We start from the raw sequence: 72,089 nt of genomic DNA on the forward strand, positions 1-72,089 counted from the left end.
AGCTTGCTGAAAACGACGGCCCTCGAAAGTATGTCACTTTTGGTGATAACTCAAAGGGTAAGGTGGCCATCTCACATGATAGCTCCATACAAAATGTCATGCTCGTTGAATCTCTTGGGTACAATTTACTTTCAGTATCTAGACTTGCTGATTTCGGTTTCAATGTCCTATTTACTAAAGTAGATTACCAAGTGTTTCGAAGAGACAATCATAAAATGGTATTTACCGATATACGTAGAGGTGATCTTTACATTGTCGATTTCACTAAAAAGGCTCAACCTAGAACTTGCTTAATTGCTAAATCTTCTAAAGGCTGGTTGTGGCATAGAAGGTTAGGTCATGTGGGCATGCGAAATCTTGATAAGCTTATTAAAGGTGATCATATCCTTGGAGTAAAAGATGTTATATTTGACAAGGATAGACTTTGTAGTGCTTGTCAAGCAGGAAAACAAGTTGGAGGGAGTCACCCCGTGAAGAACATCATGACCACGAGAAGACCACTCGAGCTACTTCATATGGATCTCTTTGGTCCCAATGCCTACAAGAGTCTCGGTGGTAACTCATTTGGTCTAGTCATAGTCGATGATTTTTCAAGATTTACGTCGGTGTTCTTTCTTGATGACAAATCGCAGGTCCAACAGATCTTCAAACACTTCGCTAGGAAGGCCCAAAATCAATTTGAAGTGAAGATCAAGAAGGTTCGGAGCGACAATGGAACGGAGTTCAAGAACGCAAATGTGGATACCTTTCTTGACGAAGAGGGGATTTCACACGAGTTCTCGGCTACGTACACACCTCAACAAAATGGAGTTGTTGAGAGGAAGAACCGGACTCTTAATGAGATGGCAAGAACAATGCTTGATGAGTACAAGACTCCAAAACACTTTTGGGCGGAAGCGGTTGAGACAGCTTGTCATGCAACAAATCGCTTGTATCTTCACAAGCTACTCGGCAAGACGGCATACAAGCTCCTCACCGGTAACAAACCCCAAGTTGGATACTTTCGAGTATTCGGCTCAAAGTGTTACATTCTTGATAAGCATCGTCGTTCTAAATTTGCTCCTAAATCTCATGAAGGTTTCCTACTTGGTTATGGCTCAAACTCTCACACTTACCGTGTCTACAACAATTTCACCCGAAAGGTTGAAGAAATGGTAGATGTGAAGTTTGATGAATCTAACGGCTCGCAAGTAGAGCAATTGCCAATTGATGTAGGAGATAAAGATCCTTCGGAAGCAATCCAAGACTTGTCTATTAGCAAGATTCGTCCAACGGAGGTGAAGGAGAGTACCTCGTCCGTCCAAGTGGAAACTTCCACGTCACGACAAGGTGAACCAAGAGTTGATACGGAAGCATCCACAAGTGGGACACACCAAGACGAAGAAAACAAGGAAGTACACCAAGATGAACATCAACAACCTCCTTCTCCACCACGACAAGAGAATGACAACGTCAACAATGAAGAAGGCCAAGAAGAAGAACAAGATGAAGAAGATGTTCCACCCCGAGCCAAGCAAAAGCTCCCACGAGTTCGAGCAAGAGTCGCCAAAGACCATCCCGTCGAGCAAATCTACAATGATATCCAAACCGGGAGAATCACTCGCTCTAAAACTCGTTTGGCTAACTTTTGTGAACATTATTCATTCATCTCTAGCATTGAACCTATGAAGGTTAAAGAAGCATTGGAAGATCCGGATTGGATAAACGCTATGCATGAAGAGCTACACAACTTTGAGAAAAATCAAGTGTGGACATTGGTTGAGAAGCCCGACAACAACCACAACATCATCGGTACCAAATGGGTGTTTCGCAACAAGCAAGATGAAGATGGACAGGTAGTTCGCAACAAAGCACGTCTCGTCGCCCAAGGCTACACTCAAGTCGAAGGTATGGACTATGGTGAGACATATGCCCCCGTTGCTAGACTTGAGTCCATTCGCATCTTACTTGCTTATGCTAATCACCATGATATCACCTTGTACCAGATGGACATTAAAAGTGCTTTCCTAAATGGTGAAATTGAGGAGGAATTTTATGTTAAGCAACCTCACGGCTTTGTCAATCCTAAGAAACCTAATCATTTTTACAAACATCACAAAGCTCTTTATGGTCTTAAACAAGCTCCTAGAGCGTGGTATAAATGCTTGACCAAGTTCCTTATTGAAAAAGGCTTTGAAATTGGAAAAATAGATTCTACTCTTTTTACTAAAAGGGTTAATGGAGAACTATTTGTGTGCCAAATCTATGTTGATGATATTATATTTGGTTCAACTAACCCTCACTTTAGTGAGAAGTTTGGAAAGCTAATGTTAGAGAAGTTTGAGATGTCTATGATGAGTGAACTCAAATTCTTTCTCGGTTTGCAAATCAAGCAAACTAAGGAAGGTACCTTTGTCTCTCAAACAAAGTACACCAAGGACTTATTCAAGAAGTTCAATATGCAAGAATGCAAAGGTATGACTACACCCATGCCTACTAGTGGACATCTTGATTTGACCAAAGATGGTGAACCAGTCGATCAAAAGGTTTACCGCTCCATGATTGGTTCATTGTTATATCTATGTGACTCTCTTCCCGATATTATGCTAAGTGTGTGCATGTGTGCACGATATCAAGCGGCCCCTAAAGAATGTCATCTTAAGGCTGTGAAAAGGATAGTGAGATACTTAATACACACACCAAATTTTGGCATTTGGTATCCTAAGAGGTCTTCTTTCGATCTTGTTGGTTACTCCGATTCCGACTATGCCGGAGACAAGGTTGATAGAGAGTCCACTTCGGGTACTTGTCAATTTCTTGGTAGATCTCTTGTATCGTCCTCCAAGAAACAAAACTCGGTATCCTTATCCACCGCCGAAGCGGAATACATTGCCGCTGGTTCATGTTGTGCTCAATTACTTTGGATGACCCAAACTCTTAAAGATTATGGGATGTATGTGAAACATGTTCCATTGCTTTGTGACAATGAAAGTGCTATCAAGATTGCTCACAATCCCATGCAACATTCTCGAACTAAGCATATTGAAGTTCCTCATCATTTCATTCGAGATCACGTTGCCAAAGGGGACATTGATCTTAAGCATGTTCGCACCGATAAGCAATTGGCGGATATATTCACCAAACCGCTTGATGAGAAAGTCTTTTGCCGTTTGATAGGAGAATTGAACATCATTGATGCTTCAAACTTGGAGTAGGAACTCCATTTGGATACATGCAAGGCATGAGCCTTTGACTAATCCTTGATATTTCTTTCATGATGCTATTTATATGTCTTGGATATATTTGCACCCTTGCATGCTATCTAACCCTTGTAGGTACTTGGATGAATCTAAATCTATGAGATTGCAACTCACTCACATCTTGAGCAATTTCTACATCACCAAGTCTCTACACAATGGTGGTTGAAGACAAGGAAGCACGAAACCCTTCAAACATATCCTTTGACAAATTCTATATTAAATTTTATGATTGTCATTTTGGATACACAAGTGCTCTTCCTTGCAAGACTAACCCATGTAGGAAGATGAACTCAAATTCCAAGTGGTGCTCCCAATTCTTGATAAGCTACACCAACCTTGAGCAACCCACACAAGTTCAACTACATGATCAAGATTGTAGCGACCAGACCTCAAACAGTCTAGTCTCTGTGCATCAGTGTCATCCCTGGATCGGTAATGCTGACACGCACAGTACTTTGAAGGATTTATAACAGAGTAGCAATCACACACTTATTACATCGAATAGTTCAAGAGAACTCAATACAATAAATATGGCTTAAGGCCATCTAAAATACGATAACAGCGGAAGGCTTGGAAGATAAAGTGAGTCCATCAACTCCAACGGCATCACTGAGTATAAGACCACGACCTAAGGCTCCTTACTCGTCGTCTGAAAAGTCTGCAACATGATACGTTGCAACCCGAAAACGGGTCAGCACATGGAATATGCTGGCAAAGTAACACATAGAGAGTAATGAACAGAATAATGCTATCACTACATGCATATTTGGCTGGTGGAAAGCTCTATGGTTACAGTTTTGCGAAAAGCCAATTTTTCCCTACCACAAAGGAATAAATTTTATTTAACTATCATGGTGGTTGTTAAACATTGAGAAGGTACCTCCAACTCAATCCCAATTAAGAACGTGATTAACCCAATCAAATTAAATTAAGTAACATGATGATGAGATTCACATGATAATCCAAGAACTAGATACTCAAGATGTCCATAACCGGGGACACGGCTAATCATGATTAGTTTGTACACTCTGCAGAGGTTTGTGCACTTTTCCCCACAAGACTCGATCGCCTCCGCTTGATTTCTCGCACTACATGGTGTTTGAGAAACGGATGACCGAGACACAGTCTTTCAGAAACACTACTCTTTACTCCGGGTGGACAGTTACACCTACTTTCCCCTACATCTGCTAGCCCACCTCTTCAAGAGGTCATGTAACCTACTCAACTATGCTAGAGCCCATAATAGCTTGTGGCTGCACACGGAAGTTTCTAGCATGAATAATCTCATGATCCCTTTGAGTCTGGGTGGCGGTCCATAGGATGATCACACGGGTACTCCGGGATATCCAAAAATACAGGCAACACTGGTTTCTCCAGGTGCCTCAATCCACCCAGATGTAAATTAAAGTAGCCACCTTAAGTTGAACCATAAATTAATAATCTCACATCTGTCATGAAGAATTCACTCAAACCCAATCCACGTCTACGAGCATAGCATAGCAATATAAGCAAACGTAGAAGTAACTCCCAAAGGTTTGATAGTAAACAGGACAATAGGTACTACCTCATCTACTTCCCAAAACCCACATATTAATCAGATCCTAATCATGCAACTGTTTGAGGATTGATCTAATGCAATAAAACTGGGTGATGAAAAGTATGATCAAAGTGTTACTTGCCTTGCTGATGATCCGTGAAACCTAGAGACTCGTAGTAGCACGCTTCGCACTCCGGATACTCTATCACAAACAAACAATACATACATAATCAATCAAGCAAGGGTGCACAAAATAAAACTCAAAATAAGAGATCTAACCAGAAAGTTCAACTTAAGAACTCCGGTTTGCAAAAAGAATCAATTCAAACGAAGCAACGAAGGTCAAACGGCGAAAGAAACAAGCTTCGTTTACTAATCTGGATCTAAGTCAAATTTTACAGTAGCAAAAACTTGTTTGAGTTGGTTAAGCGGAAAGAGAATTTCGAGACGAAACTCTAGGCGCTTGAATCGCCTGATTCCGATAAACGAGCGAAAATTTATACTAAACGAAAAACAGATCGGAAATCGCGATCAAGAATAATCGCGGAAAATCTGAGAAAAAGAAAAACTGACGAACAGGCTAACGATCGAACGTTCGCTGTCTGTAAAAAAACGAAAACCATTCGTTAAAACGAACGAACGAACGGGCGTTCGCTATTTAACTAAACCGGAAAAAAATAAACCGATCTAATATATAAAAAACGCATCTCGGTTTCAAAATAAAATCGAACGGTTTTTTTGAGAAAAACCGGCGGCTACCTCGGTTCGCGTGACGGCGGCGGCGGCGAGCGGCTCCGGCGGGTGGCGGCGTCGGGCGAGAGGCGGCGGGGCTCCGGCGGGTGGCGGGTCGGGCGGCGGGGCGACGCGGGCGGCGGCGCGGGCGACGGGCGGCGCGGGCGGCGGCGGCTAGGGTTTTGGGCGGCGGCGACTTGGGCTGAGGCGGGGCTCGGGCCGTGGCTTTAAAGGCCGGCCGGGCTGAGGTGTCTGGGTCGGACACGGCCCGTAAGGCGGTTGACTTTTTTTAAAAAAAAATTCGGACACGCAGAAAAAGTAAGAAAAGAAATACTAAACGGACTCCAAAAATCCCGAAATAAATTTTCCCCGTCCTCTAAAAATAAGCCGGACAAGATGAACATTTATTTGGGCCTAAAATGCAATTTTGAAAAACGCATATTTTTTTCCTAATTCGAATAAAACCAAATAAAATCAAATATTTGTTTTTAATATTTTTCCTCCAATATTTCATTATTTGTGGAGAAGTCATTTTATCCCTCTCATATATTTTGATATGAAATATTTTCAGAGAGAAAGATAATTAAAACAAATGATCCTATTTTTAAAATTTGAGAAAACCCAAATATGAAAATAACGAAATCCCCAACTCTCTCCGTGGGTGCTTGAGTTGCGTGAAATTTATAGGATCGCAAATCAAAATGCAATAAAATATGATATGCATGATGATCTAATGTATAACATTCCAAATTGAAAATTTGGGATGTTACAAACCTACCCCCCTTAAGATGAGTCTCACCCTCGAGATTCGGGTTGGCTAGAAAATAGGTGAGAGTGGTCCTTCCGTAGATCTTCCTCTCGCTCCCAGGTGGCTTCATCCTCGGTATGGTGACTCCACTGAACTTTGCAAAACTTGATAACCTTGCTGCGGGTGACTCGGCTGGCATACTCAAGAATCTTAACTGGTTTCTCCTCATAGGTCAAGTCACTATCCAGCTGAATCGCTTCCAATGGCACTGTATCTCTCAGTGGTATCTCAGCCATCTCTGCGTGGCACTTCTTCAGCTGAGAAACATGGAACACATCGTGAACTCCCGACAATCCTTCGGGCAATTCCAACTTGTAAGCAACTTCCCCCATACGCTCCAAAACTTTGTATGGTCCTACAAAACGTGGCGCTAACTTTCCCTTAACTCCAAAGCGCTTTACTCCTCGAAGTGGTGATACTCGAAGATAAACTCTGTCTCCGACTTCGTAAACTGTCTCCTTGCGTTTAGAATCCGCATAACTCTTCTGCCTGGACTGGGCTACCTTGAGCCTATCGCGAATCAACTTCACTTTCTGTTCAGACTCTTTAATCAAATCTGGTCCAAACAACTGGCGGTCTCCAACTTCGTCCCACAACAACGGTGTCCTGCACCTCCTTCCGTACAGAGCTTCGAAAGGGGCCATCTTCAAACTGGATTGATAACTGTTGTTGTAAGAGAACTCTGCATATGGCAAATTGTCGTCCCAACTAGATCCATAATCTAGCGCACAAGCTCTCAGCATGTCCTCCAAAATCTGATTGACTCTCTCGGTCTGTCCGTCTGTCTGTGGATGAAAGGCTGTACTGAACTCTAGCCTGGTACCCAAAGTCTCGTGCAACTGATTCCAAAACTTTGAAGTAAACTGGGTTCCTCTATCTGATACAATGGTCCTCGGAACTCCATGCAGACATACGATCCTGGTCATGTATATCTTTGCCAACTTAGCACTTGTATAAGTGGTCTTTACTGGGATGAAATGAGCTACCTTCGTCAAACGATCGACTACAACCCATATCGAGTCATAGCCTGAACGAGTCCTGGGCAATCCTGTGATAAAATCCATGCCTAGCTTATCCCACTTCCATTCGGGTATCGGCAATGGTTGTAGCAATCCTGCTGGCTTCTGATGCTCTGCCTTTACTCTCTGACATACATCACAAACTGCTACATACTCCGCAATATCCTTCTTCATTCCGGTCCACCAGAAAGTATCCTTCAAATCCAAATACATCTTGGTATTTCCTGGGTGAATCGAATATGGTGAATCATGGGCCTCTTGCAGAATCAACTTCCTGATCTCCGGATCATTGGGCACATAAACGCGGTCCTCAAACCATAAGGTATCGTGTTCATCCTCACGAAATCCCTTGGCTTTTCCTTTACTCATCCTTTCCTTTATCTCAGCAATTTCCTTGTCTGTTTTCTGAGCTTCTCTGATCTTATCCATCAAAGTAGACTGAATCTCCAATGCTGCTACAAAACCTCTTGGAACTATTTCCAAACATAGTTCACGAAGATCCTCTGCTAACTTCTTGGGTAACTCTCCGGTCATGAGCGTGTTGACATGGCTCTTGCGGCTCAACGCATCGGCTACTACGTTAGCCTTCCCTGGGTGATAATGCAATCTCATATCATAATCCTTAATGAGCTCCAACCATCTCCTTTGCCTGAGATTCAACTCCTTCTGCGTGAAAATGTACTTCAAACTCTTGTGATCCGTGTACACCTCACAATGGTTTCCGATGAGAAAATGTCTCCATGTCTTCAACGCATGCACTACGGCTGCTAACTCCAAATCATGTGTAGCATAATTCAACTCATGGGGTTTAAGCTGTCGTGAGGCATATGAAACAACTCTTCCCTCCTGCATTAGCACTGCTCCAAGTCCTCGACGAGAAGCGTCGCAATATACTTCATAATCCTTGCGTTGATCTGGCAGAATCAACACTGGCGCTGTAACCAAACGTTTCTTCAATTCCTGGAAACTAGCCTCACATTCCTCAGTCCAAATGAATTTGGTGTCCTTCTTCAACAACTCCGTCATAGGCTTTGCAATCTTCGAGAAATTCTCGATGAATCTCCGGTAATATCCTGCGAGTCCAAGAAAACTCCGGATTTCTCCAACTGTCGTGGGTGCTTCCCAATTTGTCACAGTGTTAACCTTGGTGGGATCTACTGCTATTCCTTCTCCGGATATAACATGTCCAAGGAATCCAACTTCCTTTAACCAAAACTCGCACTTGCTGAACTTGGCATATAACTGATGTTCTCTGAGCTTTCCAAGTACCAAACGCAAATGCTCCTTATGCTCTTCTTCATTCTTCGAATAGACCAGAATATCATCAATGAACACTACGACGAACTTATCCAAAAACTCCATAAACACTTTGTTCATCATGTTCATGAAATAGGCAGGTGCGTTAGTCAGGCCAAATGACATAACGGTGTACTCATATAGCCCATACCTTGTGGTAAAAGCTGTCTTGGGTATATCCTGCTCTCGAATCTTCAACTGGTGGTATCCTGATCGCAAATCAATCTTGGAAAATACTTTAGCTCCTTGTAGTCGGTCAAACAGATCATTGATCATCGGCAGTGGGTACTTGTTCTTGATTGTTACTTCATTCAATCCACGATAATCAACAACCATCCTCAACGATCCATCTTTCTTCTCCACTAGAAGTACGGGTGATCCCCAAGGTGACGAACTTGGGCGAATATATCCTTTATCCAGTAACTCCTTAATCTGCTTCTTAATTTCTTCCAAATCCTTAGCGGGCATCCTGTACGGTCTCTTAGATATTGGCCCAGTGCCTGGCAAAAGCTCAATCAAAAACTCGATGTCTCTATCCGGTGGCATGCCTGGCAACTCCTCTGGAAATACGTCAGGGAATTCCTTCACCACTGGTACTTCCTCCTGTACAACTCCTGATAAGGAATTCACTTGAGTCCTCTTCGGCACATGTCGGGATACATACTTAATCCTTCTTCCTTCTGGGGTAGTAAGCAAAATCGTCTTACTGGCGCAATCGATGTTTCCTCCATACATCGATAGCCAATCCATTCCCAAAATCACATCCAAACCTTGTGACTCCAAAACTATTAGGTCTGAGGGGAAAACATGCCTACCTATGGCCAATGGCAACTGAAAACATCCTTGGCTTGCCATATACTCTGCTCCTGGCGAGGTTACTAACATAGGTGTTCTAAGAACTTTGGTGGGCAACTTAAACTTATCCACAAATCCCCTTGATATGTATGAATGTGATGCACCAGTATCAAAAAGAACGATTGCAGTAAATGACTTAACCAAGAACTTACCTATTACTGCATCAGGCTGTGCTTCAACCTCCTCCACATTAACGTGGTTCACCTGTCCCCTGTTGAAAGGGTTCGGCTTCTTCCCCGAGCTTCCATTGCCATTTCCATTCTTTGCTTCTGGACAATCAGTGGCATAATGTCCAGTCTTCTGGCACTTGAAACAGGTAACGTGGCTTAGATCCCTCTTGGCTGGGGTTGATGGGTTGGTACGGTTCTGTCCGTTGCTTCCTCCGTTCCCATTGCCATTCTTGGGGCCACTATGATTGTGCGAACTTCCTCCATTGTGATTGTGACCTCCATGGTTATGCTGAAGGTGTCCTCCCGAGTTCGGGGTAAAACGAGGCTTCTGGTGAGCTCCTGTACTGTACTTTCCTTGTCCATACTTCCTCTTACGACTCTCAATCTGCTGCTGCTTCCCTTCAATCATGAGAGCTCTATCTACCAACTCCTGGTAGTTGTTAAAAGTTGCCACCATCAACTGCATGCTCAGCTCATCATTCAGTCCTTCCAGAAACTTCTCCTGCTTAGCTGCATCCGTAGCAACGTCATCTGGGGCATAACGTGCTAACTTACTAAAATCCTCCACGTACTGGCCAACGGTACGTCCTCCTTGGCGTAAGTTGCGAAACTCACGCTTCTTCATGGCCATAGCTCCTGCTGAAACATGGGCAGTACGGAAAGCTTGCTGAAACTGGTCCCATGTGACAGTGTCAATGGGGTGAGTGGCTGTGTAATTCTCCCACCATGATGCTGCGGGTCCATCAAGCTGATGTGCGGCAAAACGCACTCTCTCCGCATCTGTGCATCCTGCAGTGGTCAGCTCCCTTCCAACCTTGCGGAGCCAATCATCTGCCACAATCGGCTCGGTGCTACTGGAAAACACCGGCGGATTCAGCCTAAGAAATCGGGCTAAGTGATCAACAGGTGGTGGTGGTGGTGGGTTGTTGTTGTTGTTGCCTTGGTTTTGAACTAGCACTTGCATCAGGGCATTCTGCTGCTGAATCAACTGAGTGATCTCCGGTGGGAAAACAAATCCGGTGTCGCGTCTCGGAGGCATCTGATGGTTTAGAAAAGATGAGAAAATAGAATAGAATGAGGTCTAGAGGGAAAACACTACCCATATGCACATGAGACAAACACAATCATATCACTCCAATCAATTCAAACAAGGCATACAATCGATCTAACTATCGTTACAAAGTGCTTGGACTATAATATATACATGGTGGAATACTACTACTAATTTGGTGGTCTACTAGAAAAATTGCTCAGTCGAAGACTCCATGATATCTGCTCCGGCTTCATCCTCCAAATCATCCTCACTGGGGTCCGAGTCGGTGTCGTCAATGATGATGTAATTCTCCGGGCAAGTAGAATCGTCATCATCTCCTCCTGGTGCTGGGTCTCCCATGAAAACTCCTAGCTTCTTTGTCAGGTCGTCATTCTTCTCCACTAGTGCGACGATTTCCTCCATATAATCCTCGCGTGTAGCCTTGAGTTCTTCCTCCAGTTCCATGATCCTAGTCTTTGCCTTCTTCAGTTCTATCATGTCTGCGCACATCTGGTTCTCCTGGCGACGAATGTGCTGGTTTAACTCCTGGATGAAAGCTGCAATAGATCTATCCTTCCTGGTACTGATCATCTCCCATTGCTCGTCTCGGCGCCCACAAATCTGATAGATAGTATCCTTGAGATCATTGTGGTACACTTCTCCAATGCGTCCCATGGTGATGTGGGCTGCCATGCTCTTTCCTAGACTCCAGGTTGGTGCATCAAAGGAAAACTCTATGGGCTCAGTGATTGGCGTGAACGTCCTTCCTGGAACTTGAACTTGAATCATCCAGCGCTCCTCTTCTGGTAGTGTGGCGTTGTAGGTTCCGGTGAAGCTTGGTATTCCGATGTTCAGGTACTTAGTAACTTCCTTCAAGTGTCGTCCAAAAGGTGTATCCTCATCTGGTTGCGCGAACTTGTTCCTTGCATCCGCCATCCTAAAAGAGTGGAAGAAAGGAGAGGAGTCAGAAATGAGAAGAGAGTAGTGATCTAGGGCTTTAGCTTAGTGGTCGTGTCCTACAGTCAGCGTGTGCTCTGATACCATCTCTGTAGCGACCAGACCTCAAACAGTCTAGTCTCTGTGCATCAGTGTCATCCCTGGATCGGTAATGCTGACACGCACAGTACTTTGAAGGATTTATAACAGAGTAGCAATCACACACTTATTACATCGAATAGTTCAAGAGAACTCAATACAATAAATATGGCTTAAGGCCATCTAAAATACGATAACAGCGGAAGGCTTGGAAGATAAAGTGAGTCCATCAACTCCAACGGCATCACTGAGTATAAGACCACGACCTAAGGCTCCTTACTCGTCGTCTGAAAAGTCTGCAACATGATACGTTGCAGCCCGAAAACGGGTCAGCACATGGAATATGCTGGCAAAGTAACACATAGAGAGTAATGAACAGAATAATGCTATCACTACATGCATATTTGGCTGGTGGAAAGCTCTATGGTTACAGTTTTGCGAAAAGCCAATTTTTCCCTACCACAAAGGAATAAATTTTATTTAACTATCATGGTGGTTGTTAAACATTGAGAAGGTACCTCCAACTCAATCCCAATTAAGAACGTGATTAACCCAATCAAATTAAATTAAGTAACATGATGATGAGATTCACATGATAATCCAAGAACTAGATACTCAAGATGTCCATAACCGGGGACACGGCTAATCATGATTAGTTTGTACACTCTGCAGAGGTTTGTGCACTTTTCCCCACAAGACTCGATCGCCTCCGCTTGATTTCTCGCACTACATGGTGTTTGAGAAACGGATGACCGAGACACAGTCTTTCAGAAACACTACTCTTTACTCCGGGTGGACAGTTACACCTACTTTCCCCTACATCTGCTAGCCCACCTCTTCAAGAGGTCATGTAACCTACTCAACTATGCTAGAGCCCATAATAGCTTGTGGCTGCACACGGAAGTTTCTAGCATGAATAATCTCATGATCCCTTTGAGTCTGGGTGGCGGTCCATAGGATGATCACACGGGTACTCCGGGATATCCAAAAATACAGGCAACACTGGTTTCTCCAGGTGCCTCAATCCACCCAGATGTAAATTAAAGTAGCCACCTTAAGTTGAACCATAAATTAATAATCTCACATCTGTCATGAAGAATTCACTCAAACCCAATCCACGTCTACGAGCATAGCATAGCAATATAAGCAAACGTAGAAGTAACTCCCAAAGGTTTGATAGTAAACAGGACAATAGGTACTACCTCATCTACTTCCCAAAACCCACATATTAATCAGATCCTAATCATGCAACTGTTTGAGGATTGATCTAATGCAATAAAACTGGGTGATGAAAAGTATGATCAAAGTGTTACTTGCCTTGCTGATGATCCGTGAAACCTAGAGACTCGTAGTAGCACGCTTCGCACTCCGGGTACTCTATCGCAAACAAACAATACATACATAAGCAATCAAGCAAGGGTGCACGAAATAAAACTCAAAATAAGAGATCTAACCAGAAAGTTCAACTTAAGAACTCCGGTTTGCAAAAAGAATCAATTCAAACGAAGCAACGAAGGTCAAACGGCGAAAGAAACAAGCTTCGTTTACTAATCTGGATCTAAGTCAAATTTTACAGTAGCAAAAACTTGTTTGAGTTGGTTAAACGGAAAGAGAATTTCGAGACGAAACTCTAGGCGCTTGAATCGCCTGATTCCGATAAACGAGCGAAAAGTTATACTAAAACGAAAAACAGATCGGAAATCGCGATCAGGAATAATCGCGGAAAATCCGAGAAAAAGAAAAACTGACGAACAGGCTAACGATCGAACGTTCGCTGTCTGTAAAAAAACGAAAACCGTTCGTTAAAACGAACGAACGAACGGGCGTTCGCTATTTAACTAAACCGGAAAAAAATAAATCGATCTAATATAAAAAAACGCATCTCAGTTTTGAAATAAAACCGAACGGTTTTTCGAGAAAAACCGGCGGCTACCTCGGTTCGCGTGACGGCGGCGGCGGCGAGCGGCTCCGGCGGGTGGCGGCGTCGGGCGAGAGGCGGCGGGGCTCCGGCGGGCGGCGGCGGGTGGCGGGTCGGGCGGCGGGGCGACGCGGGCGGCGGGCGGCGGCGGCTAGGGTTTCGGGGCGGCGGCGACTTGGGCTGAGGCGGGGCTCGGGCCGCGGCTTTAAAGGCCGACCGGGCTGAGGTGTCCGGGTCGGACATGGCCCGTAAGGCGGTTGACTTTTTTTTAAATAATTCGGACGTGCAGAAAAAGTACGAAAAGAAATACTAAACGGACTCTAAAAATCCCGAAATAAATTTTCCCCGTCCTCTAAAAATAAGCCGGACAAGATGAACATTTATTTGGGCCTAAAATGCAATTTTGAAAAACGCGTATTTTTCCTAATTCGAATAAAATCAAATAAAATCCAAATAAAATCAAATATTTGTTTTTAATATTTTTCCTCCAATATTTCATTATTTGTGGAGAAGTCATTTTATCCCCTCTCATATATTTTGATATGAAATATTTTGGGAGAGAAAAATAATTAAAACAAATGATCCTATTTTCAAAATTTGAGAAAACCCAAATATGAAAATAACGAAATCCCCAACTCTCTCCGTGGGTCCTTGAGTTGCGTGAAATTTCTAGGATCGCAAATCAAAATGCAATAAAATATGATATGCATGATGATCTAATGTATAACATTCCAAATTGAAAATTTGGGATGTTACAAAGATCAACACCACCACCCAAGGTATGTATCCATCTTAGATAAGCTTTACTCCAAGTCATGGGTCAAAGCAACTCAACAAGATGTGAATACATCAAGATGCTTAAATGAAAAATGGTAACCCCATTTTGAGCTTAAACGATGAGTATGACCTATGATCAAGTGACCTCACTTGACTCCTAAGTCAATATACTCTAAGATAGGTGACTTCGTCACTGACCAATTGTAGATGAAGTTCTCTTGTGTTTCTCCGTGCTCTTGCATTTGTCTCATGCATATTTGTTTCCCCTTTCAAAAAAAGCTTCATCTAGATCTTTTCATTTCTTTTCTTTTGTGTTCTGCATTCCCTGCATCCAATTCATTGCAAATCTTTTAGTTAATTCCTTGCAAATCCTTGTGAGATCTTAATTGCCTAGTGAGCTGAGGTGACAAGTGTTTTCACTGTGATGAACTCGGTCACACCGGTTTGTTTTCTTCGGTCCAACCGAATTCTTTCGGTGCCACCGAAGCACACAACTCGGTGCTACCGATTTCACTGCAGAAAAGACAGCTTGCCACTTGTTCCTGCATTCTTTTTACTCCAGCTTCACTCAATGATTCTTGTCCTCTACCAGCATCATATTCGACTTGCTGCTTTGCTTTGTGACTCAAGGGCCAAACCCATTTGAAACAAAAATCTAGAAGAACCCTTCTTGGAAATTGATGTCAAAGGGGGAGAGAGAGATCACATCAAAGCTCAATCATTTTTATAAAGGGAGAGAATGCTCAGGGGGAGAGTGCCCAGATGCTTGGTGTTCAAGAGGAGAGAAGTCACATGTCTTTAAGAGGGGAAATACATGTTCATATTTGATTGTTTGCATTAGCTCTGTTTCTTGTCTTTGCTCTGATTTTCTGTTCCCTATCGTCTCCCAGTATCCCATGCTAGATTCAGGGGGAGCAAGACATCTAAGGGAAGGAAATTCTTGAATTCATTGCCCATCTTTACCTTTGGGGACATGTCTATATCCAATAAGTACTCAGTACTCACTCTCTACATGTCATCCCTGTCTTGGTACTCTTGTGGTTTCTTTTGTTTGCTCTGGCTAGTAGGTGCATCTGTGTTATCTAACCTTGTTTACTCAGGTTCATTCCTTCCTAAGCCAACTCAAGGCCACGAGGTAAGTATATGCATCACAGTCATGTGTATGAGGAGTTCTTGTTGTTGTACATACTGTTTGCAAGAAGGACTCATGAGCATGAAGGTACATTTCCCATATTCACATCATTTGCTATGATGCATATAGCCAAGATACATGTAACACATTGCTTACTCTGTCATGCTTATGCATTCACATGCTCCTATATTCCATATTTACATGTTTGCATACATGTAGGGGGAGCATATGCATGTTACATGTCTTTCCAAAGCTTTACTTGTTATTCTCTATATCTTTATCTAAAGCTTTGATGTATGTTGTCGTCAATTACCAAAAAGGGGGAGATTGAAAGCACAAGTGCTCCCTGGGTGATTTTGGTAATTAATGTCAACATATCTCTTGTTGGACTAATGATTCTACCTAGTATGTTTCAGATAAGTTCAAAAATGGAGTGGCATGGACCAGAGGATGTGGAACCCCTTCAAGATGCTGAGGACAAAGGATTGGCTCAAGCTCAAAGCTCAGGACTCCACATTTTCTATTTTAGTGGTCCAAGATCACATTGAGTCCATAGGAAAGCCAATACTATTAAGAGGTGTTGCTTAATGGATTGCTTGCTCAAAGTGCTTAGTGATATGCTCCAAAGCCCTTCAACCAGTTTCTCACATCCACATATGTCCCAAACCAAAAGTCAAACTCGGCCCCACCGAAACTTTCTATCCGGCGCCACCGAGTTCAGTTGACATAGCCACTGCCAGAAACCCTAATCAGTTCGGTCTCACCGATGGGATCTCGGTCTCACCGAGATGGGCTTGCAAACTCTCTGTTGCCTATTGCAGTCATTTCGGTCCCACCGAGATATGCAATCGGTCCCGCCGAGTTTGCTTGGCCAACTCTCTGTTTCGCTTATTTCCCAAATCGGTCCCACCGAGTTTGTGTAATTGGTCAAACTGAGTTCAGGCTTTACCCTAACCCTAGCACATCGGTCCTACCGAGTTGATCATATCGGTCCCACCGAAATGCCTAACGGTCACATTATGAACTAAATCGGTCTGACCGAGTTTCATGATTCGGTCCCACCGAGTTTGGTAAATTGTGTGTAATGGTTAGATTTTGCATGGAGGCTATATACCTCCACCCACTCTTCATTCGTGGAGAGAGCCATCAGAACATGCCTACACTTCCAACATACATTTTCTGAGAGAGAACCACCTACACTTGTGTTGAGGTCAAGATATTCCATTCCAACCACATAAATCTTGATCTCTAGCCTTCCCCAAGTTGTTTTCCACTCAAATCATCTTTCCACCAAATCCAATCCTATGAGAGAGAGTTGAGTGTTGGGGAGACTATCATTTGAAGCACAAGAGCAAGGAGTTCATCATCAACACACCATTTGTTACCTCTTGGAGAGTGGTGTCTCCTAGATTGGCTAGGTGTCACTTGGGAGCCTCCGTCAAGATTGTGGAGTTGAACCAAGGAGTTTGTAAGGGCAAGGAGATCGCCTACTTTGTGAAGATCTACCCGAGTGAGGCAAGTCCTTCATGGGCGACGGCCATGGTGGGATAGACAACGTTGCTTCTTCGTGGACCCTTCGTGGGTGGAGCCCTCCGTGGACTCGCGCAACCGTTACCCTTCGTGGGTTGAAGTCTCCATCAACCTGGATGTACGATAGCACCACCTATCGGAACCACGGATAAAAAATCTCCGTGTCTCCAAATTGCGTTTGCACACTCCGATCCCATCCCTTTACATTCTTGCAACTTGCATGCTTTACTTTTCGCTGCTCATATACTCTTGTCATGCTTGCTTGATATGTATTGTGAATGGTTAAACTTGTGCCAAAACTCCACATCAACTTAAGGAAATTAAAAACTGTTACTTTTCGTCTTAGAGTCTATTCACCCCCCCCCCTCTAGACACCTCTTCTCGATCATTATGCTAAGCTAACGGATATGTATAAGTCATGAAGAAAGCAATAGCAATAAAACTTAACGATCATTATGCTAAGCTAACGGATGGGTCTTGTCCATCACATCATTCTCCTAATGATGTGATCTCGTTAATCAAATGACAACACATGTCCATGGTTAGGAAACTTAACCATCTTTGATTAGTCTAGTAGAGGCTTACTAGGGACACAGTGTTTTGTCTATATATCCACACATGTATCAAGTTTCCGGTTAATACAATTCTAGCATGAATAATAAACATTTATCATGATATAAGGAAATATGAAATAACAACTTTATTATTGCCTCTATGGCATATTTCCTTCACGTGAATGATATAGAATTTCTGGATAGCAAAAAAGGATACTTGAATAAGAATTTTTCAATGAAAGACCTCGGTGAAGCTTCTTATATATTGGGCATCGAGATCTATAGGGATAGCTCGAGACACTTAATAGGACTTTCACAAAGCACATATCTTGACAAAGTTTTGAAGAAGTTCAAGATGGATCAGTCAAAGAAAGGGTTCTTTCATGTGTAACAAGGTGTGAAGTTGAGTAAGACTCATAACCCGACCACGGCAGAAATTAGAGAGAGAATGAAAGTCATTCCCTATGCCTCAGTCATAGATTCTATAAAGTATGCCATGTTGTGTACCAGACCTATTGTGTGCCTTGCCATGGGTTTCGCAAGGAGGTACAAGAGTGATCCAGGAGTGAACCACTGGACAGCGATCAAAATTATCCTTAGAGGAATAAGGAAATGTTTCTCGGATATGGAGGTGATAAAGAGTTCATCGTAAAGGGTTACGTCGATGCAAGCTTTGACACTGATTCACATGACTCTGAGTCCCAATCTGGATACATATTGAAAGTGGGAGAAATTAGCTAGAGTAGCTTCATGCAGAGCATTGTAGACATAGAAATTTGCAAAATACATACGGATCTGAATGTGGCAGACCCGTTGACTAAACTTCTCTCACAAGCAAAACATGATCACACCTTAGTACGCTTTGGATTTATTCACATGGTGATGTGAACTAGATTATTGACTCTAGTAAACCCTTTGGGTGTCGGTCACATGACTATGCGAACTATGGGTGTTAATCACATGAGGATGTGAACTATTGGTGTTAATCACATGGCGACGTGAACTACATTATTGACTCTAGTGCAAGTGGGAGACTGAAGGAAATATGCCCTAGAGGCAATAATAAAGTTGTTATTTTATATTATATTTCCTTATTGAAGGAAATATGCCCTAGAGGCAATAATAAAGTTATTATTTATTTCCTTATATCATGATAAATGTTTATTATTCATGCTAGAATTGTATTAACCGGAAACATAATACTTGTGTGAATACATAGACAAACAGAGTGTCACTAGTATGCCTCTACTTGACTAGCTCATTGATCAAAGATGGGTTATGTTTCCTAGCCATAGACATGAGTTGTCATTTGATTAATGGGATCACATCATTAGGAGAATGATGTGATTGACTTGACCCATTCCATTAGCTTAGCACACGATCGTTTAGTATTCTGCTATTGCTTTCTTCATGACTTATACATGTTCCTATGACTATGAGATTATGCAACTCCCGTTTACCGGAGGGACACTTTGTGTGCTACCAAACGTCACAACGTAACTGGGTGATTATAAAGGTGCTCTATAGGTGTCTCCAAAGGTACTTGTTGGGTTGCCGTATTTCGAGATTAGGATTTGTCACTCCGATTGTCGGAGAGGTATCTCTGGGCCCACTCGGTAATGCACATCACTTAAGCCTTAAAATCATTGCAACTAATGAGTTAGTTGCGGGATGATGTATTACAGAACGAGTAAAGAGACTTGCCGGTAACGAGATTGAACTAGGTATTGAGATAGCGACGATCGAATCTCGGGCAAGTAACATACCGATGACAAAGGGAACAACGTATGTTGTTATGCGGTTTGACCGATAAAGATCTTCGTAGAGTATGTGGGAGCCAATATGAGCATCCAGGTTCCGCTATTTGTTATTGACCGGAGACATGTCTCGGTCATGTCTACATAGTTCTCGAACCCGTAGGGTCCGCACGCTTAAAGTTTCGATGACAGTTATATTATGAGTTTATAAGTTTTGATGTACCGAAGATTGTTCGGAATCCCGGATGTGATCACGGACATGACGAGGAGTCTCGAAATGGTCGAGACATGAAGATTGATATATTGGACGACTATATTCGGACACCAGAATGGTTCCGGGGGTTATCGGATATATACCGGAGTACCGGGAGGTTACCGGAACCCCCCGGGGGTTTAATGGGCCTACATGGGCCTTAGTGGAGAAGAGGAGAGGCGGCTAGGGCAGGCCGCGCGCCCCCTCCCCCTCTAGTCCGAATTGGACAAGGAGGGGGCGGCGCCCCCCCTTTCCTTCCTCTCTCTCTCCTCTTTCCCCCTTCTCCTAATCCAACAAGGGAGGGAGTCCTACTCCCGGTGGGAGTAGGACTCCTCCTGGCGCGCCCCTCCTGGCCGGCCACCTCCCCCCCTTGCTCCTTTATATACGGGGGCAGGGGGCACCCCATAGACACAACAATTGATCATTGATCTTTTAGCCGTCTGCGGTGCCCCCCTCCACCATAGTCCACCTCGATAATATCGTAGCGATGCTTAGGCGAAGCCCTGCGTCAGTAGAACATCATCATCGTCACCACGCCGTCGTGCTGACGAAACTCTCCCTCAACACTCGGCTGGATCGGAGTTCGAGGGACGTCGTCGAGCTGAACGTGTGCTGAACTCGGAGGTGCCGTGCGTAGGAATTTTTTTTGAAATTACTACGTTCCCCAACAGTGGCATCCGAGCCTGGTTTTATGCGTAGATGTTATATGCACGAGTAGAACACAACTGAGTTGTGGGCGATATAAGTCATACTGCTTACCAGCATGTCATACTTTGGTTCGGCGGTATTGTTGGATGAAGCGGCCCGAACCGACATTGCGCGTACGCTTACGCGAAACTGGTTCTACCGACGTGCTTTGCACACAGGTGGCTGGCGGGTGTCAGTTTCTCCAACTTTAGTTGAACCGAGTGTGGCTATGCCCGGTCCTTGCGAAGGTTAAAACAGCACCAACTTGACAAACTATCGTTGTGGTTTTGATGCGTAGGTAAGAACGGTTCTTGCTCAACCCGTAGCAGCCACGTAAAACTTGCAACAACAAAGTAGAGGACGTCTAACTTGTTTTTGTAGGGCATGTTGTGATGTGATATGGTCAAGACATGATGCTAAATTTTATTGTATGAGATGATCATGTTTTGTAACCGAGTTATCGGCAACTGGCAGGAGCCATATGGTTGTCGCTTTATTGTATGCAATGCAATCGCCCTGTAATGCTTTACTTTATCACTAAGCGGTAGCGATAGTCGTAGAAGCATAAGATTGGCGAGACGACAACGATGCTACGATGGAGATCAAGGTGTCGCGCCGGTGACGATGGTGATCATGACGGTGCTTCGGAGATGGAGATCACAAGCACAAGATGATGATGGCCATATCAAATCACTTATATTGATTGCATGTGATGTTTATCTTTTATGCATCTTATCTTGCTTTGATTGACGGTAGCATTATAAGATGATCTCTCACTAAATTATCAAGGTATAAGTGTTCTCCCTGAGTATGCACCGTTGCGAAAGTTCTTCATGCTGAGACACCACGTGATGATCGGGTGTGATAGGCTCTACGTTCAAATACAATGGGTGCAAAACAGTTGCACACGCGGAATACTCAGGTTAAACTTGACGAGCCTAGCATATAACAGATATGGCCTCGGAACATGGAGACCGAAAGGTCGAGCGTGAATCATATAGTAGATATGATCAACATAGTGATGTTCACCATTGAAACTACTCCATCTCACGTGATGATCGGACATGGTTTAGTTGATATGGATCACGTGATCACTTAGAGGATTAGAGGGATGTCTATCTAAGTGGGAGTTCTTAAGTAATATGATTAATTGAACTTAAATTTATCATGAACTTAGTACCTGATAGTATCTTGCTTGTCTATGTTGATTGTAGATAGATGGCCCGTGCTGTTGTTCCGTTGAATTTTAATGCGTTCCTTGAGAAAGCAAAGTTGAAAGATGATGGTAGCAATTACACGGACTGGGTCCGTAACTTGAGGATTATCCTCATTGCTACACAGAAGAATTACGTCCTGGAAGCACCGCTAGGTGCCAAACCTGCTGCAGGAGCAACACCAGATGTTATGAACGTCTGGCAGAGCAAAGCTGATGACTACTCGATAGTTCAGTGTGCCATGCTTTACGGCCTAGAACCGGGACTTCAACGACGTTTTGAACGTCATGGAGCATATGAGATGTTCCAAGAGTTGAAGTTAATATTTCAAGCAAATGCCCGGATTGAGAAATATGAAGTCTCCAATAAGTTCTACAGCTGTAAGATGGAGGACAATAGTTCTGTCAGTGAGCATATACTCATAATGTCTGGGTATAATAATCACTTGATTCAACTGGGAGTTAATCTTCCGGATGATAGCGTCATTGACAGAATTCTTCAATCACTGCCACCAAGCTACAAGAGCTTCGTGATGAACAATAACATGCAAGGGATGGATAAAACAATTCCCGAGCTCTTCGCAATGCTAAAGGCTGCGGAGGTAGAAATCAAGAAGGAGCATCAAGTGTTGATGGTCAACAAGACCACCAGTTTCAAGAAAAAGGGCAAAGGGAAGAAGAAGGGGAACTTCAAGAAGAACAGCAAACAAGTTGCTGCTCAAGAGAAGAAACCCAAGTCTGGACCTAAGCCTGAGACTGAGTGCTTCTACTGCAAACAGGCTGGTCACTGGAAGCCGAACTGCCCCAAGTATTTGGCGGATAAGAAGGATGGCAAGGTGAACAAAGGTATATGTGATATACATGTTATTGTTGTGTACCTTACTAATGCTCGCAGTAGCACCTGGGTATTTGATACTGGTTCTGTTGCTAATATTTGCAACTCGAAACAGGGATTAAGCCAAGATTGGCTAAGGACGAGGTGACGATGCGCGTGGGAAATGGTTCCAAAGTCGATGTGATCGCGGTCGGCACGCTACCTCTACATCTACCTTCGGGATTAGTTTTAGACCTAAATAATTGTTATTTGGTGCCAGCGTTGAGCATGAACATTATATCTGGATCTTGTTTGATGCGAGACGGTTATTCATTTAAATCAGAGAATAATGGTTGTTCTATTTATATGAGTAATATCTTTTATGGTCATGCACCCTTGAAGAGTGGTCTATTTTTGTTGAATCTCGATAGTAGTGATACACATATTCATAATATTGAAGCCAAAAGATGCAGAGTTGATAATGATAGTGCAACTTATTTGTGGCACTGCCGTTTAGGTCATATCGGTGTAAAGCGCATGAAGAAACTCCATACTGATAGACTTTTGGAACCACTTGATTATGAATCACTTGGTACTTGCGAACCGTGCCTCATGGGCAAGATGACTAAAACGCCGTTCTCCGGAACTATCGAGCGAGCAACAGATTTGTTGGAAATCATACATACAGATGTATGTGGTCCGATGAATGTTGAGGCTCGCGGCGGGTATCATTATTTTCTCACCTTCACAGATGATTTAAACAGATATGGGTATATCTACTTAATGAAACATAAGTCTGAAACATTTGAAAAGTTCAAAGAATTTCAGAGTGAAGTTGAAAATCATCGTAACAAGAAAATAAAGTTTCTACGATCTGATCGTGGAGGAGAATATTTGAGTTACGAGTTTGGTCTTCATTTGAAACAATGCGGAATAGTTTCGCAACTCACGCCACCCGGAACACCACAGCGAAATGGTGTGTCCGAACGTCGTAATCATACTTTACAAGATATGGTGCGATCTAGGATGTCTCTTACTGATTTACCGCTATCGTTTTGGGGTTATGCTTTAGGGACGGCTGCATTCACATTAAATAGGACACCATCGAAATCCGTTGAGACGACGCCTTATGAACTGTGGTTTGGCAAGAAACCAAAGTTGTCGTTTCTTAAAGTTTGGGGCTGCGATGCTTATGTGAAAAAGCTTCAACCTGATAAGCTCGAGCCCAAATCGGAAAAATGTGTCTTCATAGGATACCCAAAAGAGACTGTTGGGTACACCTTCTATCACAGATCCGAAGGCAAGACTTTTGTTGCTAAATTTGGAATCTTTCTAGAGAAGGAGTTTCTCTCGAAAGAAGTGAGTGGGAGGAAAGTAGAACTTGATGAGGTAACTGTACCTGCTCCCTTATTGGAAAGTAGTTCATCACAGAAACCGGTTTCTGTGACACCTACACCAATTAGTGAGGAAGTTAATGATGATGATCATGAAACTTCAGATCAAGTTGTTACTGAACCTTGTAGATCAACCAGAGTAAGATCCGCACCAGAGTGGTACGGTAATCCTGTTCTGGAAGTCATGTTACTAGACCATGATGAACCTACGAACTATGAAGAAGCGATGGTGAGCCCAGATTCCGCAAAATGGCTTCAGGCCATGAAATCTGAGATGGGATCCATGTATGAGAACAAAGTGTGGACTTTGGTTGACTTGCCCGATGATCGGCAAGCCATTCAGAATAAATGGATCTTCAAGAAGAAGACTGACGCTGACGATAATGTTACTGTCTATAAAGCTCGACTTGTTGCCAAAGGTTTTCGAAAAGTTCAAGGGATTGACTATGATGAGACTTTCTCACCCGTAGCGATGCTTAAGTCTGTCCGAATCATGTTAGCAATTGCCGCATTTTATGATTATGAAATTTGGCAAATGGATGTCAAAACTGCATTCCTGAATGGATTTCTGGAAGAAGAGTTGTATATGATGCAACCGGAAGGTTTTGTCGATCCAAAAGGAGCTAACAAAGTGTGCAAGCTCCAGCGATCCATTTATGGACTGGTGCAAGCCTCTCGGAGTTGGAATAAATGCTTTGATAGTGTGATCAAAGCATTTGGTTTTATACAAACTTTTGGAGAAGCCAGTATTTACAAGAAAGTGAGTGGGAGCTCTGTAGCATTTCTAATATTATATGTGGATGACATATTACTAATTGGAAATGATATAGAATTTCTGGATAGCATAAAGGGATACTTGAATAAGAGTTTTTCAATGAAGGACCTCGGTGAAGCTGCTTATATATTGGGCATCAAGATCTATAGAGATAGATCAAGACGCTTAATTGGACTTTCACAAAGCACATACCTTGACAAAGTTTTGAAGAAGTTCAAAATGGATCAAGCAAAGAAAAGGTTCTTGCCTGTGTTACAAGGTGTGAAGTTGAGTAAGACTCAATGTCCGACCACTGCAGAAGTTAGAGAGAAGATGAAAGATGTTCCCTATGCTTCAGCCATAGGCTCTATCATGTATGAAATGCTGTGTACCAGACTTGATGTGTGCCTTGCTATAAGTTTAGCAGGGAGGTACCAAAGTAATCCAGGAGTGGATCACTGGACAGTGGTCAAGAACATCCTGAAATACCTGAAAAGGACTAAGGATATGTTTCTCGTATATGGAGGTGACAAAGAGCTAGTCGTAAATGGTTACTTCGATGCAAGCTTTGACACTGATCCGGACGATTCTAAATCGTAAACCGGATACGTGTTTACATTGAACGGTGGAGCTATCAGTTGGTGCAGTTCTAAACAAAGTGTTGTGGCGGGATCTACGTGTAAAGCGGAGTACATAGCTGCTTCGGAAGCAGCAAATGAAGGAGTCTGGATGAAGGAGTTCATATCCGATCTAGGTGTCATACCTAGTGCATCGGGTCCAATGAAAATCTTTTGTGACAATACTGGTGCTATTGCCTTGGCGAAGGAATCCAGATTTCACAAGAGAACCAAGCACATCAAGAGACGCTTCAATTCCATCCGGGATCTAGTCCAGGTGGGAGACATAGAAATTTGCAAGATACATACGGATCTGAATGTTGCAGACCCGTTGACTAAGCCTCTTCCACGAGCAAAACATGATCAGCACCAAGGCTCCATGGGTGTTAGAATCATTACTATGTAATCTAGATTATTGACTCTAGTGCAAGTGGGAGACTAAAGGAAATATGCCCTAGAGGCAATAATAAAGTTATTATTTATTTCCTTATATCATGATAAATGTTTATTATTCATGCTAGAATTGTATTAACCGGAAACATAATACTTGTGTGAATACATAGACAAACAGAGTGTCACTAGTATGCCTCTACTTGACTAGCTCGTTGATCAAAGATGGTTATGTTTCCTAGCCATAGACATGAGTTGTCATTTGATTAATGGGATCACATCATTAGAAGAATGATGTGATTGACTTGACCCATTCCGTTAGTTTAGCACACGATCGTTTAGTATTCTGCTATTGCTTTCTTCATGACTTATACACGTTCCTATGACTATGAGATTATGCAACTCCCGTTTACCGGAGGAACACTTTGTGTGCTACCAAACGTCACAACGTAACTGGGTGATTATAAAGGTGCTCTACAGGTGTCTCCAAAGGTACTTGTTGGGTTGGCGTATTTCGAGATTAGGATTTGTCACTCCGATTGTCGGAGAGGTATCTCTGGGCCCACTCGGTAATGCACATCACTTAAGCCTTGCAAGCATTGCAACTAATGAGTTAGTTGCAGGATGATGTATTACAGAACGAGTAAAGAGACTTGCCGGTAACGAGATTGAACTAGGTATTGAGATACCGACGATTGAATCTCGGGCAAGTAACATACCGATGACAAAGGGAACAACGTATGTTGTTATGCGGTTTGACCGATAAAGATCTTCGTAGAATATGTGGGAGCCAATATGAGCATCCAGGTTCCGCTGTTGGTTATTGACCGAAGACATGTCTCGGTCATATCTACATAGTTCTCGAACCCGTAGGGTCCGCACGCTTAAAGTTTCGATGACGGTTATATTATGAGTTTATAAGTTTTGATGTACTGAAGATTGTTCAGAGTACCGGATGTGATCACGGACATGACGAGGAGTCTCGAAATGGTCGAGACATGAAGATTGATATATTGGATGACTATATTCGAACACCGGAATGGTTCCGGGGGTTATCGGATATATACCGGAGTACCGGGAGGTTACCGGAACCCCCCGGGGGTTTAATGGGCCATAGTGGGCCTTAGTGGAGAAGAGGAGAGGCGGCTAGGGCAGGCCGCGCGCCCCCTCCCCCTCTAGTCCGAATTGGACAAGGAGGGGGAGGCGGCGCCCCCCCCCCCCACCCTTTCCTTCCTCTCTCTCTCCTCTTTCCCCCTTCTCCTAATCCAACAAGGAAGGGAGGGAATCCTACTCCTGGTGGGAGTGGGACTCCTCCTGGCGCGCCCCCTCCTGGCTGGCCGCCTCTCCCCCCCTTGCTCCTTTATATACGGGGGCAGTGGCACCCCATAGACACAACAATTGATCATTGATCTTTTAGCCGTGTGCGGTGCCCCCCTCCACCATAGTCCACCTCGATAATATCGTAGCGGTGCTTAGGCGAAGCCCTGCATCGGTAGAACATCATCATCGTCACCACGCCGTCGTGCTGACGAAACTCTCCCTCAACACTCGGCTGGATCGGAGTTCGAGGGACGTCGTCGAGCTGAACGTGTGCTGAACTCGGAGGTGCCGTGCGTTCGATACTTGATCGCTCGGATCGTGAAGACGTACGACTACATCAACCGCGTTGTGCTAATGCTTCCGCTTTCGGTCTATGAGGGTATGTGGACAACACTCTCCCCTCTCGTTGCTATGCATCACCATGATCTTGCGTGTGCGTAGGAATATTTTTTTGAAATTACTACGTTCCCTAACACTTATTCATGATAAAGGTTTATTATTCATGCTAGAATTGTATCGATCGGAAACTTAAATACATGTGTGAATACATAAACAAATACCGTGTCCCTAGTAAGCCTCTACTAGACTAGCTCGTTGATCAAAGATGGTTAAGGTTTCCTAACCATAGACATGTGTTGTCATTTGATAACAGGATCACATCATTCGGAGAATGATGTGATGGGCAAGACCCATCCATTAGCTTAGCATAATGATCGTTCAGTTTTATTGCTATTGCTTTCTTCATGTCAAATACATATTCCTTCGACTATGAGATTATGCAACTCCGGGATACCGGAGGAATACCTTGTGTGCTATCAAACATCACAGCATAACTGGGTGATCGTAAAGATGCTCTACAGGTATCTCTGAAGGTGTTTGTTGAGTTGGCATAGATCGAGATTAGGATTTGTCACTCCGAGTATCAGAGAGGTATTTCTAGGCCCTCTCGGTAATACACATCATAAGCTTACAAGCAAACGACTAAGGAGTTAGTCACGAGGTGATGTATTACGGAATGAGTAAAGAGACTTGCCGGTAACGAGATTGAACTAGGTATGAAGATACCGATTATCGAATCTCGGGCAAGTAACATACCGATGGACAAAGGGAATTACGTATGCTGTCATAATGGTTCGACCGATAAAGATCTTCGTAGAATATGTAGGAGCCAATATGGGCATCCAGGTTCCGCTATCGGTTATTGACCGGAGAGGTGACTCGGTCATGTCTACATAGTTCTCGAACCCATAGGGTCTGCACGCTTAACGTTCGTTGACGATATAGTGTTATGTGAGTTATGTGATTTGGTGACTGAATGTTGTTCGGAGTCCCGGATGAGATCACGGACATGATGAGGAGTCTTGAAATGGTCGAGAGGTAAAGATTGATATATAGGACGATGGTATTTCAACATCGGAAGTGTTTCCGGACATACCGGAAAGGAATCGGGTAACCGGAAGGGGTTCCGGGCACCCCCAGGCAAGATATGGGCCTTATGGGCCAAAGGGGGGACAGACCAGCTCACAAGGGGGCTGGTGCGCCTCCTCCCTTGTTTGGCCAGCCCTAGGGAAGGAAAAAGGGGAGGGCTAGCCCCTCCTGCCTTTCCCTCTCATGGGAGAAAGGAAAGGGGGGGCACCCTCCCCTGCCTTTCACGCACTCCAAATAAGGAAAGGGGGTGCAGCTTGGGAGGGACCCCAAGTAGGATTCCTCCTACTTGGGCGCCTCCTTTGGCTCCTCCTCCCTCACTCCCATCTATATATATGTGGGAGGGGGGCTCCTAGCAAACAACAGACAATTGCCTAGCCGTGTGCGGCGCCCCCCTCCACCGTTTACACCCCCAGTCATATTTTCGTAGTGCTTAGACGAAGCCCTGCTGAGATAACTTCACCATCACCGTCACCACACCGTCGTGCTGACAGAACTCATCTACTACCTCGACGTCTTGTTGGATCAAGAAGGCGAGGGACGTCACCGAGCTGAACGTGTGCAGAATGCGGAGGTGCCGTGCGTTAGGTCCTTGATCGGTTGAAGCGCGAAGAAGTTCGACTACATCAATCGTTCCGCTTACAGTCTACGAGGGTACGTAGACACACTCTCCCCCTCGTTGCTATGCATCTCCATGGATAGATCATTGCGTGTGCGTAAAAAAAATTCCATGCAAAGTTTCCCAACAATTCTAAGCCACGAAATCTGGCATATCATGTTGCGAGATAGGGATTGCGAGTACTCGCTGAACATCAATAGGCCATAGGGTATGTCTGAGAAGATCGTCATCCCAAATATTAAGAACAGGATCAATCAAATCTGCTACCTTACATAGCAACTAACATCCCTTAGAGCATCTCCAACAGCGGCGCCAAAAGACGCGCGCGCGGGGTAAACTTTCACTTTAGCGCGCGCGGGATGTTTTGGCGCGCTCCAGCGGCGGCGGGGAACTAGCGCGCGCGGGAAACGATTGAGCGCGCACTGGAAAAGGCGGCATCTCGCGTGCTAGATTTGGCGCACCGCTTCGAGCGCGCCTATAAATTGCGGGGCTCGCCACGCGGCCTCCACACTGCCACGCGCACTCTCCCCGCTCACTCTGCCGCTTGCTCGCCGCTTCCTCGCCCCCGCCACCACTGCGCCGCCGTGGATCGTCTGGCTACCGCGGCATCCGCGAGCGCCCCGGCTGCACCTACTACGCCGAGATCCGGTCCGGCGACGTCCGGCTCGGCCTCGGCACGTTCGGGACCGTGCACGAGGCCGCCCGCGCGTACGACGTGGCGGCGTGGCGCCTAGAGAGGCCGGCGGCGCAAATGAACTTCTGCGACGTCTTCACGCGCGAGCAGGCGCAGTCCGTCGCCCCTCCGCCTCATCTTATCACAGACCAGGACCGTGCGGAGCACCGTCGGCGGCAGCGCCGCCTCCTTGTTGCCGAGGAGGACGAGCGAGCCATGGCGGAGTGGCACCGGCGCCACCCGAAGGACGTCTCAGCGGAGCATGCCTTCTGGCAGAAAGGATGGCAAAGCGCCGCGCAGAGCGGTTGGACAGGCGTCGGCGGAAGGCCCTGGCGATATCGCAGTGCGATATCGTTGAGGCAGGTGGGGTGTCGATCTTTGGGGATAATGATCCTCGTTGGGAGGACATGTGGATCGATACCTCGGACAACACCAGTCCGGATGAGGACAAGGTTGACTCGGAGTAGGGTGTAGTTGCACCTAGTTGCACTGTAGTTTTATCTATCTATGTATTGTTTATCGATCTATGCTATGAACTATGTAAAATATCTATGTATCGTTTTTATTATCTATGAAATATGTATCGTTTTTATTTTATCTATGAAATATGTATATGCAATGTTCGTGCGATAGCGCGCGCTGCATTTTAGCGCGGCTGCTGGAGCTACGCGCGCGCACTAAATTTTAGCACGGAGCCAGCGCTGCCCGCCGCGCTTTTTCAGGCGATGGGCGCGCTGCAAAGTACTCCCTCTGTAAATTAATATAAGAGTGTTTAGAACACTATTTTAGTGTTCTAAACGCTCTTATATTAGTTTATAGTGTTCTAAACGCTCTTATATTAGTTTACAGAGGGAGTACTTTTTAGCGCGCCGCGTGTTCGGCGGCTGTTGGAGATGCTCTTAAGAGTCAAATCTCTATCGGAACTTAAGAGCTAAGGACCCCTACACAAATGCTATATGTAACTTTTTTTTTATTCCTCAAGCGTATGAGAAGCGCTTCTAGATTGGATACGGCGCCGAGGGGAGTACAATCACTTCCCAACCTTGTTTGTTCTAGGGTTCCCAACCTTCTTTATTTGTATGTAGTGCTATTTTTCCCTTGGATTATTTTGTGTGCATTTAGTTGCACTATCGTTACGTAATCGTACACATGTGTGTTAACGGAATCTGACCTTAATAAAGATTTGGAGAAAGTCCTTTCAAATTGTCTATGTGTATAATACTCTTTTCATATGGTTCGTTTATGATCATCTTTTGCACAAAACGAAATTGTGGGGCATTTTTTCTTCTTGATAACCTGGTGTGCATCATAACCTGTTGCACTTTTTTTATGTGTGCGAGTTGCACCTTAAACTTTACCAACAAAAGACGGTGCAGCTTGAAATGATCCGCCCACAAAATGGCGGAAATTTCTCAATTTCATTACAAACTGCCCACAAATGCGCTCTCAATGTCTCTTTGTTTCAAAAAATAAATTTGAGTCTAGAGAGTGTATCCTTCATATGTTATTTTCATTTTTTTTTTTTTGGCCAGCCGGGCTGTGGGGGTAATATATTCTGGGTTGTTTAATTTTTTTAGTTGTTTTTAGAATTCATAACCGCATTTTGATCTTCACTGCGATTATTGTATTGTACTAACAACTTGCATACCTAGCTTCCTTTTTCTTATATAGCATTGAATTATTGCGGTCTTGTATTGCCTAGTGTTGACTTAATCAAATGGCACTATGACAGTGACCCAACATGACAATCATTCACATATCGGTTAAAGAAGGTTGGCACAAGAATTTCCATGGGAATTTTTTGTGTGTCTTACTTGAGATGACGGCTGGAGTTTGATTGATTCAACTGAATATGAGCTGGCGAAAGTAAAATACAGCTGAAGGAAAACTTATCCTGCTCACCAAGCTGCTCTTTAAAATGTGGTCTTTGGCAAAGTCTTCACTTCGTTTCTCTCTACATTTTCTTCTAAAAATCATTGATCATGCAATTATATAGTAGTTTTTTGTAGGTTTCTAGTGGTCCAGGTTTATGCTGAAAACTTTCTTTGTAAGGAAAATATCTATTCGGCGCGATTCCCGATGCTTCCAGTGCTTAATTGACCAGCTTAAAAAACAGAAGAAAAAAAGTGTGACCTTGAGTGAAAAGGACAGATGAATCAGCATCCTGGCCGTCGATCAAATGGACGGCTGTGATCATCACCATCCTAGTTGACTTTGCTAAATTTTATTCTGGTAGTGCTCCGCCTCTCACTCTCGGCCTGAATATTATACTCCCGCCAATTACTTCCTGCACAAGTGAAGGTCCCAACGAGAGAGACTAACAATGTCGCATATGCTCTGGCCCATCCCTGTATAAAGTCGCCGCGAGATCCAGCAGAAACCTTTTCCTGCTCCGGCCGCCATTGCCGCGACCTTGCTCACCCTGCGCAAGCTTCTGCATGTGCTTGCATGGTGAAACTCTTCTCCACCTTGTCCATCTCTTGATGTTCATCCCAATCTAGAGTTCTAGACTAGAGCTCCTTGATTCCATTGCACCACCAAGGTTCTTGGGTTCTTTGTTTGTCCATGGAGGGGGTGGAGGAGGCCAACCGGGCGGCCGTGGTGAGCTGCAAGAGGCTGGTCGCCCGCCTCTCGCTGTCCGCCGGCGACCCGTTCCGGCTCGCCGCCGTCGCGGCCGAGACCGAGGAGGCCGTGTCCCGGTTCAGCAAGGTGGTTAACATCCTCGGCAACAGGGTTGGCCATGCGAGGGCGAGGGTCGGCCGGAGGAGCTCGCCGGCGGGCGACCCGATTGCGAGGTGCCTCCTCGAGTACCACCCTCCCCCGCCGGTGCCGTATTGCCCACCTGCCAGTGCCCCCCAACTCCATGGGAGTAGCAGTAGCACTCCTGCGCCGCCGCCGACGCCGCTGAAGCAGATGCCGGTGCCGGTGGCGGCGGAGGCGGCTCCTTGTGCCGCCGGCAACGGCAAGGTCGTTGCACCGGCGGCCAAGGGTGCTGCGGACAGGGACATGTTCTTCCAGACGCCGCTCCTGGATTTGAGTGCGTGCAGCAGCGTTACTCCCGCCTCCATTGCCGCCGCGCAGATCAACGGCTCGAGAGTTTCCGCAGCTCCGGCGGCCAAGGGTGCAGACAGAGACATGTTCTTCCAGACGCCGCTCCTGGATTTGAGCGGGTGTAGCGTTACTCCCGCCTCCATTGCCGCCGTGCAGATCAACGGCTCGAGAGTTTCGGCAGCTCCGGCGGCCAATCCTCCTCCTCCCCCTCCCCCTCCCCCTCCTCCTCAAATCCAATTCCACCATCCGATTCAGCAGCAGCAGCAGCAGCAGCAGCAGAAGAGGATGCTCGAGCAGCAGCAGAAGCCGGCCAGCAGCGACAACAAGAGGTTCCACTTCGAGCCGAAGCCGGCGAGCGAGAAGCCGTTCCACATCGAGATCCCGGCGGCGAGGAGCGGCAAGGAGCCGGAGGTGATCACCTTCAGCTTCGACAACTCGGTGTGCACCTCGTCGGCGGCCACCTCCTTCTTCACCAACATGAGCAGCCAGCTGATCAGCATGTCGGAGACCTCCGCCTGCGCGCCGGCGTCCAGGAAGGCGGCGCACAAAGCCGACGACGACGGCAAATGCCACTGCCCCAAGAAAAAGTCGGTGCCGATTGCATTCGCCATTGATTTATTTAACTCGATCTGTCGATTGCGTGTGCCTTTACTTACAGTCGTGTGATGTGTTGGTTTGCAGGAAGCCGAGGGAGAAGAGGGTGGTGAGGATGCCGGCGGTGAGCGACAAGGTGGCCGATATACCTTCCGACAGCTACTCGTGGAGGAAGTACGGGCAGAAACCCATCAAAGGCTCTCCACACCCAAGGTATATTATGCTCCAATCTTGGTTAATTACTCTATCTCTCTCTCTCTCAAGTTCATTGTTATGTAATGTCACCAAAATATTATCCTTGAATGGAAGAAACTTGGAAATGTCAGTAAGAAGTTGTGGGCATGCATCGTAGCCGTGTCGATCTCAGCATTCATTGGGCGTGCAAGCATGCATTTGGTGCTGAGTGAGACATTACAATTGGATCATGTGGTAATTAATTCAGGCGGGTATGAAGTATGAACTTGTTGTTGATTAATTGCAGGGGATACTACCGGTGCAGCAGCATCAAGGACTGCCCGGCGAGGAAGCACGTGGAGCGGTGTCGCGGCGACGCCGGGATGCTCATCGTCACCTACGAGAACGACCACAACCACGCGCAGCCGCTCGACCTCGCCACGCTCACCGCCAACTCCGAAGCCTGCCGAGACCGCCGGTACCAGAAGAACTCTGAATTTTTATGCCATGGATGGAACATGCCATTCAGCCTGACCAAATCTGAATGCAAGTGAAAATTGTATGAGGAAGGCGAAGATTTCGCCTGCGTCTTTCGCAATGTATAGTGAGCACTTGATTGTCCTTTTGAATTGTATCCTATCGAAAAATCGCTCCGTGCAAATGCTTGTTAAATTTCCTTGTAGAACTAGTGCTAGCTTTGCTTGTTTTGTTTTCAGTGTAGCTTTGCTTGTTTAACCACGGTGCAGAAATCACAATTCATGGTATTGTCCAGCTTGTCACATACGTATGACCGTGCCTAATGTTCTAGTAGACGTGCTGCTGTATGAGCAACTCTATCAATCAAGACACCAAAGCTTGCATTACAATTACAGAAAGCCGGAAGCTAAAAACCTCATCTGAGAAGTACTCCCTCTAGTGATCTAAACGCTCTTATATTTCATTACGGAGAGAGTACCTAACTATGGTCGCAAATCACATGCTCAAAGCTTTTTTGAGCTTGACACATGACATGTCATCTTTCCTAATGTCAGAAACTAAAGGTTGCACATATTATCATCGCAGAAACTAAAAGCTCATCTGAAGAGCTATTCAGAATTTCAGATGCAGCTATTCGACGAACTAACGTGATGTTAAGCGTATCTTATGGACTTTAATTGTGCGCATCAACGACAACGCACGCACGCACGCTCGAGAGATCAAGCCAATATATGGGATGATTGCTTCAGATATATTCCAAAAACTGTCATGAACCAACCAGCTAGATAGATCATCATGATTTATATAGATGTCCAGAGGGCTCATCCCAAATCCAGTCCAGTGGGATGGCGATCTACCTGTTAAGCTGCTGCTTAAGCTAAGCCTAAGCCTAAGCCAACTGTAAACCACCCCAACAAGTAGCTGCAAAACATTGACCAAGATCTAGTTTAATCCACGCCTGGTGTCTCTCGCCCTCTGCAGCTGAAGCATGCGGGTGCTAATCTAATCTGGAACCACATGAGGCGGAATCAAGAGAATCATGGTGGCATTAATTGCGAGCCACCCCCACGATTAGCGGCGCCAAGCATGTGCCGCAACTGTCTGTCTGTCAGGGGAGGAGCTGGCCAACGGTTATGTCCACCTGGCTTGGCCTATTATTATTATTACAAGAGTTATTACTACTAATTGAGGCACTGGATTATTTGGGGAGTGGCATGCGTGCTCATCAGATATCTTGAACTTAGTCTCCTAGCTAGGATGAGGAAAAATGAATGTGGCTGATATCTCTATCCGGAATTGAGATCATATCTGAAACTCCTCCAGGTAGGACGTTCAGACTGGAGCGGAACTCGTGGAAGACAATCGTAGGCAGGCCCTTGGTGAAGATGTCGGCATACTGTGAACCCAATGGCACATGGAGCACACGCGCCTCACCCAAAGCAACTCGGTCGCGTACAAAGTGGATATCAATCTCGACATGTTTAGTCCGTTGATGCTGAACCGGGTTGGAGGAGAGGTAGGTAGCGCTGATATTGTCACAGTAGACGATGGTGGCGCGAGTGGGAGGGCAGTGGAGCTCCATGAGAAGCTAGCGGAGCCAGGTGGACTCGGCGACACAGTTGGCGACAGCTCTGTACTCGGCCTCGGCGCTAGATCGAGAGACAGTTGGTTGGCGTTTGGATGACCAGGAGATAAGATTGTTCCTGAGAAAGACGCAGAATCCGGATGTGGACTTCCGCGTGCCAGAGCACCCGGTCCAATCGGCGTTAGAGTATGCTACAAGGTCATGAGCCGTGGACTTGTACCGTTGGAGCCCATAGTGAGAAGTGCCCTGAAGATACTGGAGTATGCGTTTGACAAGTTGGAGATGGGCTGTGCACGGGTCATGCATGAAGAGACACGCCTGTTGGATGGCGTATGAAATATCCGGCCGAGTGATGGTAAGATATTGGAGTGCACCAGCAAGACTCCTGTACAGGGTCGGATCAGGAACAGGATCACCGTGATGAGAGGAGATTTTGGACTTGGTGTCGACAGGTGTGGGAATGGGGTTGCAGTTTAACATGTGTGCGCGCTCGAGAATCTCCGAGATGTATTGCTGTTGAGAAAGGAACAAGCCCGAAGGGGAGCGGGTGACATTGACGCCAAGAAAGTGGTGAATATCACCGAGATCGGTCATGGCAAACTCGTCTTTGAGAGAAGAGATGATGGTGTGGAGGGTGGTGGTGGAGTTGGTGGTGAGAATGATATCGTCGACATAAACTAAGAGGTATGCGAGGGAGGAGCCATGCCGAAAAATGAATAAGGAAGTGTCACAACGCGCGGACACAAACCCAAGTGAGAGGAGAAATGACTTGAATCGTAAGAACCAAGTGCGAGGGGCTTGTTTTAGGCGGTAGAGGGATTTCTTGAGGAGACACACATGAGACAGGTTAGAGGAATCGATGAAACCCGCCGGTTGAGTGCAATAGACAGTCTCACCAATATCACCATGAAGGAAGGCGTTTTTTACATCAAGTTGATGAATGGTCCAAGAGCGAGAAGTGGCGAGGCTGAGCACCACACGAACAGTCGCCGGTTTGACAACGGGACTGAAAGTCTCCGTGTAGTCCACACCTTCCTGTTGAGTAAAGCCCGAAGGACCCAACGTGCCTTGTACCGAGCGAGAGAGCCGTCGGTATTGAGTTTGTGACGAAAGATCCACTTGCCGGTCACCACATTAACACATGCAGGTCTAGGAACCAAACACCAAGTTTCATTCTTTAACAAAGCATTAAATTCATCAAGCATTGCCGCCTGCCAATGGGGATCCTTAAGAGCGGATTTATAAGAGGAGGGCAGAGGGGAAATAGGAGTGGATGTCGTGACAGTGAACAAACGACGTGGTTGAGCGACGCCGGATTTAGCACGCGTTCGCATTTTGTGAGAATTAACCGGGGGTGCAACCGGAATGACGGGCCGACGTGGCGGAGAGGGAGTGGCAGGTGCGGAATGCGAGGAGGATTCGGTGGGGACCGATTCAGAGGCGGCAGGCGATCCAGAGGCAAGATCTGTGCCCGATCCGAGGCGTGCAGGGGAGTCGAGGGAGATACGCGGGGCCCCAGCGGGGGAGGCCGACGCGGGCGGCTGGTTGGGTGACGCGTGGGAGGCGGCAGGGGATGGGTCCACGTTGGTCGGGGAAGTGGTGGGCCGCGGTGGGACGTGGGGGGCTGGTTGGGGGCGAGTCATACGAGGTAGGTGCGCCTGGGGAGGGGGGGTTCCGAGGTAGGTGGGACGGCGATCCCGAGGGGGGTCGTGGGCAGGGGAGGCGCAGAGGACGGATCGGGTGTGGCGGGCGGATCTGTGGGCGTGGGTGTGTATGGTGTATACAGAAAAATATTTTCATCAAAAATTACATGACGGGACACGATGACACGCCGCGTTTGAAGGTCAAAGCACCTATAACCTTTGTGTTCCAAAGGATATCCAAGGAAGACACACCGGGTGGATCGAGGGGCGAGTTTGTGCGGGCTAGTGGCATATAGATTAGGAAAACATAAGCATCCGAAAACGCGTAGATGATCATAGCGTGGGAGGACACCGGTGAGGAGAAAGTAGGGGGTGTGAGGTGTGGTTTTGGTAGACGGGCGCCGGTTGATGAGGTGAGTGGCGGTGTGGAGAGCTTCAACCCAAAACGGGGAGGGGTAGATTGGCTTGGAAGAGTAGGGTGCGGAGCACGTCATTGGTGGTACGGATCATGTGTTCAGCCTTGCCGTTTTGAGGGGAGGTGTGAGGGCAAGAGAGGCGAAAAGTGACACCATGGTTTGAAAAGAAGGTACGGAGAGAGAGGTTGATGAATTCACCGCCATTATCGCTTTGCATGCACTTGATGATCGTGTTAAACTGCGTGAGAATATAAAGAAAGAAACGCTGGAGGGTGGGAGAGGTGTTCGATTTCTCACGTAATGGAAAAGACCATGAGTAGTGGGAATAATCATCAAGTACAATGAGATAATATTTGTAGCCCGAAAAGCTTACAACTGGAGAGGTCCAGAGATCACAATGTATAAGTTGGAAAGGTGTTGTAGTAAAATTATTCGAAGAGAGAAAAGCTAAGCAAGGTTGACGACCGAGCTGGCATGCAGTACATGTAGAGCTAGGTGGTTTATTACAATCGGGAAGAAATGTCTCGGAGATAGCATCTAGGGAGGCCTTGCCCGGATGGCCGAGGCGGTGGTGATGGAGAAGGCAGAGCCGCCGGGTCGGGTCTTACCGTAGAAGGGATACATGGGGCCGGGGCTACTGGACGTCATGATGAGTCGCCGGTTGATACGTCTCCAACGTATCTATAATTTTTTATTGTTCCATACTATATTATATTCTGTTTTGGACATTATCGGGCTTTATTATACACTTTTATATTATTTTTGGGACTAACCTATTAACCGGAGGCCCAGCCCAGAATTGCTGTTTTTTGCCTATTTCAGAGTTTCGCAGAAAAAGAATATCAAACGGAGTCCAAACGGAATGAAACCTTCGGGAACGTGATTTTCGGAACGAACGTGATCCAGAGGACTTGGACCCTACGTCAAGACATCAACCAGGAAGGAACGAGGTAGGGGGGCGCGCCTACCCCCCTGGGCGTGCCCTCCACCCTCGTGGGCCCCACGTTGCTCCACCGACGTACTTCTTCCTCCTATATATACCTACGTACCCCCAAACTACCAGATACGGAGCCAAAAACCTAATTCCACCGCCGCAACCTTCTGTACCCGTGAGATCCCATCTTGGGGCCATTTCTGGAGCTCCGTCGGAGGGGGCATCGATCACGGAGGGCTTCTACATCAACATCATAGCCTCTCCGATGATGTGTGAGTAGTTTACCTCAGACCTTCGGGTCCATAGTTATTAGCTAGATGGCTTCTTCTCTCTTTTTGGATCTCAATACAATGTTCTCCCCCTCTCTCGTGGAGATCTATTCGATGTAATCTTCTTTTGCGGTGTGTTTGTTGAGACCGATGAATTGTGGGTTTATGATCAAGTTTATCTATGAACAATATTTGAATCTTCTCTGAATTCTTTTATGTATGATTGGTTATCTTTGCAAGTCTCTTCGAATTATCAGTTTGGTTTGGCCTACTAGATTGATCTTTCTTGCAATAGGAGAAGTGCTTAGCTTTGGGTTTAATCTTGCGGTGTCCTTTCCCAGTGACAGTAGGGGCAGCAAGGCACGTATTGTATTGTTTCCATCAAGGATAACAAGATGGGGTTTATATCATATTGCATGAGTTTATCCCTCTACATCATGTCATCTTACTTAAAGCGTTACTCTGTTCTTATGAACTTAATACTCTAGATGCATGCTGGATAGCGGTCGATGTGTGGAGTAATAGTAGTAGATGCAGGCAGGAGTCGGTCTACTTGTCTCGGACGTGATGCCTATATACATGATCATACCTAGATATTCTCATAACTATGCTCAATTCTGTCAATTGCTCAACAGTAATTTGTTCACCCACCGTAATACTTATGCTCTCTAGAGAAGCCACTAGTGAAACCTATGGCCCCCGGGTCTATCTTCCATCATATTAATCTTCCAACACTTAGTTATTTTTATTGCCTTTTATTTTACTTTGCATCTTTATCATAAAAATACCAAAAATATTATCTTATCATATCTATCAGATCTCACTCTCGTACGTGACTGTGAAGGGATTTACAACCCCTTTATTGCGTTGGTTGCAAGGATTTATTTGTTTGTGTAGGTGCGAGGGACTCGTGCGTGGCCTCCTACTGGATTGATACCTTGGTTCTCAAAAACTGAGGGAAATACTTACGCTGCTTTACTGCATCACCCTTTCCTCTTCAAGGGAAAACCAACACAGTGCTCAAGAGGTAGCAAGAAGGATTTCTGACACCGTTGCCGGGGAGGCTTATGCAAAGTCAAGTCAAGATTTGCTCTCCTGACAACGAGCCATTTCTGGCGCCATTGCCGGGGAGTCTACGCAAAAGTCAACATACCAAGTACCCATCACAAACCCGTATCTCCCGCATTACATTATTTGTCATTTGCCTCTCGTTTTCCTCTCCCCCACTTCACCCTTGCCGTTTTATTCGCCCTCTCTTTTTCGTTCGCCTCTTTTTCGCTCGCTTCTTGTTTGCTCGTGTGTTGGATTGCTTGCTTGTCACCATGGCTCAAGATAATACTAAATTGTGTGACTTCACCAATACCAACAACAATGATTTCCTTAGCACTCCGATTGCTCCTCTTACCGATACTAAGTCTTGTGAAATTAATGTTGCTTTGTTGAATCTTGTTATGAAAGATCAATTCGCCGGCCTTCCTAGTGAAGATGCCGCTACCCATCTAAATAGCTTCATTGATTTGTGTGATATGCAAAAGAAGAAAGATGTGGACAATGATATTGTTAAATTGAAACTATTTCCTTTTTCACTTAGAGATCGTGCTAAAGCTTGTTTTCGTCTTTGCCTAAAAATAGTATTGATTCATGGAACAAGTGCAAAGATGCTTTTATCTCTAAGTATTTTCGTCCCGCTAAAATCATCTCTCTTAGAAACGACATCATGAATTTTAAGCAACTTGATCATGAACATGTTGCACAATCTTGGGAGAGGATGAAATTAATGATACGTAATTGCCCTACACATGGTTTGAATTTGTGGATGATTATACAAAATTTATGCCCGATTGAATTTTGCTTCTAGAAATCTTTTAGATTCGGCCGCGGGAGGCACTTTTATGGAAATCACTTTAGGAGAAGCTACTAAACTCCTAGATAATATTATGGTTAATTATTCTCAATGGCACACTGAAAGATCTACTAATAAAAAAGTGCATGCGATAGAAGAAAATTAATGTTTGAAGTGGAAAGATGGATGAACTTATGAAATTATTTGCTACTAAAAGTGTTTCTTCTGATCCTAATGATATGCCTTTGTCTACTTTGATTGAGAATAATAATGAATCTATGGATGTGAATTTTGTTGGTAGGAATAATTTTGGTAACAACGCGTATAGAGGAAACTTTAATCCTAGGCTGTACCCTAGTAATTCCTCTAATAATTATGGTAATTCCTACAACAATTCTTATGGAAATTTTAATAAGATGCCTCTGAATTTGAGACTAGTGTAAAGAATTTATGAATTCGCAAAAGAATTTCAATGCTTTGCTTGAAGAAAATTGCTTAAAGTTGATGAATTGGCTAGGAACGTTGATAGAATTTCTCTTGATGTTGATTCCTTGAAACTTAGATCTATTCCACCTAAGCATGATATCAATGAGTCTCTCAAAGCCATGAGAATTTCCATTGATGAGTGCAAAGAAAGAACCGCTAGGATGCGTGCTAAGAAAGATTGCTTTGTGAAAGCGTGTTCTTCTAGTTTCTATGAAAATAAAGATGAAGATCTAAAAGTTATTGATGTGTCCCCTATTAAATCTTTGTTTTGCAATATGAATCTTGATAATGATGGGACTGAATATGATCCACCTTGACCTAGAAGGCGTTCCAAAAATTCGGAGTTTTTAGATCTTGATGCTAAAATTGGTAAAAGTGGGATTGAAGAGTTAAAACTTCTAGATATTAATGAACCCACTATTTTGGATTTCAAGGAATTTAATTATGATAATTGCTCTTTGATAGATTGTATTTCCTTGTTGCAATCCGTGCTAAATTCTCCACATGCTTATAGTCAACATAAAGCTTTTACTAAACATATCGTTGATGCTTTGATGCAATCTTATGAAGAAAAACTTGAGTTGGAAGTTTCTATCCCTAGAAAACTTTATGATGAGTGGGAACCTACTATTAAAATTAAATTAAAGATCATGAATGCTATGCTTTGTGTGATTTGGGTGCTAGTGTTTCCACGATCCCAAAAACTTTGTGCGATTTGCTAGGTTTCCGTGATTTTGATGATTGCTCTCTAAACTTACACCTTGCGGATTCCACCATTAAGAAACCTATGGGAAGAATTAATGATGTTCTTATTGTTGCAAATAGGAATTATGTGCCCGTAGATTTTATTGTTCTTGATATAGATTGCAATCCTTCATGTCCTATTATTCTTGGTAGACCTTTCCCTAGAACGATTGGTGCAATTATTGATATGAAGGAAGGAAATATTAGATTCCAATTTCCGTTAAGGAAAGGCATGGAACACTTCCCTAGGAAGAAAATAAAATTACCTTATGAATCTATTATGAGAGCCACTTATGGATTGCCTACCAAAGATGGCAATACCTAGATCTATCCTTGCTATTATGCCTAGCTAGGGGCGTTAAACGATAGCGCTTGTTGGGAGGCAACCCAATTTTATTTTTAGTTTTTTTTTTGCTTTTTGCTTCTGTTTAGGAATAAATATTTGATCTAGCCTCTGGTTAGATGTGTTTTTATGTTTTAATTAGTGTTTGTGCCAAGTTAAACCTATAGGATCTTCTTGGATGATAGTTATTTGATCTTGCTGAAAATTCCAGAAACTTTCTGTTCACGAAAATAATTGTTAAAAATCACCAGAACGTGATAAAATATTGATTCCAATTGCTTCTGATCAATAAACAAATTTTATAGGTCTTCCTATTTTCGCTGAACTTTTGGAGTTCCAGAAGTTTGCCTTAGTTACATATTACTACAGACTGTTCTGTTTTTGACAGATTCTGTTTTTCGTGTGTTGTTTGCTTATTTTGATGAATCTATGGCTAGTAAAATAGTTTATAAACCATAGAGAAGTTGTAATACAGTAGGTTTAACACCAATATAAATAAATAATGAGTTCATTACAGTACCTTGAAGTGGTGTTTTGTTTTCTTTCGCTAACGGAGCTCACGAGATTTTCTGCTGAGTTTTGTGTTGTGAAGTTTTCAAGTTTTGGGTAAAAGATTTGATGGATTATGGAATAAGGAGTGGCAAGAGCCTAAGCTTGGGGATGCCCAAGGCACCACAATATAATCTAAGGACACCTAAAAGCCAAAGCTTGGGGATGCCCCGGAAGGCATCCCCTCTTTCGTCTACTTCCATCAGTAACTTTATTTGGAGCTATATTTTTATTCATCACATGATATGTGTTTTGCTTGGAGCGTCTTGTATTATTTGAGTCTTTGCTTTTTAGTTTACCACAATCATCCTTGCTGAACACACCTTTTGAGAGAGTCACACTTGATTCAGAAATTTTTAGAATACTCTATGTGCTTCACTTATATCTTTTGAGCTATATAGTTTTGCTCTAGTGCTTCACTTATATCTTTTAGAGCACGGTGGTGGATTTGTTTTATAGAAACTATTGATCTCCCATGCTTGACTTATATTATTTTGAGAGTCTTAAAATAGCATGGCAATTTGCTTTAATTATAATATCATGAGAAATTTGATGCTCGATAATTGTTTTGAGATATAAAGGTGGTAATATCATAGTTGTGCTAGTTGAGTAATTGTGGAATTGAAAAATACTTGTGTTGGAGTTTGTGATTCCCGTAGCATGCACGTATGGTGTACCGTTATGTAACGAAGTCGGAGCATGAGGTGTTTATTGATTGTCATCCTTTGTGTGGCGGTCGGGATCGCGCGATGGTTAACTCCTACCAACCCTTCCCCTAGGAGCATGCGTAGTAGTACTTTGTTTCGAGGGCTAATAAATTTTTGCAATAAGTATATGAGTTCTATATGACTAATGCGAGTCCATAGATTATACGCACACTTACCTTTCCACAATTTTCTAGCCTCTTCGGTACTGTGCATTGCCCTTTCTCACCTTGAGAATTGGTGCAAACTTCGCCGGTGCGTCCAAACCCCGTGATATGATACGCTCTATCACACATAAACCTCCTTATATCTTCCTCAAAACAGCCACCATACCTACCTATTATGGCATTTCCATAGCCATTCCGAGATATATTGCCATGCAACTTTCCACCGTTACCATTTATCATGACACGCTCCATCATTGTCATATTGCTTTGCATGATCATGTAGTTGACATTGTATTCGTGGCAAAGCCACCATTCATAATTCTTTCGTACATGTCGCTCTTGATTCATCGCATATCCCGGTACACCGTCGGAGGCATTCCCATAGAGTCATATTTTGTTCTAAGTATTGAGTTGTAATTCATGAGTTGTAAGTAAATAAAAGTGTGATGATCATCATTATTAGAGCATTGTCCCAAGTGAGGAAAGGATGATGGAGACTATGATTCCCCCACAAGTCGGGATGAGACTCCGGACTAAATAAAAAAAGAGGCCATAAAAAAAGAGAAAAGGCCAAAAAAATGAGAGAAAAAGAGAGAAGGGACAATGTTACTATCCTTTTACCACACTTGTGCTTCAAAGTAGCACCTTGATCTTCATGATAGAGAGTCTCTCATTTTGTCACTTTCATATACTAGTGGAAAATTTCATTATAGAACTTGGCTTGTATATTCCAATGATGGGCTTCCTCAAATGCCCGAGGTCTCCGTGAGCAAGCAAGTTGGATGCACGCCCACTTAGTTTCTTTTGTTTGAGCTTTCATACACTTATAGCTCTAGTGCATCCGTTGCATGGCAATCCCTACTCCTTGCATTAACATCAATTGATGGGCATCTCCATAGCCCGTTGATTAGCCCCGTTGATGTGAGACTTTCTCCTTTTTTGTCTTCCCACATAACCCCTACCATTACACCTTATTCCACCATAGTGCTATATCCATGGCTTGCGCTCATGTATTGCGTAAGAGTTGAAAAGGCTGAAGCGCGTTAAAAAGTATGAACCAATTGCTTGGCTAAAACCGGGGTTGTACATGATATGAATATTTTGTGTGGGGAAGATGGAGCATAGCCAGACTATATGATTTTGTAGGGATAACTTGCTTTGGCTATGTTATTTGATAAGACATAATTGCTTGGTTAGCATGCTTGAAGTATTATTGTTTTTATGTCAACATTAAACTTTTATCTTGAATCATATTAAATCTGAACATTCGTGCCACAATAAGAAGAATTACATTGAAATTATGCTAAGTAGCATTCCACATCAAAAATTCTGTTTTTATCATTTACCTACTCGAAGACGAGCAGGAATTAAGCTTGGGGATGCTTGATACGTCTCCAACGTATCTATAATTTTTTATTGTTCCATGCTATATTATATTCTGTTTTGGACATTATCGGGCTTTATTATACACTTTTATATTATTTTTGGGACTAACCTATTAACCGGAGGCCCAGCCCAGAATTTTTGTTTTTTGCCTATTTCACAGTTTCGCAGAAAAAGAATATCAAACGGAGTCCAAACGGAATGAAACCTTCGAGAACGTGATTTTCGGAACGAACGTGATCCAGAGGACTTGGACCCTACGTCAAGACATCAACCAGGAAGGCACGAGGTAGGGGGCGCGCCTACCCCCCTGGGCGCGCCCTCCACCCTCGTGGGCCCCACGTTGCTCCACCGACGTACTTCTTCCTCCTATATATACCTACGTACCCCCAAACTACCAGATACGGAGCCAAAAACCTAATTCCATCGCCGCAACCTTCTGTACCCGTGAGATCCCATCTTGGGGCCATTTTCGGAGCTCCGCTGGAGGGGGCATCGATCACGGAGGGCTTCTACATCAACACCATAGCCTCTCCGATGATGTGTGAGTAGTTTACCTCAAACCTTCGGGTCCATAGTTATTAGATAGATGGCTTCTTCTCTCTTTTTGGATCTCAATACAATGTTCTCCCCCTCTCTCGTGGAGATCTATTCGATGTAATCTTCTTTTGCGGTGTGTTTGTTGAGACCGATGAATTGTGGGTTTATGATCAAGTTTATCTATGAACAATATTTGAATCTTCTCTGGATTCTTTTATGTATGATTGGTTATCTTTGCAAGTCTCTTCGAATTATCGGTTTGGTTTGGCCTACTAGATTGATCTTTCTTGCAATAGGAGAAGTGCTTAGCTTTGGGTTTAATCTTGCGGTGTCCTTTCCCAGTGACAGTAGGGGCAGCAAGGCACGTATTGTATTGTTGCCATCGAGGATAACAAGATAGGGTTTATATCATATTGCATGAGTTTATCCCTCTACATCATGTCATCTTACTTAAAGCGTTACTCTGTTCTTATGAACTTAATACTCTAGATGCATGTTGGATAGCGGTCAATGTGTGGAGTAATAGTAGTAGATGCAGGCAGGAGTCGGTCTACTTGTCTCGGACGTGATGCCTATATACATGATCATACCTAGATATTCTCATAACTATGCTAAATTCTGTCAATTGCTCAACAGTAATTTGTTCACCCACCGTAATACTTATGCTCTCTAGAGAAGCCACTAGTGAAACCTATGGCCCCCGGGTCTATCTTCCATCATATTAATCTTCCAACACTTGGTTATTTTTATTGCCTTTTATTTTACTTTGCATCTTTATCATAAAAATACCAAGAATATTATCTTATCATATCTATCAGATCTCACTCTCATAAGTGACCGTGAAGGGATTGACAACCCTTTTATTGCGTTGGTTGTGAGGATTTATTTGTTTATGTAGGTGCGAGGGACTCGTGCGTGGCCTCCTACTGGATTGATACCTTGGTTCTCAAAAACTGAGGGAAATACTTACGCTGCTTTACTGCATCACCCTTTCCTCTTCAAGGGAAAACCAACGCAGTGCTCAAGAGGTAGCACTGGTGGGGAAGATCCTTCACGCAGAAACCAGAAGGAGTGAGTTCAACAGTAACATTATTATCAGTGGAAAGCTTGCGAACCGAGATGAGATCAGAGACTATGTTAGGGCAAACGGCGACATCATGTAAGGCAAGATTTGTGGGGGGAGGGTTGTGGATCCAGTGCCGATAATAGGTAAGCGAGCCCCATTGCCAACAGTCACGCTAGATGAAAAATGCTCGGGAAAAGGACGAAACGAGGTGAGATTACCAAAGTTGCCGGTGATTTGAGTGGAGGCACCGGGGTCGAGGATCCAGTCAGCTCCCGGGGCGGTGAGGCCGTGCTGGCTGTAGGCGTTGGAGAAGAGGGCGGCCTGATCCCAAGCAGGAGCACCGAGCGGGTAGGGCTGAGGCAGTGGCGGCGGCTGGTGCTAGGAAGACACGCCTGTGTGCATCACTGGGTAGGCCTGGTTGTGGACGCCGGGGCGAGGGCCGAGCACGCCAGCCGCATTGGGGGGAACCCAGCCAGCGCGGGGAGCGGGCAGGGCCATCCCGTACGGGGCGAAGTACCCCGTCCATGCCGCGGGCTATTGCTGCTGAAGATGCCCGCGACCACCGTTGTCGGGGCGGCCACGCCCTCGACCGCCAGAGCGGCCGCGACCCCGGCCGCGGTCAGAACCGCCAGTGGCAGGGCCTCGAGCCCCGCCGGTGCCGCCGGATCCGCCGGAGCCGCCATGCCCCGAGGGAGGCGCCCGATCGCCGCGGTCACCGCGGTCGTTGGAGGAGCCAAAGCCTGTGGTGATGGTGAGGGCCGCCGAGCCTGCCTCAGCCGCACGCAGATTGATGTTGTACTCCGCGAGATCGACCCGAGAGCGAGCGATGTCAAACAGGGGAAGGGGAACCGTTTCGCCCAAGATAGTGCGGATGGTGTCGAAGCGGCTGTCGAGGCCATGAAGGAACTGCATGGTGAGATCTGGCCCATAGACCGGGTTGTCGGTGTCGGCGAGGCCATCGGCAAGGCTCTTGAGACGACGGGCGTAATCAGAGACGGTGAGATCCCCTTGTTTAAGGTTGCGGTACTGGCGGGTGAGGTGGAGGCAGAGGGCGCCTTGGTTCGCGAGGAAATAGTCGCGGATGCGCTTCCACGCCATGTAGGCGTTGGTGGCGCCGCCCATGATGAGCTCGAGAAGGGAGTCGGCCAGAGTGAAATAGATCCAGAGAATGAGGCGGTTATCGACGGCGAGCCATGATGCGTCAGGATTGGGATGTGGTGGCTGGAGGACATGGTCCTGGACGCGGTACTGCATCAGAACACAGGAGAAGAAGGTACGCCACTTGACGTAGTTGTGCTCGGCAGGATCGAGTTTGAAACGGATGTGGTTGGAGATGTGATCGTTGTGGAATTGATGAAGGAGAGGATCCGCCGGTGTGGTAGCCGCGAGAGGGACGACGGGCATGGGAGCGGAAGGGGCGGCAGTGGTGGAAGGGAGGAGAGGAGGAGAGGTCCCGGGAGTCGAGGACGGAGGAGGGGACGAGCCGGCGGCGACGTCAGCGGAGGGGAGGTCGCCGAAGATGTCCTCGAAGCCCATGGCGATTGATGCCAAGCTAGAGGGAGAGGGGGTCGCAGTGTACTGTTGTATTGAGTGAGTTACGGAGGAGGTACACATATAGGGCGATCCCCAACTGCTCCCGTCAGAATAGGCACGCAGGCCATGACTGGGTGCGATCGCATAAGATCCTACAATCTAGAGTTACAATACAACAGAAGTACATACAATATGAATACATGTACAGCTCGTTAACAGAGACAGGGAGATCCCCTTTCACCTTTCCTTTTTAACATAACTGCCAACTGCTTGCAGCAAATGATTCAGTTAGCCCAGACAAGTGGTCAGATTGTGGGCCTGATACTCCACCTGATTGATAAGGGAGTTGTCATTTTGCAATATGTTGATGATACTATCTTGTTCATATAGGGTGATCTGGACAGTGCTAGGAACCTCAAATTGTTGTTGTGTTTCATTGAACGGATGTCGGGTTTGAAAATCAGTTTTCAAAAAAGTGGGGTCCTGATGGTGCTACAGGATGATGATAAAAGGCGAGTTATGATGCCCAATTTCAGTTCAAATTAGGTGCCTGGCCTATCAAATATTTACATGTTGTTGGCTGGATTCATGCTGAAAAGAATATTGTGGAGAGCTGGAAACCTGTCCCTTGGTGGCAAGGTGACTAAAATCAAAGCTTGTTTAACCAGTATTCCAATTTACCATTTCTTCATGTAAAGGCATGTTATTTGTCCACCCTTTCTAATAGAAGGGTTTTTTGGCAAGAGAAAAGCAATAAGAGCAAATGTCACTGGGTGAGAAGGCATGTTATTTGTAGGCAAAAGAAGAAAGGAGGGCTGGGTATCCACAATTTAGAGAAATTCAATGTCAGTCTCATGTGTAAATGGTGGTGGAATCTGGAGAATAAAGAAGTTATGTGGCAGAATGTAGTTAAAAAGAAATATGAGTTACAATTGCTAATGATTCTCCATGCTGGGTTGATTTGATGAAACTAAAACACATCTATATAAAAGGTAGAATTATGACACCACTTCATCCATCCGGCTTTGATTCGATGGTTCACATCTTCATCAATACCCCCATCCTCCTGCAGCATTGACCCCAAATACCGAAAGGTGTCCTTCTAAGGTACCACCTGGCCATCAAGGCTAACCTCCTCCTCCTCACACCTAGTAGTACTGAAACCGCACATCATGTACTCGGTTTTAGTCCTACTAAGCCTAAACCCTTTCGATTCCAAGGTTTGTCTCCATAACTATGGAGATATTCAAAGAATTACAACTTGAGGTATGGGATCTGACAGAGTTAGCCGATGGTCACCATTCTATCATCCCAAGCACCGTTCACAGCGATAAAACAATACTCCACTTAGACGTAAAGCAATCTGATCAAAATTTAGAAGAGCACACAAATCAGAACATTTGACAACTGCCAAAGGAGATAAACATGTTCGACCTTCCTTACGATAACTTCAAAATCTGGAACAAAATCTGGAACAGGATTAGTTCAGGGTTCAAAGGGTGCTGCTCCACCACTAGACTGACAGTCGGTATATCAGGCGCTACATTTGACAACGATAAGAACACTGGATTCCAGACACCAAAGACAATTTTCCTGACCATATGCTCACTTGAGAGGAATGAACCTCGACGAGTGGGTGGCACCGATACCGGGCCTCCCGTGCTTCACCGGCTTGTACGACAGGGAGAACTCTGCCAGGTAGTGCCCAATCATCTCCGGCTTGATCTCCACCTGGTTGAAGCACTTGCCATTGTAGATGCCCACAACGCTTCCGATCATCTCAGGCATGATGATCATGTTGCGGAGGTGGGTCCTCACTTGCTCAGGCTTCTCACCAGCAGGGGCTTCGCTTTTCTGTTTACAGGACAGACAATGAGTGAGTTACTGAGTTATACATAGAGAATGTATGTGCAAAGTAAATAGAAGGAAAAGCTGTAGCAAGAGACTTATAGATGAGGTTCATAACAGAAAGTAACTAACAAAAAAATCTCAAGTGATTCCCCAGTAGTACACAATCACGCAAATGGATAGTCAGTAAGTAGAGAGATGATCAGATAGAGCTAAATACAGAATTTAGGCCATCATGCCAGCCAATCATCCCAATAGGGATGTAATGTTATCTTCATTTCAAACTCACACAAAGCAGAACAAAAGCTGACTTCGGTAAACACAAAAAAAAATGAAAATCAGAGAAATAACGCTTATAGAAAACAACATAGACGCTGTTCCAAAAGCTGGAGTACTCAATCAGTCGTGATGATCAGATAGAGCTAAATACAGGTTTTGCCATCATGCTGGCAATCATCCCAATAGGGATATAATCTCATCTTCATCTCAATCTCTACAGATATGATTAAATGGGAGATGACATGAATAGATACATGAAACTTAGAGCACAGATCTAAGTGCACAAGAAACAAACAAGTCATATCATACACATCAATGAGCAACTCCAAACAGAGTAACAAAATACAATGAAATGGGTAAGAGAAAATAGACTACAGATGAAAATATTATACTACCAAAATGTGTGCCTGCATACAAGTTATGAAACAAAATTTCATTGCTACATAATGAATCATGTCAAGGCAACATTATCTGCTACAAATAATGTCTACATAATATCACCCAATCAAATAATTGACACTTGAATGAGCAAAGAACAGGTGATAAGCATATTACAGACACACAGAAACACACATCAGAACAGCTACACTGGATTAAAATAGTAGCAGCATAGCATCATGACTGAACTTTCTCCTTAAGCATTAAGAAATGTTACTTCTAAATTAGTAGGAAGAAGTTGCATATCCTATAGTACAAAATTAGCAGGCCACAATGGATCATATTCTGCAGAGCAATATTATTGACAGATTAAGTATTGCGACACAATCATAAAGAATAGAAACAGAATAGTAGCAGCATACCATGAAGATTAAAATAGAATAATACATTTCCAGTGGAAAATCACAGAAACAACTGATGAAAATCTGCATCCAAAGTTCTAACAATGCCATGTCTACAACAAAACAAGACTAGGACAATGGATGTAATTCTAATGCAGCAATAAAACAAACTGAATTACATCATTCAGACGCTTTGGATTAAAAGAATCTACCATTTATGATTAATTCAACAAACAAAACTAAATAGTATAGGCCACTTGGGATAAATTATGGTTGCACGTCGCCAGCCACTGTGAACTAACGAGGAACTGATATCACGTGAGGTAGAGAACCAATTTCCAGAAGGAACTAAATAGCTCAACTCAAGCACAATCCCGAAACTACAGTGATGTCAAAAATTAAGAGCAGAGCAGGTAAAATCAGATCTATACAAAGATAAGCAAGCAGTTCACTGTTCGGCATTCAACTACAAACAAGTGTATTAAGCGAACCATCACTCACCGCCTTGCGCAGCTTCTTGACGAGCGCCATCGGCTTCCTCTTCAGACCCCTCGAGAACCTAACAAATCCCAACACAAATCGAATCAACAAGCCGGATCAGACCAAGGACGACCGCAGCCAGCCACAGATACAGATTCGCAGCGCAGAGGAGACACTGCGCGTTACCTTCTGCGGGCGCGCGCGGGGAAGAGGCCGACGAGGTCCTCGCTGGACATGTCGAGGAGAGCGTCGAGGTCCACGCCGCGGTAGCTGAACTTGCGGAACGTCCTCTTCTTGGGACCGGCGGCCGCCACCTCGGGATCGACATCAACGTCCGCCTGCGACGAGAAAACAGCGCGCGCGTCAGAGGGGAAGGGGCGGGGTATGGCACCTAGGGGCTAGGGTTTCGGACAGGCGCTCACCATGGTTGAAGGGAAGGCTGAAGCTCGGGCCGGTGGAAGGCGGCGGCGCTGCTTGCAGGACGAAGAGGCGGAGGAGGCGGCGGCGGCTAGGGTTTGGATGTGGGCGCTCCCGGGAGAGAATATATAGTGGTGGCCGTGTATCACGCGGATGGGTTTTCGGCGGGAGGCCCGGCCCGTGTGAAGCGGCTCGCAGTGGGCTTGGAGACCACTTTTAGCCCGTTTTGTATTGCAAATGGGTTAATTTCATGGACGGCTCCCTATATATATAGAATGGCCATGGCACAGCCCATTAACTCGTTTCATTTTATTTTATTTTAAATAGAGAAAATTTTGCTTGTTTAACATGTTTCAAAAAATTATTGTAAACATTTAGTTTAAAAATGGAAAAATATTTAAAAACTAAAAATGTTCCTTTACATCAACATAATCGTTTGTATGCATGAAATAAAATGGTCATCTTGCATTCAAACAAAATTCTTGTGTAAAAATATTATATTCATGTACTTAAAAAATGTAAACATATATTTTTAGAAACATATTAAAAATTGTACATGGACATCTTGATATATGTTCATATTTTCTTTAAAAAAACACAAGGCCAGAAGAAGTAAAACATAAACATAAATTAAAAAATGTAGCAAAGTAGAACAAATAAGAACGTTATTAAAAATTAGAGAAAATGCGGGAGAAAATGGAAGGAATTGGGAAAAAGGAATAAGAAAAAATAAATAAAGAGGAACAAAGAAAGAAGGGTAGAAGGAAATGGGCCAAGCCCGTGACGGCGAGGGTGTACCTGTTCCGTGATTGTATATTTAACTACTTACTAGCTTAATGCATTAATGCATGCATGTGGGTTGCCACGATGGAAAGTAAATCATAGCGATTTAATCCTAGATCGAGAAATTCTCTCATCTTTCTAAGCACACATTCTCTATGTTGGAAACAAAATTATCTCGAGTTGTCTTGGAAGCAAACTCGTTGGCAAAGCAAAGCAAACTATTGTAGGTAGGATGCAAGATGAACTAGAAAAAAAGTTCACCACAGTTGGAAACAAATCATGTTCATACGAAAGCAAATTGCATGCCAATTAATGGAAGAAATTACCATGGCTTGTTTATAGAAAAACATGCTTCCAACAAAACCAATGCTTCTGTCCAATGGGAGCATGAATATTTTTCTTTCCAATGGAGCAGCATCATGGTACTTTGAAACAACATGGTATCATAAGACACAAAGATCCTATACCATCGAAACAAACATCAATAATCATGTAAGCTAATTCTCCAATAGATGGAAACTTACTTTATCACGCCAGACAAAAGATCTGTATTAAAGCAATTTTCAGTTTCGTTGAACAAACTCGAATAACTTTTGAAGGATATTTTGCTTCTTAAGGCGACAAACTATATGTCGTGGAATGCAAATTTTCTAGAGTTAGTAGTTTCTTACCATCTGAAATTAGTGTGCTAAATATCTAGAAAAGATGAATTAGTTTCATAAATATTTGGTGTGTTTATTAGCAAATCCCGCGTAATCAGATTATCTAGTTTCAACCCGTGTAATCAGATTATCTACTTCCAATCTCGAAAACTGCCTGCCAAAGGTGCTCATCCAGCGACACCATGCGGGGGCTTCCATCCAACGAACCACCCATCTAGCCTTTGCTTCCAACGGTCTGTGACTTACCTGATGCCTAGTGGCGCCCGAAAGAAAAGGAGGTTGGAGAGAATACGAATACCAGATGACGTGCCAACCTATGATCACCACCACAACCTATCCTTTTAATAGTAAAGAAGAGAGGTGCTCATCCAGCGACACCATCCAGGGCTTTCATCCAACGAACCACCCATCTAGGCTTTGCATCCAACAGTGTACGACTGGTCTGATGCCAGTGGTGCCCGGAAGAAAATGGAGGTTGGAGGGAATACGAATACCATACGACGTGCCAACCTACGATCACCACCGCAGACTCCACTTTAATAGTAAGGAAGATTATCTTGACCTTGTTGTTTGAACTCCAATCGAGAGGTGTGCTTAGTGGCAAGTTTTCGCTTGAAAAGGTAACCGAGGGAGTTAATGGTAATGAATCTTCTCCCTCAAGTAGCATTGTAACATATAAATAGTTTACATGTGTCCGAGACAACTCTAGTGCAGATGTCAACCACGATAGTCTTACTAGTTCTTCTCTACTTCTCTATTTATTACTTTAAAAGAACCTCACGTTCCATATTTCACTTTTTCTCCGCACCACTCCTTCATCCAACCTCTACTTACATTACCTTCACCTTCCACCGGTTTTTTATCCCTACTAATATTCTTTAATAACATTTCTTAATCTAATCGGTCTAATCAGATTAATATCTAGACCAATAAATCCATGGGAAGGAATTAATCGTGATCGGTAATTATTTGGTAACAAAATAAATTCAAATTCATTAGAAGGAATCAATCATGATGATTAGTTATTTGATACCACAATAAATTCACCAAAAAATCAATCACAATCGGTCATCATTTCTTTCCCCCACTGCAACGCATGGGCAATTGCCTAGTAGAAAGTATGAGTAGATGATGATAGATAAAATGTATTTATATTTTAAAATAATTAATAACTGGAATAAATTAACAAGTAAATGATGTTTTGAAGGTCTTCTTACAGAGTATTCGGACTGGGTTTTGTAGGTTTCGAAGTTGAGAATCCCGCGGACATCACCTTTGCTCCTTCTTCTCTTCTGCAAGTAGATCCCTGCCAACTTCGATCTCATCATGGCCTTCCCGGTGTTCTTGGTTATATATGCTTGAGTTTGTAGGATACACCTTTGCTCCTTTGCAAGCATAAACCTCTCCATCTTGAGCTCCATATCTAGCTCTTCCTTCGTCTTCTCAATTTTTTCAGCATCCATTGCTTTCTGGTAGTCCACCTTGCCAACCCCGTCATGTCAATCAAAAAGCTCGGTAAGATCAACCACCATTTTAAGATAGGACTTGCAGAGATGCTCATTCTCCTTCAAATTAGCTAGTTCTGTGTCATAGGCCTGCTTGGCTATCACCCTGCCAGAGTTTTGCTCATGAAACATGTCCCATGGCTTGGTCAAGCAGTTATGTAGTATGACAAGCTAAGGCCCATCAACCCACTGGACTACTCCATAGTTTATGCCTCCCTGTTAAAGTAAACTAAATGTAAGAATTCTTGACATTCATAACTAATTCAACAATTGCAAAACTAGCAGACAAGCAAAACTTAATTCAAAATACAGAGCCTATGGCCATTTCATGTGCTAGCCTTTGCAAAACTAACATCAAATATTTACATTGCAATTTCCATATCTAAGCACACAACAACTCATCTACTAGGCATTGTACTGGTGTTGGCTACATAAGTTAGAGTGTCAATTATCAAGTTAATGATCAGTTAGAGTATCAATTAGCTACATAAATTAGAGTGTCAATTAACAAGTTAATGGTCAGTGACCAACTCAGCACCAACATAAAAGATTCTCAATTGTGCAGTGAATCTACAACTATCACCACCTCATCTGCTCCACTATACTCTAAAATTTCAGATATACGTGCTACCTAGGTACGGTGAAATATTATAATTCACCTGCTGGTTACTCACCCGCACAAAAGTACCCAAAGAATCTCCTTCCAGTATCAATTCCTTCAAAAGCAACACATTTCTTCGGCCTAAGCTTGTGCATCATGCACTTGGGCACATCATCCACCACAACATCGCAGTAAAGTGGCTCTGGAATGACGCGAGGGGTGCCCTAAATCCATTAGAAGTTAGATAAACGAAAGATTCCTTCCAATCGGCGCAACAAAGCTCAAAACAGAAAAATCCCCAAATCCAAGAACCCTAATCCTAACTAATCGAGGAGGAGAAATCTTACAAAGTATTGCATGTCCATGAAGTCGTCACCCATGCTGATGTCCTCATCAGTGTTCTCATCCCCATCCTTCCACGACGACATGGTCACCGCTGATGAGATTTGCGGTCGTCGAGCAAGCTTGGGAGAGAGAGAGAGCGAGGGAGAGAGACTTAGCTGGCTCGGGTCCTATCGACCCGGTCGAACGGCCTGCCCTAATGATTTAACAACTAGGCCCTAATGATTTAACAACTAGGTTTGTCATAAACCCCATTAAAACAACTAGTCCTGCACGGTTTGTCCATGGCTGACGTGGCCATGACGGGTGGGGCAGGCTTGTCATAAACCCCATTAAAACTTAATGATTTAACAACTAGGGTTTTTTTAAACAGCAAACCAAGAAAACGGTAGCTTTTAAAAAAACTGATAGTTTTTTAAACCCTGGCCCAAATTATGTTAATTTTATGCTATTCACTATTATTGCACGTGTGTGTGGTGCGTGCATGTGCGCGGATGTGCATGAATGTTCATGTGCGTGCGTCAGATTGATCGAGCATGTATGCGCGTGTGTACGTGAAGCGCGTGGATCACATGAATGCAGGGAGAAGTGTTGCACATCGACTTGGTGATACTAGTTAATAAAAGTTGACTTACACAAAGAAAATGAGACGACTTATAAATAGAGGGTCCTAAGAAGGAAGAGAATACACCGATGTCTTTGACGCGACCATAACATCGTCAAAGATGGCGTGACCCAAAACAATATGACCTATACGACGCCAAAGATGATGCCACCCAAATAAACACCATGACCCGAGAAACTGTAGCCTAGAGCAAAAATATAACACAAGGCATGATAATCAAGAAACATCCACTACGAGAGCGTGAACAACATACAGCGTGGGTTGGGTTTTCTTGTATCGTGTGGCTGGGTTTTCTTGTATCGTGTGACGCTACCATGAAACGATGTACTCGCTCCCCCGCAAAAAGAAAAACAATGTGCTCGCTAATGCCTGGCTCAATCCTCACAATAAAATTCCGAAAACAAACCCGAGTCAAAAAACAGGCCAAGTGGCATCGGTGAGTGAATCAGTGAATAGTGACCTAACCACTCATGTTCATGTTCAGTTGATTCTTGCATTTTTTTACAGCGAAGTGAGGAGGAGACAGAAAACCCCCATCCGAGATATCAGTGTTACGGCGACGGCAAGATGCTTCCCAGCCATTCGGTTGCATATACAGAAAGAAAGAAAACGAGAGCTCAGTTCTGCAGTGGTCATGATTACTAGCTCGTTTACCGGCTGGCTACTGCCCAAATTAAGAACACCCCAAATCCAGGTAAACATGTCACAGATAACCAGCTGTTTGTTGATAGGGATGGCAATTTCGCCCACGGGTATGGGTATTCGCGGGTACCCTACCCAAAAATAGTGTGCATGGGCAAGACTTGGCAAGATTTTGTACCCATGGGTAATGGGTATCCATACCCGCAAAATATATGGGTAGGGCACGGGTATGAGATTGCGCTCATGGGTAACCCAATGGATACCCAAAAAATATTAATAAATGAAAATAACTCCTATGATATGCGGGGTCTACATCCAACTCCTATTGCCTAACTCTTAATTCCTTATTCCCTAAACCAACCATAGCTAATATGCTCGCAACAACAAGCTCACACTCCTCCTATGTCCTATGTGACTCCTCGAAATGATGAAATCTTGACTCATCACCAACACACTCTCTTCCAACTCTCGAACTAGCAAACCCCAGTTCCCGCCGCCGCCTTCCACTATGTCGGCTTCCACCAACCACTTATCATAATCCCTTGCCGGCTGGAATTGGCCACACACCAGAGGACGTCGTGTCGGTACTAGATTGATCGCCCATCATCACTTGAATTTTACACTCATTTATGTACTTCTTTAAAATTTAAATGCTACATGTTGTACCCATTGGATACCCAATGGGTATAGAATACCCGATGGGTATGGGTATGGGTGTCAATTTGTGCCCATGGGTATTGAAATGGGTGGGTATAGAAAGTTTCTATGGGTATGGGTTTGGGTAAGAGGAGGTTGTACCCATCCATACCCTACCCATTGCCATCCCTATTTGTTGAGCAGAGATCATGCTTTTTTTATTTGACATGCTAAGAGGAATCCAAGGATAATGCAAAAGATAGGGAGAAAGCGAGAGAGCGAGATGGTTAACTGCACAAATCCCCCCGTCCATGGATGAAATCCACTCATGCATGGGCGATGGTCCTTGGAAAACCTCCCGTCCATGGCCGGCTGATAGCACGGCCCCTGTACAGCCCTGCCAAGACCACCTCGTCGCCCACCGCTGTGTATCGGTGCACATGCCATGACCTTTTGCTATCCATTTTCGTTATTGATCCCATGAATTTACGATGCACCAGTTGGATGCTTGAGAATTGAGATCTCCAAAACCTGACTTGTTGAGTTTGTAAACCATGCCTTTTCGCATCATGGGGTCACTCGATCAGTTGGGGCCAGGCCAGACACCATTATTTCCTGTTTATACATCAACCAAAGGAAATAAGCAATTGCTTTTTATAGTCTTGTAACATAATTTTCCAGATTGTCCCCTCTATGCATTTCGGTTCAAGCTCCGCCACTGGCAATGATCATGATGAACCGACACCCGGCAACTTGTCCATGCTCTCAACCCGGTAAAATCAAACATGGGAATTTTTATCTTCTTGATAATCTTTGAACCGTTTGAATGCTTTATTGTTTGCATTTTTTTCAAACTTGGTGGAACAATCAATGCTCCACAATCGACCACCCGCCCCACGCGATGGAGAAAGTTAACAAATCATATGTACTCATATAAACTAATGTTTTTCGGGCACAATTAAATCAGCACATCCATGCCCCTATCAATCTTTAGATGAGATGTCGCGGAACATATACAATGTAAATGAGTATTATACATAAGAAAAATATTGGCTCTCTAGATTATAAATGATCGAATGGAGTTAAAAGAGGATAGGAATCAATATATGCTCTCTTGGGCACAAGTCGCCGTCGACACAACCCACATGAGCGCCTATAGTGATCGACATAAATCAGTGAAATTATTTCCTCTGATCACAAGTGATGGAGAAAGTTAAAACAGGATAGCAATCAATGCATGCTCTTTCGAGCATAGTCTGGACTAGCTAGGACATCACGACACATGTTCAAACATCGCCGCAAGTTACCCAATTTATTGGATAGATTAGGTTTCATTTTGGCGGGAGAGAGACGGGGCTCTATTGTTACCGGTTTTGGGGATTCTATAAGTTTCCCTCATCTTGCCTTTCTTTTTTCAGTCCAATACATTCTTGTGATATTAACTGGTTACTCGTCCTTGTTTTGTCCTTCTTGTTTGCTTGCTTCCTTGGCAAAGACGTAGGTCCAACGGGTAGCCTAATTTGGACATACATAAGACACAAATTGCCTAGTTCTGAAGGGGGTTATAAACTATAGTCTGGTCAATCCGGATACTCCATCCCTTTGATCCGCTATGTAACTCTTCAAATGTTGTAACATTTTCTGGAATCGGTCTTTGGCCTGGTGCGGTCTTTATGCTGTGGCGCCTGTTATTGATGCCACTTTTTTCGCCTGGACGCCATCTTGTAGAACTAATATTGTGTCTGGAGACAAAAAAAAGCTCAATTGCATTACCATCCTGGTCGCTTGGTCCATTTGAAACGAGAGGAACAATGGGCTCTTTAACAATAAGCATCCTGATCGCACGTTTTTTTTTTGCTGAAGGAGGGAGAGGGGTAAAAAAAATCAGATTCTACATGGACTGACGCGACACCCTCCTCACCGCCAGAAAGAATAGGAGTAGATGCGTGTATCCGCTGGCTGGTACGTGATGGTGATGCAGACGCCCGAATGATGTTGGTGGCTCGTTGTGCCGTCAGTTCAAAAACACATGGGCATCTTCGTTCCAGTAGCTCATCATTTGGTCCCGACCTCCACTGAACTGCAAGTGAATGGATTTATATGTCTTTGCATGGTTAATGACATGAGTGGTGGTAAATGTCTGCGTTAACTCAAATTCCACGATGATGGCTGAGCTGATGGCACACCCCTGCCAAGAACACCTCATCCATCCGATCCATTCCTGCATGGAGCTGCTGTGTATTCGGTGTACACGCCACATGATCCGTTGCTGCACATTCATAATCCGTCTGTTCGAATGCTCAACATCCCCTTGAAATGAGTTTTCAAGTTTGCATACAGCACGGCCGCTCCAACCAGCCTGCTCATTCAGTCCCACCATGAACCGAAACCACGCGTGCAGAGCCGCCTGGCGCTGCACGTCTCCTCGATAGTCTCCGGCTCGTCGTTTGTATTTTCGAACTTGGCGACTAGACTTGGTCCTGCGACCTCATTTTAAATGGAGAATGTCCCTGTTAAGTACCATTAGTTTCCAGTGATTTATTTATACACCAATCAAGAGGAGGTGTGCAATTGTTTTTTTTGTTTTTTTGCGAATCGAGGCGTGCAATTGTTAACAGAGTTTGTTAGACTGTCCTCTCTGCTGCATTTGGGTTCAGCCTCTTATATGATCCAAGATCTTGATGTGTCCGGATGAAATCAAATGAGATCTTTCATCCTTTTGATAGTTAACTTTGACTCGATCGCCGTAACTTTTGATTGATTGCAAAAAAAAAGATAGAAGAACTCACACAGATAAGCTATGGGAGCGCCTATACGTCATGCGCCTGATTTTTTTTTGCAACAGTCACTTTTATTCATGACCGATGGATCTTCATCCAACGGCCGGAAATAGTTCACATCATGTTCATCTTCAAGCTCTCCTTCTTCCTCAGGCAGCCGCCGGCCTACCCAGGCCTAACCGTCTGCCTCCGCCCCTCGCAGCCAACGGGCACTATCACGTACCACCTCGACCTCCCCCTACCGTCATGCTGGTCGTCGCCCCTCGGGCATCCCTCTAAGCTCGTCCCACGATTAAGAACTTCAACGACCTCCTCCCTCCCTCACCGTCAAGTTTTAGACTCGCTCCTACTGGGTCCCGCTCGTGCATGGCTTGTCCTCGCCATGGCCGACGCTCCTCACGCCGTCCCAGCCTTCCGCCTCGCACGAAGCGGAAGTGACCGACGCATGGAAAAATTCCAGATGCCTGTCATTTAGCAAACAAGGTAGGGTATTGCGTTTTCATGCACAACAAATCAGCATAGGCCCTATCAATCTTAAAAATGAAACGTAGTGGAATATGCATATGTAGATGGATGTTTTACACAGAAGAATCTTCACAAACTTAAAGTTCCCCTTGATTACAGTGTTCGACAAAGTTAAAAGAGGATACTGATCAATATATGCTCTCTAGGCCACGAGTTAGTTATTGACCCAACCCCTCATGAGTTAGTTGTCAACCCAACACCATAATTTTGATTTCGAGAAATTAGTTGACCCGATCACAAGCGATGGATGAAGTTAAAACGGGATGGCAATCAATGCATGCTCTTACGAGCACCAGCCAACATGGACGGTGCAACACATGCCTAAGCATCAGTACAAAGTTCCTCAAAATGAACGGTTGGGTTAGGTTTTCAATTTGGCGGCAGATAGCGGCGCAGAGAGAGGGGAGGGGCTCTTGTTGTCGAGTCCTACTATTCTTTTTATTTGAGGAACCGACATGAGCACTACCTATTTCATATAAAAGAAAAAAGAAGAAACCAATGTACACAGGTGCACACGTTTTTGAAGGGTACACGGCAAAACCCTAAAGGCCTACACAATGAAAAAGCCACATCAGCCAACACCCTCCGTGCGTACAGCTGGGGCGAACGCCATGCCACATTGCTTGATGTCCTCGAACGCTGACATTGCAACCTCGTAGTGCGTCAACCGAGCGGATGAGAGGATGAGAAGTTCATCTGCTTCCAGATGTTCCAAATCAGCCAAAATCCTATGATTCTTGAAGGTTCCCTCAACTCAGTGTGTGTTTTACTACATTCATGTGATGATCATCTCACCGCCATCCCCTCCTACCGACATGACATGCATCGATCGGTCATCCCTCCAAGTGGGTGGCTATATCCGAACATAAGATGTAACACACATTGTTGATCCTGGTCGAAGAGGGGGTTACCAACAGGCGACGAGTTAGTTGGCACTCGTTCTTGAAGAAGGTGTCATGCAACCATCTTGCATTTTACAAAAACTCAAATCCCCCAAAGATGAGCTGCCATGACGATAACCAACTGAGCAAAGCCTCCTGATCTTCCAAAACAGCCAACTGAGCTTGATTGCAAGCAATCAAATGATCTCGGGTCAATCAAGTCCAGTTGATCAGCGCGCATCAAGTGAAAAAGAGTATGTGCACGCTCATGTGTGGCGGCGCGTACTACACAGCTTGCGTGCAGTTGTGCGCTTATCAATCGTGCATGATCGAGCCGTACGTGGGGTGGTTTTTGCCGTGGTCAGGAACAAAAAGGCACCGACCTCACTGAATTTTGTCCAAAAAGCATAAAATGAGACACGACAATTACACACTTATTATACTGTTGATGTTCTTCGACAGCGAGATGATTGAGCTATTCATGCGTGACGCCGAGGACGACATGCAATCAAGATCACAAAGCATCGCCGGCCGCTTTTGCTCTCAGCCACTTGATCGCCGGCGGCGTTCCTGTCCTGTGTACGTAGAGTTCCGGTGAGCAAAGCAGAGCTGGGTAGAACAACGCAAGCGTCAAGTTCACCGGCGCAAATTTCGTCTTGGTTACAGATGAGTTTAACGAGCACTTCGTTCAACAAAAATGCTAGACGTACCGAGCTGCTTCGTTCAACTGCACCATCATCACCTAGCATTTGATCAGTTATCCTCTTGAAGAAAGAACACCCCAAATCCGGGCAAATCATCAAAGATAGTAGTACAGATAGCAAGCTGTCTAACCAGATTATGCTCCGTGATGCTAAAACAAGACAAGAAAGATGGGGCGGTCTAGCCAGTAGAAGTGGAGAGTGATGTGGACCGTGGAATTGTCTACTATATATAACATGGGTTCACCGGTGCATCGACAAGTGAATGGATTTATAGGCATGTCTTAGCATGATTCGACGGATCACATCATGGTTAGCACTCCTAAATGATTAAGTGTCCGAGTTAACCCCAACCCCATGAGTCGATGAGATCAACCCAAGAACAATAGTCTGTGGCTGAGTCGATGGCACACCTGCACCGCAGCCCTGCCAAGAACACACTCATCCATCCTCTTTCTTCCGTAGAATTGGTGCAGTATGTCGTATGGTTTCATGCTGTTAATCGTTCTCGACCCTGGTATGCTGCTGCAGTACAGTTTGAATCTTTAGGATCGCCATGAAACGAGTTATTGAGTTTGTGTATGCTACGCCGGTCACCCAGGTTCACCATGAACCGAGACCATGCAGTTGTTTGATGGTACTACTCAGTTTCAACCAAACAAGTTTGTCTTTTCCTGATCTTCTTCGTACTCCCTGGCTCGTCATTTGCATTTCCAAACCTCGCGAGTAGATCAAAACTTCGTGAAGTCCATGTGTTGGAATGTCGAACTGACCAGTTCGATCGATCATCATGTTTGGCTTGAGAGCACCACACCCAGCCCAACGTTGACCTCTTCCTGGACAGGCCTCTTCGCCAGCTTCGGACGACTCAACATAGTGCTCATATATGTACTCCAAATCGGAATTCATTGCTTGCAATAAGAAGGGACAACTTTTTTAGCTCCGGCAATTCATCGAACTGTTGTCGGGCATGGTGAGTATAGCACTAGCAGATGGTATCTGGCGGGGCGGTCGGAGGAGAGGGGTTGAACGGCGAGGGAGGATACGCGGGGTGGAGCCCGGCTGGAACGCTGGAGGTGACAGAGATGTAGAGTTCCGTCTGGGGTGTGGTGTGGCGGGCGGGGTGGTGGAGCGGCGACGAAGGCAAGAGAGAAAGAAGAAAGGAAAGAAAATGGCGAGAATGAAGTCGCGGGGTTCGGGAAGGGTTTTGGATAGGCCGAGGGTGTCAGAGGCCTACGTGGCTGCTGTTCGGACTCTCGCAAAGCCCCTCACGTTTGTTTCGGGTTTACCGGAAAATGTAAGCCCAACCAATATAGTCCCGTGTTGAATAAAAAATTGCGTCCGGACCGCGCGGTTCAGATAGTTGCAGGCTTAAACCGCCTTGAAGATGCCGCAACACCTCATCCATCCATTCCTGCATAGAGCTGCTGTGTATTCGGTGTACACGCTGCATGATCCATTGCTGCAAATTTATAATTCTTCTGTTTTTTCTTTTCAGGTAGCTTACCACATGGGCCATGTTGAATGTTCAACAACTCAACATCCCCGTGAAACGAGTTTTCGAGTTTGCATGCAGCATGGCCGCTCCAGTCAGGGTCGATCATTCCAGTCCCCACGCTGAACCGATACCACGCATGCAGAGCCGGGCACTGCACGTCTTCTTCATAGTCTCTGGCTTGTCGTTTGTATTTTCGAACATCGCAAGTAGACTGGGTCCTGCGACCTCATTCTAAATGGAAAATGTCCCTGTTAAGTACCATTTAACTTACAGCATTTTATTTATACACCAATCAAAAGGAAGTGTGCATTTTTTTGCGGGGTAAAAGGAAGTGTGCAGTTATTAACAGAATTTGCGGGCCCAGGTCGATCCGAAAACCACGCCCGACCCCGCGTCGCCTTGCCCAGGGCGGCTCGGGCGTGACTCCACCAACCCTAGCGCCGCCACCCTTCCTCCCTCCTCCTCCTACCGCGCCGCCGCCGGAGGACGCCGCCGAGCGAAGCTCGTGCGGCTGACGGCGGCGGCGGGGTTTCCTCTCGCAGCGGCTACCCGGATCTGGTGGGCACGGAGGCGGGCGGCGCGTCGGCGCGCGCTGGGACACGACGTCCTGGCGGTCGGCGGCGGGGCTCGGCGGCTGGCCGGACGCGGTGTGGCGGTCCCTGGCTGCTGGCTCTAGCTGCGACTACAGTGGGTGCGTGCATGGGTGGCCGCTGGTTGGGGTGCTGCTGCAGCGCATGGACTTGTTCCAGCTGATGCGGTGGATGCGCGCGTCGCGGCGCTTGGGCCGGGCAGCTAGATGGCGGCTTGCCGTTGGTGCGCGGTACCTCGGACAGTGATGGTGATCCGGATCTTGGTCGGCCTTGCGGCGGTGGCTGCAGACTGTGATGGTGCAGCGACCTACCATGGCTCCACGGCGACGGTGGACATCGAAAGATCTTCATGGAGTCCATCTCTCCAGATCTGATAGTTGACTTCGCCGATGAGATGCAAACTATGGATGACGACTTGACGCAGAGGAATAGTTGAGCAGCGGCGCATCGCCTGTAGCTGCTGGGGTCATGGGAAAGTGGTGGCGACAATACATTTGTGATGTTGATGGTGGTGCTTCTTTGAGTAACCAGTATCGAGCTCCGGGATGAAAGCCCAGATCTGAAGTCTAGCATTGGCGATGGTTCTACGTCGTTACCTTGTTGAAGGCATTGCTCGGATATGCTCGGACTGTTATTTCAGGGTGAAAACCTAGATTCAACCTTGACTGGCTGGATCCGGTGACGGCGGCGATTGAGCGTCGCTCCCTTACTGAAGGCGTTGCTGTTGAAGAACCTCGTCGTCGATATGATATCTTGAGATGATTGGTGCGGATATGGTCCTTCCTGTAGTTTGCCGATCACGAATCTGATCACTTTGGATTTTTTTTCTTTATTTTTCTCGCTTATGCATAGCTTTGGTCTTATATGACTTTGCTATTTGCACGCGTGTTTTGTGTGTGTATTGGTGTTGGCTGTGTGCATCCTAACTATGCAGAGGCCGGGTGTGTGCTCATCATGTTTGTATTCTTTTGATGCTTCATTTTGAGCTAATAAAATCCATCCATTTTCAAAAAAATAAAATTAACAGAATTTGCTAGACTGTCCTTTCTGCATTTGGGTTCAACCTAACCAAAGCTTGAATGATCCGATATTTTGATGATCGATCGTCCGGGTGAAATGAAATATGAGATTTTTCATCTTCTTGACAATTAATCTTTGACTCAATCGTTGTAACTTTTAATCGATTGCGGGTTTTTAATGGATAGAAGAACAATTAATGTTCCACGACATAAGTTATGGGAGTGCCTATACGTCATGAGCCCCAAAATAAGTTTTGCATCGGTCACTTTCATTCATAATCACTAGATCTTCTTCCAATGGCCGGAAACAGATAATGTATTGTTCATCTTCAGCCTCCCCTTCTCCTTCCTCACACAGCCGCCGGCCTAGCCAACCCTAACCGTTTGCCTCCCCTCCATGGGCCGACGGGCGCTATCGCAAGCCACCTCGTCCTCCCCCCATCGCCGGGTTGGTTGCCGTTCTCGGCAATCCCACTAAGCCCCCACCCCCAAACAGCTTTGGCAACCCCCCCTCCCACCCGCACCGTCAAGTTTCAGACTCGCTCTCGGCGGCTACCGCCATCCCCTGCTCGTGTACGGCCACAACTTCGTCGTCGCCGGCGCTCCTCACGCCGTCCCAGCCTTTGGCTTCACGTGAAGCGGAAGTGAATGACGCCTGAAGAAATTCCAAGTGATTGGCATTAATTTAGCAAACGCAATAGGCTATTGCTTTTTGGGCACAATAATCACCATAGGTCCTATCGATCTTAAAATGGAATGTCGTGGAATATGCATATGTAGATGGATGTGTTGGCTTCCCTTGATTACAGTGTTTGGCGAAGTTAAAAGAGGATAGTAATCAATATATGCTCTCTAGGCCACGAGTCAGTTGTTGACACAACCCCTCACTAGTGCCCGTGCGGGCGATCTACAAAACCTAAAGGAGTGTAAGATTGTAATTTCAAGAGATTAGTTGCTCCGATCACAAGCGATGGATAAGTTAAAACGAGATGGCAATCAATGCATGCTCTTTCGAGCACGAGCCCACATGGCTAGTGCAACACATGCCTTAATATCACTACAAAGTTCGTCAAAATTACCGGTTGGGTTAAGTTTCCAATTTGACGGTAGAGAAACGGTGGTGGGAGAGGGGAGGGGCTCTATTGTTGTCGAATCCTATGATTCTTGAAGGTTCCCTCAACTCATTGTTTTTTCTACAATCATGTAATGATCAACTCGCCGTCATCCCCTCCTATCCGCATGTCATGCGTTGAGCGGTCATCCCTCCAAGCGGGTAGCGGTATCCGAACATAAGATGTAACACCCATTGTTGATCCTGGTCGAAGAGGGGAGTATCGGCCATATTTTCTCCAATCTTAGCTTTAGCCGGTCCGCCATCAACACTCGATCTTGAAGAATGACTCGTGCAACAATCGTGTGCGTGCGACGACGCACGGTCGTGATGGTGCACACGTCGACCGTGCACGGGGCGACGACATACATTGCGTGTTTCTGCGTTGGTCAGGAAAAAAAAGGCACATGCCTCGCTGGATTTTGTTCGAACACACAAAATGAGACACTCTTGTTGCACCGTTGATGTTCTTGGAAAGCGAGATGGTTGAGTGCCCTGGAGATATATGATCCTACATACTATGCGTGACGCCGAGGGCGACATGCAATCAGGATCGCAAGCAGCGCCGGCCACTTTTGCTCCCAGCCACTTGATCGCCGGCGGCGTTCCTATCATGGGTACGTAGCTAGCTCCGGCAAGCAAAACAGAGCTGGATGGAACACAAATCGTACGTTTCACCGGCGCAAGTTCCGTCTTGGTTAATCACAGAGGAGTTTGACGAGCACTCGGTTCAACGGCACCATCGTCGTCTAGCATTTGCTGCCTCGGTTTATCCTCTGGAAGAACACCCCAAATCCGGGCAGATCATCAAAGGCAGTAGTGCAGATAGCAAGATGTCTAACCACATTATGCTCCGTGACAATTTGATTTGATTTTTGAGATGCTAAAACGAGACAGGAAAGATGGGGCGGTCTAGCCAGTGGAAGTGGAGTGTGATGTGGACCGTGGAATTGTCTACTGCTATAACATGGGTTCACCGGTGCATCAACAGGTGAATGAACTTCTACGCATGTCTTTGCATGATTCGATCAATTACATCATGGCTAGCACTCCTAAATGAGCTAATGGCAGCGTTAACTCCAACCCCACGAGTCGATTAGATCAATCCTCCATGGTGACAGTATGTGGATGAGCCGATGGTACACCTGCACTGCTGCAGCCCTGCCAAGAACACACTCATCCATCCTCTTCTTCCGTGGTATTGGTGTAATATGCCGTATGACTTCTTGTTGTTAATCGTTTTTTGGCCCTCGTACGGTGCTCCAGATTAGGATGCATCTCTTTGAATGTTTAAGATCGACATGAAATGAGCTCTTGAGCTTGTTTATGCTACACCGGTCACCCGGGTTCACCATGAGCCGAGACCATGCAGCTGCCTGATGGTACTCCTCGGTTTCAAACAAACAAGTTTGCCTTTTCCCGTCCGTAGTCCTTCACTTGTCATTTGCATTTTCAAACTTCTCGAGCAGATCAAAACTATGTGAATTCCATGTTTTGGAATGTTGAACTGATCAGCTCTATCGATCATCATGTTTGGCAGAGAGCACCACACCCAGCCCAACGTTGACCTCTTCCTGGACATGTATCTTCTTGGTACAAACAGTAACGAAAACTTTCGATATTTCCAATCCAGTTCGTCGTTCCATCAAAGGCTAGATACAGTTTTGCATTGTGCATCGAGAGATCATACGAAATCATCAAGAATTTTGATCTCAGCGGTAGAGCGAGCCAGCTTGTATCACCTGGTGGACTCTCCCCAGCCACAAGAACAAACACCGATCACTCCAATGCAAATTAATCCGAACTCAAAAGTGACAACCCAAATGCAGCAGCTGGAACGCCTTCCCCATGTGCACACCTGCCGGAGGACGGCGTTTCTCCGGCGAGCCGGCCGGGCACCGCGCCGGAGAACGGTGCAAAGCAGGGCTGAACTCACACACCACCAGCGAAGGGTGCCGCAAGCTGTGCAACTTGCATCTCGTTCCGTCGCCTCGTAGCCTATCAAAACGACGTCCGATCGACGTGTTTCCCGTACCTTAGGATTGCTACGTTAACCAGCTACATGACCACGCCGGAAAATGTCATTGTTCACCGGAGCACCCCGTGCCCCCGGCCGGAAATCTCCGGCGAACTCGCACAAAGGCAGCATCCTGACCAGTCCCTGATCACCGGCTAATTTCTCCCAGAATACTCAACCAAATCACACAAACTCAATCTCGTTACAAAGTCATGGTCCGTGCCTACACGATGCAAAAATTTACAGTCGAATTGGTCGGTCTGATCGAGCGATATTTGATCGGAAATCGAGAGGAGAAGCACACTCTGGAGGTCCGGAGGCTGGTTCCTGAGCCGGGGAGGGCCAACCAGGGGGGAAGCAATCCGCGGCATCGGATGGGGCGCGTGGAGGACCGTTGGATGGGAGCAGATCGGGCGGGCCAGGTTTGCTGACGGCCGCTTAGGGGGGCGATCCGCGGCAACGCCCCCTCGACCAATCAGCGCGCGGCATTCGGGCCTCCCCCGTCTTCCCGACGTCTCCCACTATTTAACCACCGCTTGCTCCGCCACGACCTCCTCACCCACCACCGCGCCTCAGCTCACGCATCTCTCTCGGCTCCGGCAAGCAAGCACCAGCGCTCTCCTCTCCCCTCGCTTCCTCGCTGCAATGTCGACCGACGTGGCCGCCGATGTCCCGGCCCCTGAGGTGGAGGTGGCCGCCGACCCCGTCGTGGAGACCACGGCCGAGGCCGCCGCCGGCGACGCGAAGCCGGCCAAGGAGACCAAGGCCAAGGCGGCCAAGGCCAAGAAGCCCTCCGCCCCGAGGAAGCCCCGCGCCACCCCCGCCCACCCGACCTACGCCGAGGTAAACCCCGAGTCCTTCGCCGAATCTAGCCCCATTCTCGTTGTATCTCGTTTGAATTGCTCTCTGTTCGTTCGTGTTTGCGCTTGATCTGATGGTGTTTGCGTTTGCGCAGATGGTGTCGGAGGCCATCACCGCCCTGAAGGAGCGGACGGGGTCGAGCCAGTACGCCATCGCCAAGTTCGTCGAGGACAAGCACAAGGCGCACCTCCCGGCCAACTTCCGCAAGATTCTGTCGGTGCAGCTCAAGAAGCTGGTCGCCTCCGGCAAGCTGACCAAGGTCAAGGCCTCGTACAAGCTGTCGGCCGCCGCGGCCAAGCCCAAGCCGGCGGCGAAGAAGAAGCCCGCGGCGAAGAAGAAGGCGCCAGCCAAGAAGACCGCCACCAAGACCAAGGCCAAGGCGCCCGCCAAGAAGGCCGCCGCGAAGCCCAAGGCCAAGGCGCCCGCCAAGCCCAAGGCCGCCGCGAAGCCCAAGGCCGCCGCGAAGCCCAAGGCCAAGGCCGCCGCGAAGCCCAAGGCTGCCGCCAAGCCCAAGGGCCGCCCCGCCAAGGCTGCCAAGACCTCGGCCAAGGACGCGCCAGGGAAGAAGGCCCCTGCCGCCGCGGCGCCCAAGAAGGCCGCCGCCAGGAAGCCGCCCACCAAGAGATCCACGCCGGTGAAGAAGGCCGCGCCCGCCAAGAAGGCTGCGCCGGCGAAGAAGGCCCCGGCCGCCAAGAAGGCCAAGAAGTAGATCCTTGGAGGGAGATCCTAGGGCTTGGCGATAGTTTTCCAGTAGCAGTTTTTCCTGTTCTGTGCTGTTAGTCGAGATGTCCGGGCTGTGTCGGGGGTGCTAGGCTGTAAATTTGAAATCTGGGTTGGGGTGCACTGGTGATCCTGTGCACCCCTTTGTGTGTGTTGTGAGAAACGGTGGCGACGATCGCGTTGTAGCAAGCTTATGTATTTGTGTAACTGAATTGGGTAATTGAATCTTCATTTTAGCAACATCCTTCTGAAACTTGTCACAGTTTACATTGATTCCTTTGCCCAAATATTGGTGCTGCACAATTGAAATTCTAGTGTTCTCTGTTAGTGATTTCGGTATGATACTGCAAATCTTGTGCTGTTTCGGTGAACATGGAATCCATTTGAGATCTGAAATTTACTTGGGTTTGTGTTTGATGGCAAATGCCAAGCAAATCTCGTGTCCAACGTCTAGTAGGTGGCTTTATGAGCTGTAAATAAAATGAAGAGGCTGTTGTATTCTTCTCTGTACATGGCAGGTGCGGCCGTCGGTTAGTACACCAGCCGCATGTGATTTTTCCAGGATAGGTTAGGAATGGACGGTAGTTCAGAATGAAAGGCGGGCTTGAAAAGCTCGAGATCGACGAATGTTTTCAGCTATGGCGGGAGGTGCGTTTGGGGATGCTGCGCCAGAAGTACAGGGGCTGCTGCGCCAGAAGATTCGCAGTAACCGTCGGCTCCGGTGACCTGTCAGGTTAGCAGGACGTTCTTCTCGGTGATGCCTGCAGTGTTACCGTTTCACAGCTTCAACTCACCATCACTACGCTACGCATTCTCACACCAATGTCACCATGGTGCTGTGAGTGAGAGCGAGAAGAAGCTTGCAGCATGTGAATGTGCAGCAAGCGTGTGTGGGGATGTACCACCGGAGTGGCTAAACGTGAGGACCTATGAATGATCAAACATCCAGAGGGTGTGGCATGATGCACAAAATTGGCCCGGCGCCTAAAATATTGAGTCACATGCTTAAAAAGGTAAACCATCGAATTCATATTCGAAAGAATTATTTTGTGATATATAACTTATATCACATTGTCAAATTGACAATCTACATCGGGCTTTACAATCCGAGAGGGAGGGGCGAACGAGTAAGCGGGTATCACAACATATGCATAGATGGCATCGATTATTTACCCCCACCCCATAGTAAAACCACGGGACAAACCCCTGGATGATCACAATAGTTGCAACACGTTGTTAAGGTAACTGATGTGATTCACTATCTATTATAGGCGGTTTGACAAGCTCACTGAGCCGTATCGAAAGGTTGAGGAAAGAAGGAGAAGAGAGACACCAGAGAGTGTAGCCCCCATCGTACTCCTAAGTGCTAGGGCAGAGAGACCACTGATTAAGTAGTGCTTTCCTTCCTCGGCCTTGAACCCATTATGGCCCCACTGACTCTGGGGTTGGGCTTCCTCACCATGGTAGTCTTGGGCCTGATCACCCTTCGTTTCATGCTGTCGCTTGGAGTAGATGCCGTGTCGGGTTTGTTTGGAGCAACAGGGGAAGTAGAGGTAGAATCATAGAAGTGTCGCCAACAATGCCCTCTCCTTGAAATCCGGCTTGTCCCCAAGCTGGAGCTTCAAGGTGGCCTTGACGTAGCCGACGAGGTCCTCCCGTATCACCTTGTCCGCCGTGGAGTAAGACCAGTGGACGAGAACTCGTCCAACTGGCTTGTGATTGGTCTTTTTGTTGC

The 72,089-nt window shown here is 45.5% G+C and overlaps 3 protein-coding genes and 2 non-coding genes across 5 annotated transcripts; 2 read left to right on the plus strand and 3 right to left on the minus strand.

Annotated features, from left to right (window-relative positions):
* The first annotated feature begins 31,860 nt into the window (after nucleotides 1-31,860).
* On the plus strand, nucleotides 31,861-34,021 carry LOC123125781 (probable WRKY transcription factor 15). Its single transcript, XM_044546237.1, has 3 exons — nucleotides 31,861-33,189; nucleotides 33,284-33,409; nucleotides 33,678-34,021. The coding sequence occupies exons 1-3, from the start codon at nucleotides 32,117-32,119 to the stop codon at nucleotides 33,922-33,924; spliced, it is 1,446 nt and encodes a 481-aa protein (XP_044402172.1). The 5' UTR covers nucleotides 31,861-32,116; the 3' UTR covers nucleotides 33,925-34,021.
* Nucleotides 34,022-49,467: 15,446 nt separating this feature from the next.
* Nucleotides 49,468-52,016, minus strand: LOC123123231 (40S ribosomal protein S15). The gene is made up of 4 exons (XM_044543703.1): nucleotides 51,861-52,016; nucleotides 51,625-51,776; nucleotides 51,460-51,517; nucleotides 49,468-49,906 (listed from the first exon to the last, which is right to left on the minus strand). Exons 1-4 carry the CDS (start codon nucleotides 51,861-51,863, stop codon nucleotides 49,658-49,660), a joined length of 462 nt encoding a protein of 153 aa, XP_044399638.1. The 5' UTR covers nucleotides 51,864-52,016; the 3' UTR covers nucleotides 49,468-49,657.
* Nucleotides 50,097-50,185, minus strand: LOC123126426 (small nucleolar RNA Z102/R77). The gene has a single exon (XR_006461677.1). It is a non-coding gene; the product is annotated as a small nucleolar RNA Z102/R77 (small nucleolar RNA).
* On the minus strand, nucleotides 50,307-50,393 carry LOC123126427 (small nucleolar RNA Z102/R77). Its single transcript, XR_006461678.1, has one exon. It is a non-coding gene; the product is annotated as a small nucleolar RNA Z102/R77 (small nucleolar RNA).
* A 17,303-nt stretch (nucleotides 52,017-69,319) lies between the features above and the next one.
* LOC123123232 (histone H1-like) lies at nucleotides 69,320-70,594 on the plus strand. Its single transcript, XM_044543704.1, has 2 exons — nucleotides 69,320-69,616; nucleotides 69,729-70,594. Exons 1-2 carry the CDS (start codon nucleotides 69,419-69,421, stop codon nucleotides 70,341-70,343), a joined length of 813 nt encoding a protein of 270 aa, XP_044399639.1. The 5' UTR covers nucleotides 69,320-69,418; the 3' UTR covers nucleotides 70,344-70,594.
* The last annotated feature ends 1,495 nt before the right edge of the window (nucleotides 70,595-72,089 follow it).

Source organism: Triticum aestivum, chromosome 5D (assembly GCF_018294505.1).
Source record: "Triticum aestivum cultivar Chinese Spring chromosome 5D, IWGSC CS RefSeq v2.1, whole genome shotgun sequence".
NCBI classification, from domain to species: domain Eukaryota; kingdom Viridiplantae; phylum Streptophyta; class Magnoliopsida; order Poales; family Poaceae; genus Triticum; species Triticum aestivum.

Excerpts from the sequence above, each read along its gene's own strand:
- LOC123125781 (XM_044546237.1), top strand. The coding sequence starts at position 32,117 with ATGGAGGGGGTGGAGGAGGCCAACCGGGCGGCCGTGGTGAGCTGCAAG. Across the intron at positions 33,190-33,283 it reads TGCCACTGCCCCAAGAAAAA|GAAGCCGAGGGAGAAGAGGG; the intron begins GTCGGTGCCGAT and ends GTTGGTTTGCAG. Across the intron at positions 33,410-33,677 it reads AAAGGCTCTCCACACCCAAG|GGGATACTACCGGTGCAGCA; the intron begins GTATATTATGCT and ends GATTAATTGCAG.
- LOC123123231 (XM_044543703.1), bottom strand. Across the intron at positions 51,518-51,624 it reads CCCGCGCGCGCCCGCAGAAG|GTTCTCGAGGGGTCTGAAGA; the intron begins GTAACGCGCAGT and ends GGGATTTGTTAG. Across the intron at positions 49,907-51,459 it reads TCAAGAAGCTGCGCAAGGCG|AAAAGCGAAGCCCCTGCTGG; the intron begins GTGAGTGATGGT and ends TCCTGTAAACAG.
- LOC123123232 (XM_044543704.1), top strand. The coding sequence starts at position 69,419 with ATGTCGACCGACGTGGCCGCCGATGTCCCGGCCCCTGAGGTGGAGGTG. Across the intron at positions 69,617-69,728 it reads CCCACCCGACCTACGCCGAG|ATGGTGTCGGAGGCCATCAC; the intron begins GTAAACCCCGAG and ends GCGTTTGCGCAG.